The sequence below is a fragment of the Eretmochelys imbricata genome, chromosome 5 (genome assembly GCF_965152235.1).
Source record: "Eretmochelys imbricata isolate rEreImb1 chromosome 5, rEreImb1.hap1, whole genome shotgun sequence".
NCBI classification, from domain to species: Eukaryota; Metazoa; Chordata; order Testudines; family Cheloniidae; genus Eretmochelys; species Eretmochelys imbricata.
Window position 1 is genome coordinate 43,833,886 of NC_135576.1, and position 72,089 is coordinate 43,905,974.

Here is a 72,089-nt window from a genome sequence, read left to right on the forward strand (position 1 = left end):
TTGTAAGCTTCATCCCCCTGTTTTGGGTGGGGCTAGAAATAAATGCTTTATGCCATTAGAAAGACAGTGCTGGGGATTCCCAGCTCTCCAGTGAGATGAGGCGTGAGTTTCTAGCCCTGAAGGCTCATGAAACCTAGGACTTTAAGATGTTCCCTTGCGTAGAGCTGACTGCCTCAGTATTGGACCTCAGACCAATTTAATTTTCACATTTTATGGGAAAGCAGGAAATATGTTTGTCGCAAATACATATATTCTCGGCCAATGGGATGGGGACACAGGGAGAACTCAGGGTATTTAGACAGGAGGCAGCTAGAATCTGGCAGCAAAATTCTGAGGCATGCAAAAATGAGGGGAGAATGAGTGAGGCTAGGTGCTTGCCAGTGCTCCATGCTCTGCCCCATTTTCCCTCCTCTGCAATGACACTGTCCCCCGAGCAGCTCTCACTGTACTATTTAAAGTGTGTTCTTCCTATAATGCCTCCCTATGCAGTGCTCTGGCACTGAAGGCACTGCCTGCTTCTTGCACTTCCTGGCTCTGAAGAGCCATTATTTAGTCCTTATTGTCTCAGACTGAATGGAAGTGCAGGTCTGAAGCATAAAGATGTGATTAAAAACAAGCTTGAGAATTTAAAATCCCAACTTCTGCCCAATGCCAAGTCAAAACGAACTGGTTACCTTGAACAGCATTGTGATCTCTAACTTAATGTATGTGTATAAACTGGCTTTACTGTCTATTGTCTAAGCTGCTCTGGGGTTGTATAATTCACAGGTAATTAAGTTTGGTAGAGGTTATTGAAAAATAGAAAATGATGCCAGCCTACCTCCGTTTTATTCTCTTGGCAGTAACACCATGGTACAATTTAAAAGGTAGCTTGGGAACTGTCTCTTACAGACACACACTGAAGGAAACTTTAGGTAAACCAAAAACCTAAAGGGACCCTGCCCTCCCTACACCTCTGAGTGAACTGTATCATACCAGAAACCTGTCCAGAAATTCTCGAAAGCATGATTTATTGTAATAAAAGGAGCTCAAGAGCTAAGAGCTCAATCCTAAAGTCATTATTTAGGTACAGCTCCTATGAAAGTCAACTGGAAGAGTTCCAGGACATTTTTAAAGTCAATGGAAGTTTTGCCTAGATAAGAACTACAGTCATAGAGCACTAATTCTTTGATTGGATACTCGCCGGGTAAGGTACTACTCAGTGTGTTGAAGTGTGGCAGAATCGAGGCCAACATGACTTGTGCAAGACCACACTATAGATCAGTGGCAGAGCTGGTTTAAGAACTCAGGATTTGTTAGTTCAGTCTCTGTGCTCTTAACTCTAGCCAACACTGCTGCCTATCCTTTCCTAATATTTCCCACTCATATTCAATCTCGTTTTTCTCTGTTGCAGCTCAGTTCCATTACTTCCTGATCTGACCTCATTGATTCCTGACAATAATTGATGCCCCAGCTCTCTCTAGTGTTCCTATCTATTTGTGGCCATCTAGGGTGACCAGACAGCAAATGTGAAAAATCAGGATGGGGGCGAGGGGTAATAGGAGCCTATATAAGAAAAAGACCCCAAACTTGGGCCTGTCCCTATAAAATCAGGACATCTGGTCACCCAATAGCCATCACTTAGCACATACTCTTTGAGAGCTCTGCACTGACCAGAGTGGCTTGAAATTTTCCTAACTTTGAGTGTGGCAATGTTTTTCTTTGACAATTCGCTATTCAATGGAAAATAATTTTTAAAAAACTGATGAAAATGTTCATCAAAATGTTTCAGTTTTTTCAACCCACTATAACGCTGTCTGGGACTAAAAAAATTCACTGAAATTTCAAGTTTGAAAAATCAGTAAAAAAAAAAAATCAAAAAATCCTGTGAAAAACATTTATAGTTTGTTTTTGTTTTTACCAGTTCTGGTGGTATTGAGGCCCAATAGGTGATTTAAGAAAGGAGCATGAGTCTTCAGTTTGAATTTTCTTACTTTAATATTTTTATAGTCAGAGGTAACCTTACTGTTAATTTCACTTTGTTTTGGGGGTTTTCAGTGCCTCAATCTTTCCCTCCACCCTCAAAAAAAAATTTAAAAATACATTAAGAGTCTAACTTAGATGCATAAGAGATTTGACAAAATGAACTAGTGTACATGTAACTGTGTACATGTAACAGGGTTGGCTTTTGCCAATTTTTGTAATGTTTGGCTTTTGTAATTTTGCAATTTGCTTTTGCCAAGTTTAAAAATAACTATTTACTCAGTAAATCTGAAAGTGCATTGTTCGTGACATACACTCCTGTGCAAAGAGCTAGCACAGGGTCTGCGTACGACCTGAGTCCTGCTTAAGGAATGGGCAGGCCCTGCACAGGATTGATGATCATCTTCTGTGAATAAAAAGGTATCTTTTAAAAAAACAGACTAAATACTCAAAAATCCAAGGCCTGATCTCCACTAGACAGGTGTAATTCCAGAATAACTCCATCAAAGTCAATGGAATTAGTTCAGATTTATCCCAGTGTTGCTGAGGTCAGAATCTGGCTTTAAGTTGTGAACAAAACGTGTTGGCATTTTAAGAAAAATGCATCTGATTTACATAGACTGCCTGTTACAGCCTACCAATGAATGGCAGGGAGCCATCATAAGGCTAATATCTCTATACTGTGTGGCTCTTTAAAATGATCTGACAATAAATGACTCAGTAGACAGTTTTCAAGTCTTAATGGGCTGCTTGTTTTAAATTAAATTAAATTAAATGACATCAGGGGCCCAAGTCCACATCAGAGGCTATGAGCATGCAAAATTTAATTTAAAATATGAAGTCACTTTGAGTTTCTGTTTATGAAAATCACACACACATCAGCAATCAGAAATCACAGCTTCTAGTATGTAACGGACAAATAGTCATGGAAATGTGTACACAGGCCACAGCCACCCACCTGGAAAACTCCTTATTAGTATTACAGTAACAGAGGTCGGCCTGGGGTGCAATATTCTGGGGCAGTTATAGCTATGGGGACAGAGTGAGGGTAGCAGGCAGAGATGGAGGATGGCACCGAAGGAATCAGGTTTGTAAAGTATCCAGTACTGCCAACCCCAAACATTTAACAGTCTTAAGCTAGGTCCTCCAAAATCAAGAGATTGGCTTAAAAATCATGAGGATTTGTGGGGGAGGGGAAGTTGGGTTCTTTTTATTTGCCTTTTGTTTTTGGAACCTGGAGAATGCACTTGAGTCTCTCTGCCAACATGAGGTCTAGAAAACGTTTTTAATGAAAACTGAGATTCTCATGTAATCACATGTCTCAGGGGAGAAATTTAAGCAAAACCTCAAATATCACAAGAGTTGCAACATGGTCGTGAGAGATGAGCACTGCAAGAGCAAGACATTAATACAGCAGGTAGAATCTGGAAAGAGACTGACAGGCTTTTGAAAAATCTCTTTATTCATCAATACTATTAAGCAGCAAATATCAGCTTGGACTCCTTCAGTCTCCTCTGATTGTATTTCACCTGTCGCTTTTATCATCCCTTTGCACACTGACTTATCTAGCTCCCATTGATGTCCCTGGGAGTTTTGCCATTGCATTCAATAAAGCCTTGATCCAGCAGGGACTTAATCGCATGCATAATTTAAGCAAAGGAGCAGTCCCACTGAAACCAAAAAACTTATGTTTAAAGTCTTGTACTTGCTTAAATGCTTTACTGGATCATGGCTTAAAAGGAGGAACAGGTCCCTCACCTAATGAAAACACATCTATTTTTCAACTTAATGTTCACTGAAAAGAACCCAAGCCTGTCCTCTGCACCCCACTGGGTAACTCCTGATGCAGCTACAGCATCCCATTGTGGTGACATGTGTACAACAGAGGAGAAAGAGGCTCCCTGATCAGGTATTGGAGTACCCTGACTGGTGTATGCTTTCCTTAGGCCTGTCTTGAACCTGCAGCTTGTATGAATGTGCCTTGACAACATAAACACCTTAGTTCAAATTCTCCTGAGTTACACCAGTGTAACCCATTGTCTTCAGTGAACTGAAGCAGAGAATCATGTGACTGAGCGGAGGATTTGGCTCAATTCCTGCTTTTTGCCTGTTCAAAGGTGCCGAATAGGCAGGACTGTTTTTCACAGAACGTTCATTAAAAGAGTGAAAGCATAGCTAGTAACCAGGCAGCAGGGAGCTATGTGTCAGTCTCTACGCATAGCAGTGAATCCCATAACCTGAATGTATCTCTTTTGTTCTTTGTTCGCTGATAAACTAATTCTCTACTGACTAGGAAGAGGCAAACTGATTTGAGCCTGGCTTCCTGCCCTGCCCTACTGCAGAACCTTTGCCATTTCTTAGAAACAAATCCAGTTTATGGGAGTTTGGAAACATTTGGATAAGTATTTATTCAATGCAAGCTTTTAGCTGGGACAGGGCCTGGAAGTGCCAACATGCCCCAGGCAAAGTTGTTCTCATAACTTTTCCAAGTAGTGTGGGAGGCAGAAATATTATGAGACCTCCAGCCCAATTTGTCTGTCTCAATGGAGACAGAAAAATTAAAACAAGGATGAGTCTGACCCTAGATGGTTCAGATAAGCAACTACTTATCCAAACTGAATCCAAATTCTGAATCTCCCGATGTTAAACCATCCCTGTTAATAAAGTCAGCGCTTGAATGCAGCCTAAGTATGAACATTTTTCAAAAAGTGTTTGGCAGATTACTGAACTTCGGAAAGTTACAGTGCCAATGTAGTGAGACTTTTTAGCACGATTTGGCGTTTCCTGAGGGATACAATATTCTCTTGATTCATGGGCACATAACTCCCATGAACATTAATGGGAGTTGCATGGTCACACTGAGAAGTGAATATCCCTGGCATGACTAAATTAGAAAGGTTCTTTTCTTCAGATTGTGAAGTTAGTCAGTTTAACACAAGGGAATAAACTTTTAAATTTTTCAACATAATGTCTGTCAGTGTTCAGCTCTGAAAAATTTCTTTCTGTAAATTTTAGTGAAATCTTGCCCAGTCCCAAATGAAAAATGAAAAAATTCCCATCTTCCAATTGTTGCACAGAGGAGTTTACAGTACAGTGCTTTACTTAAATGTCCCTTTCAGCCAGAGAATTCACAAATTAGTGTCTGGGCACTACATGTCAATTTCATCCATAGGAATCATTAATGAAAAAAAAATTCTTCTAGTTGTTCAGCCAGTGGAACGCCAAGGCTAGAGGCTAAAATAGTGGGCCAGGTTTTTTTCTTAACACACACACACATACACACACACCTCTCCCATTGCAGACAAAGGACATTGTGTGCACATTTCAGAGGGGAGAATTTATAGGCCGAATCCTAGTGCATAGGTTTTCAACCTTTTTTTTCATTTGATGTCCCTACAAAATTTTAAGTGGAGGTGTGGATCTCTGGAAATCTTAGACATAGTCTGCAGACCGTCAGGGGTCCACGGACAACAGGTTGAAAACCACTGTTCTATGGTAACAACAACCTTGTGTGGGTCTGGTCCTAATTTGTGCTGGGCTGTAACAGCTACAGGGGGGCTGAAAATTCAGCCAGGATTGATATAGCACAGGGGCATCCTGCCCATACTCCCTTTCCTCCATCCATACCCACTTTTCCCCACGACACTGGCAGCAGGGGAACTGAGTTCTGTAAGAGCTTCAATGTCGGCTGTATGTCCCCTGAGAATGAGCCTCACACTAGGATGCTGCTCCCAGGGCTGGGTAAACCAGATTTAGAGTCAGTTTACACCAATGGTGTAGCTCAGACCAGTTTCATTGCACTGAAATACCTGACACAACAGGTTCAAATGACATAAGAGAAACCAGTGATTTAGTTGTAGGGGTAAGCCACCAAAATAACCCACACATCTGTACCATCTGTTTTGCTCACTTTGACCATTTAACTTCCCAGCCAGCAGTGTAGGTATTCTCCGCTCCTCTACATGTCTGTAATATGTAGTGCCTTACTACATATTATTGGCTAAATTGCTTCTGACATACTGTTTTAGTCCCAGTTGTATCTTCAAAACTTTTGTGTGACTTCTTTCTAAACAAGAAATAAGAAGAAAACCCTTTTTCCCTGGTGATGCAGCGCTGAAAATCAGTCACAGCCAGAACACTAGTTACAATGAATAATATTCCAGTTCAAATGGGGTTATGCACTGAAATATTCTGGATTATTTATTGCTTTAAATCTGCAAGAACTGTATACATCAGGAGTTCACAGTAACAGAGGAGCTGGGAATTTAATATTTCAAAGAATCTAAACATTTAGTTGTTTCATTAATATTTGACATGACTACCAATCTTTAGCCACCTGTTAGCAGGAAGTAGACAGTTCTTGTGGTTGGGGTCAACCCAAAGGTACTACAGCGCTTAGCATTCGATGCATTGCATGTGGTAAGGAGTTTAGATAAAGCTGTAACATTGCTACCACAGTCATAAATCTGCAACAGAAGGATTTTATTTTAGTCAAAGACATAGAAATGGAAGGGTTCAGTACATGCTGTACTAACGGAAAAATCTAAACCATGCCTCTGTGGCCACAAAAGTGTCCCTGTGGTAAAACTGGTGCAGTTTTACTGCATGAGGGAGGAGACTGGATTGTGTGGGGATCCTTGCACTGCAGAACTAAGGGCCTGGGGTGGGGGGCATGACCAGGCCAGGGGAAGGGCCGGCCCAAAGAATCTAGGACTGTACAGATCCTCCAGCCCTTTCCTCCCATGGAAGGGGCATGATAACAGGCATGGAGGCTGCTCTAGTCAGATGGCTGAAATAGTCTCCATGGGTATACTCTGCGGCTTTTACGCAAAGGATTCTCTCTCCAATGTGCATCTCCTCTGCCCAGCCCAATTACTCACTCTGGGCACTGCGGTACAAGTTGTCCATGCTGCACAAATGGCAGTTGCCCAGATTGCACATATTTTTGTGCTTTGGTTGTAGTATATACACGTAGCTCTTCTCTAAAGTGTGCATTAGAGGAGGGAATTGTAAAAGGGCTCGCATAGCTTTTAGACTCCATGCCCCACCTGAGCATGAACTGGAGAGGTGGGGCCAGATTCTCCAGTAAGAATTTTGCCCTGTGTGCTTCCATTCAACCTGTAAGATATTTCAAATGACTTGCTATTAGCAGGTACATAACCTTCCAAATATGCGCCCATTGATAAAGGAAGATCAAATACTGTTCATAGCAGTATTCTGTGTCACATTAGGCACGCTTATCTCAGGAAGAAAATAATGCCATATAATGCTGAAACTCCAGCCACATTCGATGCTGTCAATCATACACCATAATGGCCAATATCCCACCTAGAGAGTCTTGTTTGCAGCATCTTGCTGAGCTATAATCTGTCCAGAGGTGGGATTTCCCAGGGTTTTGCCCGCTGAGCACTCTGGCTTATTTTAGCCAGTCTGATTATCAGCAAATGCACTTTACAATAATAATGAGACAGCAGTTAACCCAACTTGGCAAGTCTGTAGGTAGTCAGTCACTAGTGACAAGCTTCACAGGAACCAAGATGGTATTGAAACAAGCCTCCCTTGTTTGGTGAGGATGAAATGGAACTTTTTGTTAAAGTCCCTTTTGTTGAAGCCTGAATGCTCTAGCTTGGGGTGGGATTCATAAAACACATTATGAGTCATAAAAGGATCAACGATTCCCTTTCAAGTTATTAAAGCAACTCATGCTGCTTATGGAGACTCTGTTTTTTTCCTCCCTCCCTCACCCCCCAGCTTCATGAACTATGTTCAGTTCACTTGAAGGGTGAAATGAAGCTGGATGCTGTTCAAGGAATAAAGAGGAAGGCTTAAACTCCAGAAATGGGCTGCTGTCTAGGAAGGGAAAAGAAAAACCCACCCTAGGGCAATCCTTTAATTCTTAAAGATTAAAAATAATGGCACAGTAAGCAACTCACTTGGGTTGTTGTGGACAATGATTAATGTGCTTTAACCTTTGTGCCCCCATGACCCCAAAACCTGATCCTATGGATTTCCTTTTCAAAAAGATTGGTACCTTTGTTTATTCGACTCCAATTTCTGAATAGTGAACCAGTATTGTTATCATCCCGCGATTCATATTAATCAGCTAGTTATGCAGCGATAGATCTTTGTGAACAGAGGTGGGGAGTGTGGAATCAGAACTGGTCAGACAATTAGAATATCTGCTCCAGACAAAAAGCAAGTTTCTCCCATCTGCATGCAATGTTTACACTGCATTCTCTAGTCAGAACATGTGACCGTGTTACTGCATGCAAAATGGGGGAGTTTTGTAGTTGGTTCTATTTAACAACAAAAATAAAAGGTGCTTTTATTTCTTTGAAAGGCTTCTTTTTTATTTTGGGTGGGAAGAGATAAGGATAAAACAGCACAGATTTATACTGAGCTGCTCCACAGGCTGTTTCACTTGGGACATTATCCAACTATTCATTGACCTCAATGGGAGTTTTGTCTGAGGTTTCAAACACAGCTCCACATATAGGCCCACATTTTATTGCTCCCCTTCCCCTTTGGGAGATCGTATGTCCCAAACGGCAGCAGAAATGGCATGGTAGGACCAAACAAGAGAGACCTGCATCCTCTCAGAGCTGCGGAGCTGGGTTCCATGGGGCCTTCTCCACAGAAGTATGGAGAGGATTTTGGAGGGAAGGGACAAAGGGTGAGGCAGAAGCTGTGGAAATACTGCTGGCCAGAAGTCCAGCTCTACTGGTGCTGTGTGGCCTGAGGGTAGGATAGTTTGTCGTTACTAAAAACCTCTGTTTAAAGCCATTTACTCTTGTTTTGCATAGATGGGTGATATTTGGCCCAGAGTGTAATACCGGTTATGAATAGGTGCTTTGTGACTCTTTATGCTCCATTAAAGAAAACAGCTATAAACATACCCAGGATTTACCAAAGATTGTGGTGCATTCTCCATCACCACTAATTTTTAAATCAAGATTGGATGTTTTTTCTAAAAGATCTGCCCTAGTTCAAAGAGAAGCTATTTCAGGGGAGGTTTATGGCCTGTTTTATACAGGAGGTCAGACTACATAACCATAGTGGTCCCTTCTTGCCTTAGCATCTATGAATCTATGTCCTCACCCATTCCACACAGCACGTTCTTGAAGCCGTGCAGCTACCTCTGCCAGTCACCTACCCTACCACTGGTGTAAGTTCTCTCACATTTGCTTCTGTTTATTGCCCCCATACTCAACTGTGCCATCGCTCTGCTCGATGCAGCTGAGTAGAGGTGGAGGCAAAAAAGGTTGTTCTACGTTAAACTTATTTGTAATGACCCCGTAGAAGGCATTATTCTGGCTTGGGATTTCCAGAGGTCAATACACTCCACCCACAGCCACCTGTCCTGGGGACCTTTGTAGGGATGTCATAGAGCTAAGGAAATCCTTGACCCTTTGTGCCAAAGGAGTGGTGACAAGGGGCCTCAGCATGGGCCAGGATCTGTCCCATAACTTTTTGCTTTGATAGTAAACTTTTTGGACAAGGATTAGATCTTTGTGTGTTTGGACAGCAGTAACATGGTGTGGAAGCTACTGGAATACGAATCATGCCACTCACATTCATATGGCACACTACATTACACATCTCCCGCTCATACTTTTTGTATATCTGCCAACAGGTGCAGATGTACTGTTGTTCCAGGTACCACTGGCTCTTAATTTAGCCCTTAAACTCTCTGTGTCACTGTGAAATCACTGGACCACATACTGCACTTGCATAGATCCCTTCAGTTCCACTAGAATCAGTAGCATTGAATGGGTATGCATCAGCACAGAATCTGGGTTAAAATCTCAGAGGATTCAAATTTACAATTTTATGTTTAAACTAACTAGTTATTTGATTTGAAAATGGACTTTTGTAACTATTACTAGAGCTTTTCTTTACTGGTCTAGTTTTAAGAAAAGGAGTACTTGTGGCACCTTAGAGACTAACAAATTTATTTGAGCGTAAGTTTTCATGAGCTACAGCTCACTTCATCGGATGCATGCAGAGGAAAATACAGGAGCAGGTATAAATATATGAAAAGATGGAAGTTGCCTTACCAAGTGTGAGGTAAGTCTAATGAGACAATTCAATTAACAGTAGTATACCAAGGGAGGAAAAATAATTTTTATACCTGCTCCTGTATTTTCCCCTCCATGCATCCGATGAAGTGAGCTGTAGCTCACGAAAGCTTATGCTCAAATAAATTTGTTAGTCTCTAAGGTGCTACAAGTACTCCTGTTCTTTTTGCAGATACAGATTAACATGGCTGCTACTTTGAAACTGGTCTAGTTTTGACATTTTAAGAAATAAAAAGCCACTTATTACAATTTGAAAATCAGTATATTCAGATCCCATTGATAAACCTGCTAAATTCAATGTGGTGTCCTGGTTCACGCTATCCCCAGTTTAGCGAGGACATCTGTTTTCTGGACTGCCTGATACTTAACAAAATGAGTCATTTGCCTCCAGTCATTTTGAATGGATTGCATGTTACACAGCCTAAATCTTACAGCAATCTCCATGCAATCTGTTACGTATAACCAGAGCTTATTTTTTTCCATAATTCCACAGTCGGCTGAACCCTCTCTCCACAGTAGAATCTTTCTCCAAGCATTTTCAGCCTCCAGAGCCATCTCCCTCTATGCCCAGGCATGTTCTACCTTCCAGCCTTGTCAGAGACTACACATTGCCCATCTCACATTATCTTTATGGGACTCTTCTGGTCTCTATAGTAATACCAGACAGGAAGCATCCATTAAAGGCTGTGCAGCGACCAACTCTGCACAAGAGACAGAAGGCAGAGTGTGAGGGCTTGCATGGTATAGATCCCTGCAGGCTGAAGAAAATGACAAGAGAGGAGAGGGAATGGTGGGCTTGGCAGAGAAGGATGGAGGGAGGGGATGACAAAGGGGCAGGGGTGGGAGAGCCGGTCTTTAATATATTTCTGCAAAGGGGCATTTTTGTTATTTTTGTTACTTTTTTATGATTTTCTTAAGAAGATCAATATTCCCTTCATGGTTTCATTCATATTTATGTATCAACTACTCTAAAAATGATTCTAGGGTGTTACAGGAGAATATACTGCGGACTTTTAAAATCCCCTGCACTGCAGAATTCAATAGTGCCTGAACTAGAAATGAGCCTCCAGGTGCTGTTGTACGCTGAAAATATCTGTGGCTTTGCTTTAGAGCAGGACTGCACCCTGATGGCATTTAATCACGTGCTCAAAGCCCTGGCATGCAGATTTCCACTGTGGGCTCTGAGGAAAATATCCTTTTGTGTCTCTGCACTGGCTATTCCAGCCAAAGCAAGCCCACCATCCTGAAAAGATTTACATATGTGCTTAACTTTTAATCCCATTGACTCCTTAAATCTTTTCAGGATCAGCACCTATGTCTACACTACAAAATTAGGTCGATATTATAGAAGTCGTTTTTAGAAATCGGTTTTATACAGTCGATTGCGTACGTCCACACAAAGCGCATTAAGTCAGCGGAGTGCATCCTCACTACCATGGCTAGCATCGACTTACGGAGCGGTGCACTCTGGGTAGCTATCTCACAGTTCCTGCAGTCTCCACCACCCATTAGAATTCTGGGTTAAGCTCCCAATGCCTGGGTTAAGCTCCCTGATTGTCGCGGGTGGTTTTGGGTACATGTCGTCAGTCACCCCTCCCTCCATGAAAGCAATGGCAGACAATCGTTTTGCACCTTTTTTCTGTGTGGACACCATACTGCTTTCAGCAAATGGTGCAGTAGGACTGCTAACCGTCGTCATCCTCCGCTTCCACTGCAACTGTGCTCTGCTGCTATTGTCTCAATAGCAAATTTCTCCATGTTGTCTGTCATGGGCTCCCGGGTACGTGTGTTCTTCCTTGGGAAATGTGCACGGTGCTAACTGTCGTCATCCACCGCTTCCACTGCAACTCTGCTCTCCTGCTCTCATGAATCCACCTTGCAGGTCCTCTCATCGTTCTCTATAAATATCTATTCTCATGGCATCCATCATCAGCCACTGCTTCCCCTGCAACTCTGCTCTCCTGCAGACGCCATACCATGGCAAGCATGGAGCCGGCTGAGATCACCGTAGCAGTTACGACCATTGTAAACACCTCGCGCATTATCCTGCAGTATGTGCAGAACCAGAACCTGCAAAAGCAGGCAAGAAGGCGACGGCAGCGCGGTGACGAGAGTGATGAGGACATGGACACAAATTTCTCTCAAAGTACGGGCCCCGGCAAATTGGACATCCTGGTGGCAATGGGGCAGGCTCATGCCGTGGAACACCGATTCTGGGCCTGGGAAACAAGCACAGACTTGTGGGACCTCATAGTGTTGCAGGTCTGGGATGATTCCCAGTGGCTGCGAAACTTTCGCATGCGTAAGGGCACTTTCATGGAACTCTGTGACTTGCTTTCCCCTGCCCTGGAGCGCAAGAATACCAAGATGAGAGCAGCCCTCAGAGTTCACAAGCAAGTGGCAATAGCCCTCTGGAAGCTTGCAATGCCAGACAGCTACCAGTCAGTCGGGAATCAATTTGGAGTGGGCAAATCTACTGTGTGGGCTGCTGTGATGCAAGTAGCCAATGCAATCACTGAGCTGCTGATATCAAGGGTAGTGACTCTGGGAAATGTGCAGGTCATAGTGGATGGCTTTGCTGCAATGGGATTCCCTAACTGTGGTGGGGCGATAGACAGAATGGATATCTCTATCTTTGGACCGGACCACCTTGGCAGCCAGTACGTAAACCGCAAGGGGTACTTTTCAATGGTGCTGAAAGCACTGGTGGATCACAAGGGACTTTTCACCAACATCAGTGTGGGATGGCCAGGAAAGGTAGATGACGCTGCATCTTCAGGAACTCTGGTCTGTTTGAACAGCAGCAGGAAGGGACTTACTTCCCAGACCAGAAAATCACTGCTGAGGATGTTGAAATGCCAATAGTTATCCTTGGGAACCCAGCCTACCCCTTAATGCCATGGCTCATGAAACCATACACAGGCACCCTGGACAGTAGGAAGGAGCTGTTCAACTACAGGTTGAGCAAGTGCAGAATGGTGATAGAATGTGCCTTTGGATGTTTAAAAGCATGCTGGCGCAGTTTATTGACTCGGTTAGACCTCAGCGAAACCAATATTCCCATTGTTATTGCTGTTTGCTGTGTGCTCCACAATATCTGTGAGAGTAAGGGGGAGACATTTATAGCGGGGTGGGAGGTTGAGGCAAATCGCCTGGCCACTGATTATGCACAGCCAGTCACCAGGGTGATTAGAAGAGCACAGCAGGGCACGCTGCACATCAGAGAAGCTTTGAAAACCAGTTTCATGACTGGCCAGGCTACGGTGTGACAGTTGTGTTTGTTTCTCTTGATGAAAACCTGCCCCCTTGGTTCACTCTACTTCCCTGTAAGCCAACCGCCCTCCCTCCTTCGATCACCACTTGCAGAGGCAATAAAGTTATTGTTGTTTCAGAATCATGCATTCTTTATTAATTCATCACACAAATGGGGGATAACTGCCAAGGAGAGGTGGGGGAGAAGGGAAGCACCAGGTGGGTGGTAGATGAGGGTGGATGAGGGTAGGAGGGAAGGACAAGGCCACACTGCACTTCAAAACTTATTGAATGCTAGCCTTCTGTTGCTTGGGCAGTCCTCTGGGGTGGAGTGGTTGGGTGCCCAGAGCTCCTCCCCCCCCCCGTGTTCTTGGGCATCTGGGTGAGGAGACTATGGAACTTGGGGAGGAGGTAGGCAGTTACACAGGGGCTGCAGCAGTGGTCCGGGCTCCTGCTGCCTTTCCTGCAGCTCCACCAGACGCTGGAGCATATCAGTTTGATCCCACAGTAGCCTCAGCATTGCATCCTGCCTCCTCTCATCACGCTGCCGCCACCTCTCCTTTTGCTCATCCCTCCTGTCCTCTCATTCATTTTCTGCTTTCCTGGACTCTGCCATTGTTTGCCTCCACACATTGTGCTGAGCTCTTTCAGTGTGGGAGGACTGCATGAGCTCAGAGAACATTTCATCGCGAGTGCATTTTTTTCCCCTTCTTATCTGCACTAGCTTCTGGGACGGAGATGATAGGGGGAGCGTTGAAACATTTTCAGCTGCGGGAGGAAAAAAAGGGAGAGTAGTATTTAAAAAGACACATTTTAGAGAACAATGGGTAGACTCTTTCACGGTGAATCAAGCTGTTAACATTACATAGCACATGTGCTTTTGGTACAAGGTTGCATTTTGCCTCTTATATTGAGGGCCTGCTGGTTTGGTGTGAGAGATCACACATGCAGGGCCGGGCAACAGAATTTGGCTTGCAGGCAGCCATGGTAAGCCACAGTCTTTCAGCTTCTTCAACCTTCATAACATGTGGGAATGGTTTCAAAGAGCAGTGCCCTCCTTTCCCATACCAAGCACCCGTTGGGTTGGCCATTTAAAAGGAGGGGCTGCGGTTCTCGTGTTAATGTGCAGCACAAACCCAACTAACCCCCCCTCCTCCAATTCTCTGGGATGATCGCTTCACCTCTCCTTCCACCACATGACTAGTATCAGGGAAGATCCCTGCCAGCCAAACATGAACAGCTCAGCGTGAACTGGCCCTACCCCACCCCACCACTGCGTGGCTAAAAGCAGGATGATTTCTTGTCAGCCACAGGCAAACAGCCCTGCAGGAACAGCCACCTCTGAATGTCCCCTTAATAATGTCCCTGGAGGATTTCCGCTCCATCCCCAGGCACGTTAACAGACTTTTCCAGTCGCTGCTCTGGCCGCGAATGCATCCCAAGTCATCAGGGCAAATTAATCATTAAACACGCTTGCTTTTAAACCATGTATTATATTTACAAAGGTACACTCACCAGAGGTGCCTTCTCTGGCTTCATGGTCCAGGAGCCCACCTTGAGAGGGTTGGGAGGGTATTAGCTCCAGGGTGTTAAACAGTTCCTGGCTGTTGGAGAGAACAGTTTCTCCACTTGCCTGTTGCGTGCTATCCTCCTCCAACTCCTCATCTTCCTCGTCCCCAAAATCCTCATCCCTGTTGCGTGAAACTCTCTTGCATGTGTTCACGAACAGGGGTAGGGTAGTGGTAGGGGCACCCCCCTAGAATTGCATGCAGCTCATCATAGAAGCGGCATGTCTGGGGCTCTGACCCGGAGAGGCTGTTTGCCTCTTTGGTTTTTTGGTAGACTTGCCTGAGCTCCTTAATTGTCATGCAGCACTGCTGCGGGTCCCTGTTATAGCCTCTGTCCATCATGCTCTTGGAGATTTTTTCAAATATTTTGGCATTTCATCCTTTGGAACTGAGTTCTGATAGCATGGATTTGTCTCCCCAAACAGCGACCAGATCCAGTACCTCCCGTTCAGTCCATGCTGGAGCTCTTTTGCGATTCTGGGACTGCATGGTCACCTCTGCTGATGAGCTCACCACGCTGGCCAAACAGGAAGTGAAATTCAAAAGTTCCCGGTGCTTTTCCTGTGTACCTGGCTAGTGCATCTGAGTTGAAAGTGCTGTCCAAAGCGGTCACAATGGAACACTCTGGGATAGCTCCCAGAGGCCAATACCATCAAATTATGTCCACACTACCCCAAATTTGACCCAGGGATGTCGATTTCAGCGCTAATCCCCTCATCGGGGAAAAGTACAGAAATCCATTTTAAGAGCCCTTTAAATTGATAAAAATGGCTTCATCATGTGGACGGGTGCAGGGTTAAATTGATGTAACGCTGCTAAATTCGACCTAAACTCGCAGTGTAGACCAGGGCTAAGGTGCACAGGAACTGGTACAGTGGTGCTCTGCCAGTATGAGGAAAGTGGAAGGCCAGCCTCCAGAGTCTGCACTTGTAGCTCATTACTGAATTTAATTTAATTTAATTTAATTATTTAGTCATTCATTATTTGTATTGTGGTAGCCCCCAGTGTCCCCAATCAGGATCAGGTCCCCAGTGTTTGGACAGTGCACTAAAGTTAGGTAAAAGAAAGATGCTGTCCCGAAGGGCTTACGGTCTCAAGCCCAGATCCTACAAACACAAAGGGATCATAACCCAGATCCACACAGGTACTCAGGTGCCAAAAATCCCAGCTGGGATACCCCACTCAAATTCTCTCTCTTCCTCCAGCAGAGGGGGGAATTGAACTTGAGTCTCCTACTCCCTGGGTGAGGACACTAATGGTTAAAAGGTTACTAGCACCCCTTCCTCCTGCAGGTACCACCTCATTCCCACAAGAAATGCTTTGTGCATCTCAGCTGCCTGACGCCAGGTGGTGGGTTCCTGTTCATGGATCGCTGAGCAGATATAGGTGCCTCTCTGTAGCCGGGACTTAGGCATTTATCTCTGTGAGAGGGGAGTGACTAAGGAGACACCCCACTCAGTGGCATTTCCCATTGACTATAATAGGCAGCTCCTCACGTGATGGCTTTTGCGGCTTGCTCTCTCTCCCCATTCATTTTACAGGGAGCTGGCTCAGGCTTTGTAGATTGCAGTGTTGGACCTGAGTTTTTCTAGGTGCCTAAAAGTTAGACGCTACGACACTCAGCATTGCAACTCCTACGTCTCGTTGTGGATTCAGACCCATGAGCTTACAATTACAACACCTCCCACTGTATACATGTTTGCAGGATCAGGACTAAAATAAAGACAAGCTGTTACAAATGGGAGGAGCACAGAATGGGGCAGGTGAAGGGAGGGGGAAGACAAGGGTCACAGGGACACATGGTTACATAGGCTAGCTATATGCATAATTCATAGAGTTCAATTTTGTATGGTGTGTCAGAGAAAATAGTAGAGCTATGAAATATGGAGGGGATCCATCTGCCAAAGACTGAGGAAAGATTATGGGGCTAGAGTGGGGGTGTGAGTGGTGAATCTGTAATTGTGCAGCTTCCCCTACAAACTGGGACTCTGTATAGGGTGGAGCAATGAAGTGCTGCAATTCAGCGTGCAGAAAGGATTCTTCCCACATCCCTAACACAGTAACACCCTTGAGCAAGCCAGGCTTGGAACAGGGCAGCAGACTGGGTCCTAAGGAAAGAATTTAACTGATCCTCCAGGAGCAACACTTACTCTTGTTTTGATCCGCTCCTATTTTAGCCATAGCAGCTCTCCCATCACTCAAAAGGTAGCCCAAAGGGGAATTACCATTTCACACACATCTTCACTTACATCATTTCCTCACTTCTTCTAAAAATAGTTAGGGCTTGTCATGGGATATATAGATTTCATGCAGAGATTGGCAGAGAAGAGGTTAACCCTCTGTGTAGCGGAATGACCACATTAACATGCCCTGAGTGCAGGGAAGAAGCAGGGCTGAGACAGCTGTAGAGAATTAATTAATTCCCTGGCTTACAGTATAAGGAAGATGTGTTGTACTCAGCTTGGTTTGATAGTGGGAGTCAGAGGCTTTGGTTGGGGTGGGTTCCTTTTCCTCTGGCATTTGGCTGAAGTGGGCCAAACTTTAGACTTTTGCTCAGGAGTGCAATGAAACAAACTATTCTTCAGTCCTTAACTCTAGACTTCTGCTGCGGGAGCCCTTGTGGTTCTGGTTGTTAAAGGGGCAGGACATTCTTTCCATCTATTTTATTCACTTATTAGAGGGCATATAACAAATGTATTTAAACTCCAAGATTGTAGAATTCTTTCCTGCTCACAGTAGCCAGTCGAGTATTGGCCCTGCAAAGCAATCCTCTTGCTTCTTCCTTATCCCTTTCATGCAGATGTGACTCTGGTCTAGACAGCAGGTAGAGAATTTCCAGAAGTTGCTTTCCCACAAGATTCCTTCTGTTTCCTGGGTGTAGCTGGGAAAGCGAGATCACAAGAATAACCTTTCTCCTGAGAATTCAGATTATTGCCAAGTCTCATGACCTTATCCTAAGTCTTGTGATGTCTGGTGTTCTTCATAAAGCTCCAGACCCCGGAGATCTGAGAATCTCTTTTTAAATAAGAAAGCTAAGTTTCTAACCCTCATGGTTAGAAAGAAAATGGGGAAAATGTGAGTGGCCTGTAACATAAAGTCTCAAAAACCAAAAGGTGATAAACCCCCAAATATATTAAGTCTCATGGATTTATAAGCCAAAACTGTACCATGAAGTTGTGGGAGATGGATAACTCATGATTTTTGAATGGCTGGGGTTGGCAATGGTGAGTTGAATATTACCACGTCTGGGATACACTGTGCAAGCAGGGACTACCAGCTAGGCCAAAACTTGGAAAGGGAAAAATGTACCAAACTGTCCACACACAAAAATTAAGTTTGATTTTTGTTTTGAACTTTTGTAAAAATTCTGATTGTCCCTCATTTTAACCGAAGCGGTTCTCCCATCACTACAATGTAACTGAAATACTTCTCATGATTGTGCTTTGGACTTTTACTTGTATTAAACTGAGTTTAAAATATAATCTGACCCCATGCAAACAGTAATTACAATCAATCATTTTAAGAGTCTGCTCCCTTTTGTTCCCATGATTGCAAATTAAAAAATGTCTATATTAAACGAGAGGCAAGAAAGGAGAAGCTGTGGCTCTGGATAGATCAAAACTGTATCATTTAAAGAAAAAAGTCTTTTCAGTCTAAAAAACTCAAAGATAATTGTGCCTGCTTGCAGGGATACAATAAAGTTGTTAAAAGTGCCCCAGATACCCTGACTGTTTTGGATTGTTAAGGAACGTTCTTTGTGTCTCAGGAGGTGATATGCATCATGTGTTGCATGAGGCAGTTGCTGCATGTCTTATTAAATAGGTAAGTAAACAGTCACATAAACCCCACATGAATGTGCAGAGCAAAAGTTAGACTTTGCCTCTGGACAAAGCAACCTTTCCATATGTATTTTCCCTTTGGACAACTTTTCTTTTCTTTTCCAAAGTAGCCTCCCAAATTTAAATATTATGGACCTTTCTGCTAACTTCATCTGTGGTAGGGCATTCATTTTTCTCTTTCAAGTAAAGTTAATAGAAAATGTGCAAAGCCTTGCTATTAACTGACAGGGACTTATTCCAAATGCACAGATGATTCCATTCTTGTTTAGTTTCTTTGCTTGCAGTAATGCGTGTTCATTGCTCAGCCATTACCCTGCTTAACATTTGCCAGTAAAACAGTGGGAAAGTCCAACCCTCTCCAGTGATTTTTCCCCTCAATTAAAAAAGCCAACTCTCACCCCAGAGGTCTGTGGCTGCTCATAGTTGAGTTTCAGCTGTGACTGCTCTGGGGGGGAGCTAAGCATAGATAGAAATGTAATTGTTCTTTTAAAAAAGGGAGATTATATTGCAAAATTCCATATAGAGCTGTGCTATCTAGCTCTCTATTTAAAGGTGTATAAAACTGGTCTACTTACACTTGTGATAATACAGCTGGTCTTAGCAATTCTATATAGTTCTGGGAAACAATTTTTCCTCCCCTGCCCAGAACAAACCAATGGTTGCTCACTACCACCACATCACTATGCATGGGGCTGGTTTAAGGCTTTGGGGGTAAGGGAAATGAGCTGATTCTTTGGGCTACACTCCAAATGTAAACTGGTCCATTTCTGTGAGTTGTCATGTGATCCAGTGGGTAGGGCACAAGCCTGCCACTCTCAAGACCTGGGTTGTATTCCTGCCTCTTCCATTATTACTGTGTGTCTCTTTCCTCCCATCTTTTTTATTCAGCTTGTAAGCACTTTGGGGCCGGAGCTGTCTCTTACTGACTGTCCCTCCTCTGAATGCTTACAGCTAAGTAGCCCGGGGGGAGGGGGGGGAGGTTTCCAAATTCAGTTGGGGGAATATCAAGAATAATGTAATAATGTGAGTGTATGGGGAGAAAAGGAGGAGTCTTTTAATTTCTTCCCCACTCGTAATCTTGTGCTGCACAAAGGGAACACTGCTGACACTGATTTACAGTTTCAAGGCTATCTTTACCAGAAAAAGGGATAGAAACTTGGGTAGGGATTTTCAATGAAAGCTTAAGATTCTCCCTCCCATTCTAGGTCCCCCAAATCAGAGCCCAGAGGCCCAGATCTTTGTTACTCACGGAAGGCAGAGCCACTGGAGGAAGCAGGGCTAAACAACTGCAGGGCTAGACTGGGTGCACAAGGTGTCGGGGGTGGGCATCACAGGCTAGGCACAATCCCAGTCTATACGTTCCTAGGGCACAAGGTTATGGGGAGTCTAGTGTGGGCAGTAGGGTAGGCTCCCCAACTGACCCAGAGAGAGGAGAGATGAAGGCAAGGCCATAACCTTGCGTCATCTCTGCACTGGCCACCAGAGCAGGGTTGACATGGGGGAAATGCATATGGACCTGTAAACAAGTATAGCGTGGCTCACTCAGACCCATACTGATAGTCCATCAGACACTGATGGAGACCCAATGCTACTGGGAGCAGCACCCTCCCAATGCAGCCTGTGGCATAAAGCCACAATTGCACCGTGACTCAAGATACACAATTAATGTTACATTTTAAAGAGATTAACCATTAAAACTTTGCTTTAATGTCCACCCTAGCAATATGCCCCTCAGAATCCATGGGCCATTCATGGGCTCTCACTCCACTAGCCCCAGACTACAGGCTAATTTGGCTGAGATTTTTGTTTTCCAGTCTCTGGTATAGCTTTCCCCGCCAACCCCTCTCCACACTGCACCATACAACACAATTTATTTTCATGGGCTGGATTGTTCTTCATAAACAGTAGCCCAATTGTATTACACAGAAAGCCAATCACAAGCTAAAGCGAGAGTGCTGACCACAGTATATTAATCACTATGGAGTTTGAATACTAGGGCTATGGAAAGAGGCAGGAAAGAAGAAATTTCAATAGTCAAGCTGAAGTAATTCAGGCATTAAAAGCAGTTCAGAAGGGGGAGGGTCAAAGTCCTGGCAGATTATAGCAAAGTTCCAAGGATGGGAATAGACAGATTTACAGAGCCAGAGTCCTGCCTTTGGGGGTGGCCACTAAATGATGCTTCAAGGAATGCAGAAAAGAAACCCCATAATGCATCTACATTGCACAATGCTATCTGGGGAGCCAAAAATTCTCTCCTGACCTCAGGAGCAATCAGCTGACATCCTGAAGCATGAGATTTGATTATCTCAATCTCTCTGACTGTATAACAAGAAAATGTTAGCTGCTACAAAGTTACCCAGCCAATCTGGAAATCCAGCCACAGTACTTTCCTCTTTGACTGCCTGTAGCAGTGAATGCCATGGGCTGACTCCACTCAGGGAAGAAGTATTTATTTTATTGCTTTTACATTTATTTGCCATTAACTTGAGTGACCCCTCATTCTCTATTATGAGTCATCCAGGAGATGAAGCACTTACCAATGTTCTGTATTTTTATTATTCTCGTTATTACTACCATAGCTCCTAGGAGCTGTGGTCACAGACCAGGACCCCATTGTGCTAGGTGCTGTACAAACATAGACCAAAAGATGTCTCTGCCCCAAACAGCTCACAATCGTACAATCTTAAATATAACAGTTAGCCCCACCTCCACCCCTTCGCTCTTCTCCTTTCAAAGCTAAATAACCCAAGACTGTCTGCCTTTCATCATGGGTAAAGGCCCACATATCTTGCTGATCAGCATTATAGCAATTCATGTAAATGCAAATAAAGAAACGATCTCTGTTGATTTCTCCAGACCTCTTTCTCAAAATGAGGCAACCAAAACTGAACCCACTGCTCCAACCAACACTGTAGCCATTGTTCAGTGTAATGTCATTAGAGAATGTTCAGTTTCATGGAAATTCTCTTTTAATTCGCCCAATCATCCTGTTGGATTTTCTAATTACTTCTGCACACTGGGAAGACATTTCCACTTGGTTCTCTGTGATGTCTGCCCAGGTCTTTTCTTCAGAGGATCCTGAATGAAAAGTTTGACTGTTTTTGCTAGTGTTCATTACCTTACACTTACAATTCTCTCCTGTGTCAGAGCTCTGCTCATCACAGCAGAGATGGGGGCACTGTCAGAGACTAAGCTACAGCTCTCTAACTCTCCAGCTGATTCTGTGCCAGTCCCAAATCTGGAGCACTGTAGGAGCTGCTCTAAACTATGCCAGCTGGCAGTGGTCACCAAGGAACCTTGCACCAGTGAGAGATTGCCAGAACTCAACATATTCTGGTCACTCCCCCTCCTCTCCCTTGCCTTCTTCAAACCATTATCTAAACTGGGGCTAGAGTAATGGCATTGATGCCAACTACACCACCTCTACATCCACTGTGGATTCTCTGATGCTAGGGAAGTCCAGATCAGCTCTGTTATGTTCACGGCATACACACAGAGAAGTTAGATAAAAATCTTCAAATGCTCTTGCTGGAAGGTTGCATTGTAACACTACTTTATTTCTTAGAATTCAGAAAGACAATGCATAGTAACCCAAAGTAGTGAGAGACAAAGCAGGCTGCTCCCTAAGGCAAAGGCACAACTCACCCCACCTCACTGTCAGCTGGCTGGCTGCAGACTAACTGTGGTTAGACTGAGATCGCTCACTTCCTTGCAGAGGCCCATAGCCTGCAAGCAGGCCCCAGAAAAACCCTTGAAATTTAAATTGATAGCTTAAATTTAAATGCAATTTTCAATATACCACAGACTCAAAGGGGTTGATGAGGGGAAAAGAATGGTCCACGGTATTGTGTACAAGTTACATTTCTTTTCCCATCATGATGCCTAATGACTATAATTCCATGGAGTTCCTTACAATGCTTTATGGCTTCTAATGACTAAAACAACTTAGTGTTATCAGCAACCTCCACCGACTGACTATACATTTCCACTAAATCAGTATAATATTGTAACCCTCTTGGCCCAAGCAGTTTTCCAATATTTGGGTTGTTTCTGTTAGGAGGAGAAATTGCTGATGGAGTCATGTGTTATGTTTGTTTTGTTTTTGATGCAATCTTTTTTTTCCCCACGATGTATACAAAGTCCTACTTTCTGGAACACAAAAGGAATCAAACAGGAGACAGTTTATTTGCTCACAGTTCCAAGCCTCTTCCCAGCCAGCACACTGCCCAAAAAGCTTTCTCTCTTGGCTTACTCTCCAGGCCACGTCACTAATGCCTTCTTTGCTGCCTCCCTGTCTTTCCTGCCACCTTCCTTGTCTGCCTCTGGCTGCTGTGGCTGATTCTGACTGCTTCTGACTTGTAGACACATGCAGCTTCTCCAAAATAATACTCAGTCTCTGCATGTGCACTCTGAATCCAGGGAAATTCCCTCAGACCATATGGGTCAACTCTTACTCTGCCTTGTCATGCTGGTCTGTGATTTAAGTAGCGGCTTCTATTGTTTCAGCTATCACTAAACAATGGGGCATTTAACTCTTCCCTCATTAAGCCTGAATGGAAGGTACCTATCGTCCACCAATTTAAATGAGTTTTACAATTGTCCATAGATCAAAGAGACATGCCCTGGGAACTATCCAACCTCCAATATAACAGTATTAAATAGAATGGGTCCCAAAAGAAACCCAACATTTGTTGACCTATTTCCACCATGAAGAGCAGCCATTCACTATGAGCCTTTGTTTCCTATTCATTATCAAGGTTTTAATCCATGAGAAGACTTTGCCCCTATCCCCATATTTGTCCTCATATCTTTTATGAGAGGTCTTATCAAAGGTTTTTGAAGAGCCGAGCAAATTATATGTAGTGGGTTGACTTTATCTATCTTTTCTTTTATTAAACTGTAATTGATTTTCCTTTGTGGAAACAAGCCTGATTTGGTAGCACTTATGCCCACTTAGCACAGGTGTGAATGACTGTACAAGGTGTAAGGGAGTGGAAACTCAGGCACTTTATCTTTAAGTCGACACTCCATCAGATTGCCCAATACTGGGATTAGCTTTACTAGTCTATGATTGCCAGGATCAGCCTGGGCTTTTTTTACTTTAAAGAGAAAGAGTTTGAATCTTGTTTCTTTTGTCACTATCTCCACTGTTTCATTTCCTGCAGGTCCCATTAATAGTATCCAGTGGGGATACTGCCTTTCTCATGTTGCTCCATAGGTTTGTTTCTAATAATATCAGATGTGCCATGACCATCCGATCTCACAGAAAAGTGCCTTTTAAAAAGGAATATCATCCTTTACAGTAAAGCCGAATGTGCTTTCTCCGTTACTTCACTGTCCTTCTTAAATGGCCCTACCTCTTGGTAGTCTAAAAGGACCAAAGCCACACATGCATCCTTCTTGCTTCTAATGTATTGAAATCATTTTTAGTTATTACTTATTCTGATATCTCTGGATTTCTAATAGCCATATCATTTTGCCCTTTTTATTCCATGTTTATACCTAACTTGGCCTGGTTTGCTCCATTCCTGTTTATTTGTGATGTTTGGGCAGTGTTTTCTTTTTTATCTAAAAGGCTGGGGGGCTTAGTCATAATAACTTTTAATTTTCTGATTGATTATGCAAGTTATTCTCTTTATGAGGTTATGCAAGTTATACTCTGTGAGATAAGAAAACTATGTGTCATGGTGAGGATTAACTCCAATATCTATGGCTTTGAGGGCAAACTTAAGGTTTGAGGTTAGTGGCAGAGTCCAACACATGGAGCAAAGGTTGTTTTTTTAAAATTCCTGAGGAAAAGTATATGCACAAGTACATCTGGGCATGATGGTAAAACTTTCAAAAACACCTGACTGACTTAGGAGCCAAAGTTCCACTGAAAGTCAACCCCCATGTTCTGGTGAAGCTTCTGAAAACGTTATCTGATACTGTACCACTTACCGCTGCTTCACAAGAAGTCTCTCGAGCAGCAGAGGTAAAGACTTAAGAATAGAATCTCCTTTGTCTTATACGTAAGGAGAATATCTCAGGACAAGGGACAGAGAATGAAAATGTGAGAGTGCGGCTCTCAGAACAGCAATCATATGTCATAGCAAATTAAAGAGACCCAAGCCTAGCAACTGCTAGGGGGGAAAGATAAGAAAGAAAAATGTTGAATGCATGATAGAGAGTGGAAGGTAAGGCATAGTCAGAGGGGCAGAAGTTTGCTGTAAAACACAAGCAAGGGAATTCAATATGATAAGTTCAAAGAGAAATGCCCAAATAGCTATCTCCAGTAAACCTCAAAAAACAGCACAAACAAGATCTTTTTGTCATTCAGGAGGTAAAAGGAGACGTTTGATCACTGAAAGGTGAAATGGAAGAGAAAAGAAAAGAAAACAGGGAAATTACTAAGGATTTCCATTTTTTAATTTGCTTAACCCTTTCCAAATTCAATAGCAGATGTCAAATGATGGCTATTCAATGACCACAGGGCTGGTGGCAGAAGCATTACATAAATTAGGGCAATTCAAAGCCAACAAATCATGTAAGGAATTAACCCTGATTACCAGAGTAGACTAGAAACCAAATGTCAAAGACAAGAGTGAACAACCCACTCCAGTGCTGATGGGGTTCCAAATTATTATAAAGCAAGTAAATGTGGTACAATCCCAGCCTTCCAGATGGGGAACAGGGTTAATCCATCAGAAGAGAAGTGTGTAAGTATCCAAAAGCTGGAAAAGGATAAATCAGATCACTTTTTCCCACTCAATCAGAATTAAGAATATCAAGCATAGGATTAAAATCAGAAAGCCTTATGAAGCTTAGTTTGGTCGTATGGGGTATTGAACAATTCTGTTACAGGCTTCCTACAACCCTTTTTACTGAAATCTATTTTGTGGGACAGAGAATTGTTACAGAAAAGTGGAATCTCTCACATCTGGCCTTTGGAACATCTTTTTACAATGTTCTAGTTCCATGACTAATTGCTACATATTAACCTGTCCAATCCCATCATGGTCGAGGCTGCACTCTGCTGAAGATTTCTGTTTTTACGGTGTTCCTGACTACCCCATTCCCTGAAGCAGTGTGTGTCTATAAAGCCTTCTTGTTTGCCTCTTCACTGCACATGGATTGTACGTGCAAAGGCAATCAATCAGCAAAATCAGAAGCAGAACAGGCTCCAAGGCAGAACATACAGAATGTGAATGTGCAGAGAAGGCTTCAGAACTAAGACCACTGTTGTCTTCATTCATGTAATAGCTTGGAGGAGAAGCAACTCTAAGATTGTTAAATTTTACCTTAAGATGGAAAACAAGCAAATGATACTGTGATACAATGATAACACACACACATTTTGATTTGCAGTATAATCGAGTGTCACTGACAGTGAAATGTGAGGTTGAAAAATAATCTGTTTTGGTAGCAAAACTACAAATATGCTAAGAATAAAACTGAATATATACAGGAAACCAGGCAGTTGTAATAGAAAGCATTGGCCTGGTCTATTAGTAGGATGGAAGGTCAACAAAGCAAAAACAGGTTGTTCCAGAAAACGGAATTGGTGATTTAGTATGTGGCATTCTTCTGAGTCAATATTGAACTGATGCTCCAGCATGGGATTAGGGGAAGCTATGTTGCTAGACATGCTATAAAAGAAAAGTGTTCTTTAAAAGATCCCACTGTGCTTTGCACAAGAGTATGGGATATTAATCATGGTATCCAGAGCAAAATTTGTATATTCTATTCTATTCTATTCTATTCTATATTCAGAGGGCACTTAAAATGCTCCTGTAGTTTTGGTGTTCATTTTCTCTCCTAAACTACCATGTACTTCTGCTGCTCTCAATTAGCTCCTTTGATTTCACCCCAGAGTTGGCTGCAGCTGAAGGTACATACATATATGAGTTGGAACACCGTTACTTGTAAATAAATTGTACAAATTATCCCAGATGAGACCTTTATTCCACACCATTATATATCCTGTATATACCAAATAGCAAAACCACTTTTCAAAGCCTTAGATAATTTGTAATATTTTTTATTGGAGCTATTTTTTTTTTTTTTTGCATTTCTCCATTTGCAAAGCCTTAGGTCCTACTTAACTTGGAGCACATGAGCAGTACCACTGATTTTGATGGGACTTCTTGTTTGTTTAACGTTAAGCACATATTTAAATACTCTGCTTTAATCTCTCCTCATGTGGAAGCATATCGCGGTGCTGACCATTTTTGTTGCCTTTCTCTGTACCTTTTCTAATCTTTAATATAACTTTTTTGAGATAGGGCAACCAGATCTGCACGCAGTATTCAAGGTATGGATGTACCATGGATTTATATGGTGGCATTATGATATTTTTTGTCTCGGTATCTATCCCTTTCCTAATGGTTCCTAATATTGTCTTAGCTTTTTTGACTGCTGCTACACACTGAGCATATGTTTTCAGTGAACTATCCATGATGACTCCAATTTCTCTTTCTTAAGTGGTAACAACTAATTTAGTCCCCATCATTTTGTACATATAGCTGGGATTATGTTTTCCAATGTGCATTATTTTTCACTTATCAACATTAAATTTAATCTGTCATTTTGTTGCCCAGTCACTCAGTTTTCTTAGATCTTTTTGTAACTCTTCACAGTCAGTTTTAGACTTATCTATCTTGAGTTATTTTTTATCTGCAAAAGTTGCCACTTTGTTGTTCAATCCCTATTCCAGATCATTTATTCATATATTGAGCAGCACAGGTCCCAGTACAGATCCTTGAGGGACCCTGTTATTTAACCTCTCTCCATTATGAAAACTGACCATATATTCCTATCCTTTGTTTCCTATCTTTTAACCAGTTACCGATCCATGAAAGGACATTTCCTCTTATACCATGACTTCCTACTTTGTGTAAGAGCCTTTGGTATGGGACTTTGTCAAAGGCTTTCTGAAAGTCCAAGCACACATTATCCGCTGGGTATTCTCCATATACTTCTCCATATTCTAGCTTGCACACTCAAAAATTCTAATAGATTGGTGATGAATGATTTCCCTCTATATAAGCCATTTTGACTCCACCCAAACACATTGTGTTCATCTATTTATCAGATAATTCTGTTCTTTACTGTAGTTTCAACCAATTTGCCTGGTACTGAGGTTAGGTTTACTGGCCTGTAATTGCCAAGATCACCTCTGGAGCCTTTTTTAAAAATTGGCATTATATTACCTATCCTCTAATCATCTGGTACATAGGCTGATTTAAATGATAGGTTACATACCACAGTTAGTAGTTCTGCAATTACATATTTGAGTTCCTTCAGAACCCTTGGGTAAATACCATCTGGTCCTGGTGACCTATTACTGTTTAATTCATCAATTTGTTCCAAAACCTTTTCTTTTGACACCTCAATCTGGGACAGTTCCTCGGATTTGTCACCAGAAAAGAATGTGTCTGGTGTGGGAATCTCCTCCACATCCTCGGCAGTGAACACCAATCCATAGAATTCATTTACCTTCTCCTCAGAGGCCTTGTCTTCCTTCGGTGCTCTTGTATAACCCTGCACCAGAACTGAAGGTGTTAAGGACCAACTCTGGGTCCAGATGACCCCAAGTACTTGCACCTTCAAAGCATGCTCCAGTGGAAGTAGAGTTCAAAAGGAAGCTAGACAGCTTAGAGAGGGAGTGACAAAGCAGTGAGAGGGATCTGCCCTGGGAGTTCCTAAGAAGGGATGTTGCAGAAGCCTCTCTTGAGAAAGTGAAGTCTACCTGCTGGGCCTACACAGACTGAAGGTGAAATTAGTAACTTTTTCTATTACCTTTTCGCTACAGACTGCAAAACTAGGTCAATAGTGTTGGGGTAGGAAGTGTCCAGGGGCAGGCCAGCCTTAAAGTGCTCCCGGGTGTTGGACCATTGGTAACCCTAACAGGACCCTGGGCTGGAGCCCTATGGAGTGGGAGGGCTTGGATTCCCCTACATTCCCCTTCCAAATAAGAAGGGACTGAACCCCTAACCACTAGGTCATGCTTCCAACAAGTACCAACCATCACACTCCTTTCATACCTTGATCATCCAGTGGCCCCACGGATTGTTTGGCAGGCTTCCTGCTTCTGATGTACTAGAGAAAAAATGTTGTTAGTTTTTGTGTCTTTTGCTAGTTGCTCTTCAAATTCTTTTTTAGCCTGCTTAACTATACTTTTACACTTGCCTTGCCAGAGTTTCTTCCTTTCTATTTTCCTCATTAGGATTTGACTTCCAGTTTTAAAGGATGCCTTTTTGCCTCTAACTGCCCTTTGTACTCTGTTGGTTAGCCATGGTGGCATTTTTTGGCCATCTTACAATTTTGTTTTGTTGTTCTTTTTTTCTTTGGGGTATATATTTAATTTGAGCTTTTGTTGTGGTGTTTTTAAATAGTTTCCATGCAGCTTGCAAGCATTTCACTCCTTTTCACTCTTGGGTACAGAGGAGCCATTCGAAACCTCTAAAATGACTCAGCTACTCTGGGTCATTTAATCAAAGTGACACATCTTTAAAGCCTGATAGCTAAACTCCTTCCAGGACTACAAGTGAGTACTGGGCCACATTGAAAAGCAGGGAATCTACCCTTTCCAATGGTAAAATATTCTTTTTTCTAGCGTGCAGAGTCACTCAAAACTTGTGCCATAACCCAGTTTGTGCCTGGGATTGTCTCTAGCTACTAGAGTACAAAATATCCAGTACACAGCTAGACAAGATACAGGGAAGTTGTTACCTCCCGCCTCACTACTTTTTGTGCAATAACAAGGATAAACAAACAAATAAATTGGTTAGTCTCTATGGTGCCACAAGTACTCCTTTTCTTTTTGCGAATACAGACTAACACGGCTGTTACTCTGAAACCAAACAGATCTAATGGAAGTTAACATTGTGCTGCTGCTGTTACAAACATTAGGACAATGGGACTACTCACTTCAATAAGGCCAACAAGATTTGGCACATTTATGTCTTAAAGAGACCTATGGTGAAATCCTAGCCCCAACTGAAGGCAAGGGAGTTTTGCCATTGCGTTCAATGGAGCCAAGACTAAACTTCCAAGTTCCAATGTGTCTATACATTCTTTTTGTTCTGTTTAATACTCTCAGGTATTAATTTTCTTCAAAATATATAAGACTGAATTTTCCCTTCAGTTTGGGATCTTCATGGAAGATCCATTTATTAGACTTTATCTTTAAAATAGGGTTTAATCAATCTGTCTTTTTGGTCTATGTTAATTATCATCACTATTTCAAAAAGAAAAGGAGGACTTGTGGCACCTTAGTGACTAACAAATTTATTTGTGCATAAGCTTTCATGAGCTACAGCTCACTTCATTCACTCTTTCAATGTCACATCAAAGTTATTTGGAACAGTGTGGTAATAAGAGCAGTTGATGATGATAACTGGAGGAATTCACTCATACTGTGGATTAATATAATTTTGATTGCAGGGGCCTTGGAGAGTAATTTACAAGGGTTTTTATAATTTGTTCAAGGCCCTTTACAGCCTAACCCCACCCTAGCTATCATCTCTCATTTACTGTTGAGATGTTGGCTCCCACCTCTGATCAGCCCAGGATGCCAGCCTGCATTGCTCGCTTGTTACATTTTCAAACATGCACCTTCCTGCTTTCTTCCATGCTGCCCCTCCCCATTAAATCTCACCCTGGCTTCCTGATTATCCACCTTCAAATCTCTCCTCAAAACTCTCTTTTGCAGTGATGCCTACAAAAAACTTGACAATTAAGCAGCTGGTTTGCTGAGATCACTGCCTGTCATGCTGACCAATAGCGTCTCATTGGTTTCTCATAGTCCCTGTTTGTCTGTCTGTCTCCATCTGTTGTCTCTTTGAGGCAGGGACCATCTTTGTGTTCTGTCTTTATACAGCACCTGGCCCAATGGGGTCTTGGTCTACAACTAGGGCTGCAAGGCACTATGGTAATACAAATAATAATAATAATAGTAATGAATCCTAAGGGATATTAAGGAGGGTCAATTAAATAAATGTTGCTTTTATGGGTATGTTCTGAAAATGAGACGTGACCCCAAACCTCAGCTCCAGATGCTCCTAAACTATATGGGGAAGGGCCTGGAACTTAGTGACCCACAGGAAGGAAGTTCAGGGGGCGGTTAACGCTCTCCACACAAAGTTCCTCACCAATTTTTCCATTGGACCATGTGGGTTTAGGGGAACCACTGGGAGGACAGAGTCATCTGTATAGAAGCCCTGTGCCTCCATACTAGCTCTGTACTGCCAGCTGTTCCTCCATCCCCACTCTGACGGCACAGAGCCAATATTCAATGGTGATGGGCTTCCAGGGACACCCATGGCTCCAGCTGTCCCAGGGAATCACAAAGTCAGCTAAAGACATGCACTTCAAGGGTTCTGTAGTAAAGAGAGTACATCTGGGGGTGCCAGTCTGACTCTGGACTGTCCACTCCTCCATCACCCCACCCACTAACCTCTCCCTCGGCTTCTGCCTGGATGGAACCTGGACCAGAGGAGCGCCCTTTGCAGGGCCCAGGAAAAGGAAAGGACAGCACCATGGTGGCTGATCTCCCTTTCTACCTCAGGAATGAGGAAATTTGGGTATGACAGAGTCCCCAAATGTGTCCCCAAATGTCTTTGGATCTGGGGGCTGACCCTGCCTCTGTAATAATCTGAACAAAGACCCTGGTCTGAACACCCCAGACTTTGTGCAGTGGTTGAAATCCTGCTATGAATTTGGCAGCTTGGGGGCAGCTATGTTAAAAATGCCATAATTTGTTGATGTCATATCCTACGTCCTTTTTCAGTAGTTGGTTTAGACCAGCTCATAGCCCATTCACTCCAACCTGGCTCACCAGAAAGAGCCCACAATTCACCAAGCATTGATGTGAATGTGTTGCTGTCAAATTATAAAGTACACCTCTACCCCAATATAATGCTGTCCTCAGGAGCCAAAAAATCTTACCACGTTATAGATGAAACCATGTTATATCGAACTTGCTTTGATCCGCTGGAGCACGCAGCCCTGCCCCCCCGGAGCGCTGCTTTACCACATTATATCCGAATTCGCATTATATCGGGTAGCGTTATATCGGGGTAGAGGTGTAATCTATATTTTTGGTATGCTGCATTCTTGGGTTTATGGACACAGTACTATTAATATAGGGTTCCAGAAAGCAGAGTCCAGCCAATGCAACCCTGGTTTCAGTAGCATGAGATGGTTGAATGGTTTCCAGTAATCTCCCCACTGTATGTAATCACTCCAAGAGATGCTGGAGAAGTCATGCTTGCTGCAGGCATGGATACTGTCCTAACCTCAGTGGGCACTCTGGGAATTTCAATCACTACATCTTCCTCTATGTTAGCTCTAGGACCGGTGGTGCTGGGAAGTTGCTGAAATGACTTATATTGTGAACTCTGCACTGTTTCATATTTCTGAAGCTGTTTCTCTGAGATGGAAAATCTTTTGTTGATGACCCACTTCTTCCCCTTATCAACAGTGCCATTTATTGAATCTACATTTCTAATTGCATGGTGAGGACTATCCGTTTACTATCAGTGGTAGCGAAAATTCATTCTATGGTTAAGTTTACTGATTGATTGCCTTAGCTTCAATGTCCAAAAGACTCAGGGTAGATTGCTAAAAGGAAATGGATGTTCGGCAGCTCCCCACCCAATTACAAACAAGAACAACAACAATAAAAATTACCATCTGTAAGGCAACCGTTTCATGGCCCCGAAGCAATAACCTTGCTGCTGTTGTTAAATAGAAGACATGAATGGAAAATCGATTCCAGATTTATCCCCGCAGGGAATTAAGTATATTTTTTTAGCTATATTGAGTTATGAGGTCATCGTTGCTTATGGCCCATTCTCAATTCTTGTCTTCCTTGCGGAGACATTTTAATTTTAGAAGGAAACGTGACTAATGGGTAGGACTTTGATTCGAACTGTGTGCTTTTCCCTATACTAATGTTAACTGAACCACCCTACATTTTTTCACAAGAGCAGAAGCAGGAATATTTTTATTAACTCCCCCCCTTAAAAAAAACCCTATTAAAAAGACAAAAACAAAACCGCAAATCTGGGGTCTTTACTGCACAAAGCATACAGTGCTTTTGTTAGAGGTGGCATAGCAAAGAAGGGACAGTCACAATGCATGCAAAACTCTTCAGAGCTGGTTTTGCACCAGGCACAGTGGTGGTCAGATATCACACAGAACATTTAACCCAATTTCTTTCAAATGTTCTGAAAAGATTCTCCTATCTACCAAGGTTTTATTGGCAAAATCTGGGGCATGTTACCAGTTTTATTTCTGAAGAGAGAGGGATGCTTAAAATCAGCCTTAAAAAAGAGCAACTTTAACTATGGAGAGACTAGCTTCTCTCCATAATACCATTCTTAACTTTGTCTAAAGAGTTACAAGATCTAGTAATTACACACACAGCAGACACAAATCAGGTAACTGCATATAAGTTACCATAATTATACATCTGCAGTTTCAGTAAACCAATCTGCATGTGCCATTGCAGTAACTGTGCAAACCAACTGAGTATACAATTTGCGTGCACATTTTGTAAGTTCAATTGAATGCAAAGGCTCAGATTTTTAAAAGTATGTGAGAGCTCCTCCACTCAGCATTGCAAAGCCTAAGTCCCATATTCAGAAGTGACAGGTACCTAGGAGCCAAGTCCCGTTCACTTTCAATGAGACGTAGGCTCCTAAGTCACTTTTGAAAATGGGATTTGTAAATCACTTGTAATGGTGAGCAGAGCAGCATCTAAATACTTGGGCCTAGCTGCCAGTTTCTCTGATTCGCCGCGTTTACACCTGGCAAAGGGGAGATGCTGGGAAACCTCTTACAGTTTCCTGATTCTGTGCCTGCCCAGGCCTTGGTACTAGTTAGAGCAGCATAGGGACTGTTCTAACCTACACTAGGGAGCAATGGTCCCCATGAGACTATCTACTACCAGAACACCCAGTGGGAGGATAAAGTAGTATGTCTACACCTCTACCCAGATTCTAGGAAGCCCCCTGGGCTGGGGGAAAGATGGTGTAGAAGCCAGCTATGCCAGTTCTATGGCAGCTGGAGAGATGCCACTGTTTCCGCTCCCTTTTTGCTGCTGGGGCATAGCAAGGTAGAAAATCTGCTCCTTACATTTAAAAAAAACCTCTTTCCCACATTCTACAATGGTTGGGAACCAGCTCTGGAAAAACTAGACAAGCTTTCATGACTATCTGGCCTCCCTCAACCAGATGCAGCTGCTTTAAAGCCTATATAGAAGCAGTTGAAAGTAAAGGCACTTAAAGACATGCTTGCATTGTTAAAACATTTTAATTATATTGTAGAAATATTTTAGCAAGGATTCTCTTAATGATGTTTTGGAGTCTCTTTATCCTCTTCTCAAGTTTAAATTATTCACTGTTTCGTTAGGCTAATTGTTGTTAGAGGTTATAGAAGTATGAGGGCCCACATTCCCTAGCTTTTATGATTGCATATTTGTTGTATTGTAGGTTTTTACTCATTCTTTTTCCTGCGGTTGTATTCTGCGAACATCGTTCTTTTTAACGAGCATGATGGTTCTATTTTTTAAAGTCTGAATAATGGGAGACAATCGAATTAGGAAGCATGCCTTATGGCTGGTCGCTCATCTGACAAACATTTTGCTTGCAGGGCCATAGAATAAATTGTAGCCCTAGGATTTGAGCAGGCCACTGCAGAAAGATATGCCAGTTGTGCTATCTTCTTCCTCAGTTCCACCACCGTTGCTCTTTATTCCTTGCTACAATAGCAAATGATGGGAAGGAAATCATGATCCTCACTTGAGTTTGGCTTTTGTGGCCCTAAGCCAACCCTCCAGTTGCCCCTTCATGAATGATCCAGGCTGCATTCAGTTACTGAACCCAATTATCCTGGGCTGAGTATCTCCATATTTCATAACATGGCAGTCACGTCTACATTTTTAGTTCATGCTGAGATAAATGAAGAATGTTCTAGCTAGAGGCCCAAAATATCCTGCCATGCACAAACTAGTAGGTTCAGCTGACTGAACCAGAGCCTTGATTTCTTTAAGTGCAATTCAACCTTAGTCTGTGGACAACTCCATCCTTGATACTTTTTCCAAATAGATCCCATATCAGCACAAAGGCAAAAGAGTGTGTTACTCCAGGTCTGACAGCTCTTCAAAGTCATATCTACTGTCACCAAAAGGTTACATTTAAAACAAATCAGGAAAACCCCAACAACCAGTACAGGTGGCAACATTCGTTAGCATGAGCCATGAATGTCTCAGAAAGGAAAGGCAAGTCTCATCCCTGCTTTTTGGCTGTGCCATTTCAACTCCGCTAACATTTTTTGATAAACCATTTCCATCCTGTTTGTGTTTACTCATACATGATGCTCCAAAAAGATGCAATTTAATACAAATACCCATAGAACTGACCTTGACATCTGAATTCAAAAGGTAATACCTAACTAATTTTCATTCTCATCTATCTCTCAATTTAGCATAATAATAATCATTAATACCTAGCTCCTACATAGCACTTTCCATCAGTAGATCTTAAAGTGCTTTACAAAGGAAATCAGTATCATTGCAGAGCATCATGCATAACAGAGCCTCTGATCTTTTGGTCTTTGATTCCCTTTAAATTACATCAGATATGGAATGAGGATTACATCAGTCAGAAATGACAGCAATGTCTTAAATAACACTGAAATCCTTTAGGAAATGTAACAGTAAAGTTTGCCTGGGGGCCTTTATATTAGAAGAAATGTGTAAAAACACTTATATCCAACCACCTGCCTAACAGCGCCAGGTTTGAAGGTAAAGGTGCTCATCGTATATTCCACGTGAAGGCTGGGTTAACATTTTTACCCAGATAGTCTTTTGCTGAAGCCAGAAAAGTTGTTCAGAATAAAATGTCTTTGAATTGCTTCGATGTTGTGTGTTTGCTGCCATTTTTTCTTTAATACGTCTTTATGGCTTAATATGTGCTTTGCTTCATATATGGGAGCGCATGATATCACTGATGCAGTATCTGAACCCTTGGAGAACCCTAGCAGTCCAGACTCCACATGGCAAACTGGCACTTTGGATATAACACGATAAATCCAACCACTCCTCTGGCATGACTGGAAAAAATAGGCCTTCTGTGAAATAGCTCAGTGTTGGGTAACGCTAAGGAGTGGCACTCCAGAGGCTAATAGCCCTTGCAGAGAAGGGAGACTATGGCTATAAAACCATGGTGGATTTTTTTTTTATGCTACAGTCATTTAAAATAGTGTGGCTTTTTAAGGTTAAGAAAATACTTGTAATGTGTTCTCTTCTGAAGACAAACCCTCCCAAAAAGCCTGAATGTTTCAATAGCCTTTCACCAAGTATGATAGCCCACTGGGAACTCAAATTTGAGTGATCACCTGCTTCTAAAGGCCACATTTTTCAACTGTGGTGCTTACATTATGCCCATGTTTATGCATGCTCCCATATCAGTAGTAAATCATATTTTCACCCACAGGCTTTTATGCATAATTGCATAAGCAAGCTGACCCTTCAGCATACGAGCTATCATGCACAAATGCAGGATCTGTGTAAAGAGATTTTGCAGTCTAAACATAGGCACCCACATTTAAAAATGGTGACCTAAAGTGTGTTCTAATAATAGTTAATACTCAGTATGTACATAGAACTCTTCATCCATAGATATCATGGCCAGCATTATCAACATCCTTGGAAATGATACCATAGAATTATAATCCATATATTTTGCTCAACCCCAGGATTAGAAATTCGACTTGTAGCATGCCAGGTTCTAATATGAACAACTCCTGAATTCAGTCAGCTAAAAACATTATGCTAGGTCCTATGCAAAATATTTTCTGACCAAATCCACATAGCTAAGTCAATTCGAACATTGGGGGCGGGGGTGGATTAGAATATAAAAAGCTGAAGTTGGTTATTAATTTTTATATATATATATATATATATATATATATTAACATAACAAAAAGGAATACTAACCCTCAGTACAAAGTGTACTGGGGATGCCAAAGGGAGTACTAGGTAATTGCTGCCACAGCTTTGTGCAGTATGAACAGACAGAGCTCCATACGGAGGCCAGGAAAGGGAGCTAGTGTAACTAGGGCATGCAAGAGTTTTGAAGTGTTTTATATAACATGACAAGCTGCTATTCTTGCTGATTTAATGATGTGCAGAAGAACAAATGAACTAACTCAATAATGAGCTGAGCAAATATTTCTGCACCTCCCAAAGTACCTGATGATTAGACGGACAATGAAGATAAAAACTGGTACCTAAATCTCTCTCCCCGGGGCTGTAAATACCTCTGGATCCAGCCATTTCCCTCTGGAAATCTGCTTTCCAGGCCTGATTAGCTCAAAAATTACAAATGAATTTGAGTCTCATCCTAGTCTCCAACTAATGTTTCCCCAGCGCTTCCGGAAATGGTAGCCACTGCTCCAGAGGTTACGATTACACCGCAAAAAAGGATCTGCGCCAGCGAGTCTCAGAGCTTGGGTCAACTGACTTGGGTTGTGGGGCTCATGCTGTGGGGCTAAAAATAGGAATGGAGATGCTCAGGCTTGGGCTGGAGCTTGCGCTTTGAAACTCAGCTGCCGGGAGGGTCTGAGAGCCCAAGCTCCAGCCCAAGTCTGAATGTCTACATTGCTATCTTTAGCCTCGGTTGCTGCCGAGAGGTGTGTTGCTTTGGAGATGGGGGTTCTTTTGTTGTATTGCTGTGTAGATGTACCCAGAGTGGCCTACCAGTGTAACAGGTATATGGCAGACCAACACTGAGTTGCTGTGTGGTAGAAGTGCGCGAGGAAGAGTAACGTAACACCTGCCCAGATGATGGACACAATCCTCCTCTACAATCCAAAGTGCAGAGCTCCATTTCCCTGCATAACCTGAAGCAAGTCACTGCACTCCTCTTTGTCTCAGTTTCCCATCTGTATAATAAGGATACTGGCAGTGCTTAATTTGTAATGAAAGAGGTGCCGGGGCCCAAGCAATTTTTTTTTATATTCATAACTGATGCAGCAATTCCAGAGGTGCTGGGGCTATGAACTGCCAAGCCTAGAGGTGCTGGGCTAAGCCCTGGCAAGTCCTGGCACAAATTAAGCACTGGATCCTGGCACTGCTCTACATAACAGAGGTATAGTGAGGATAAATACATTAAAGAACATGCCGCACAGTGGTAATGGGGGCCATAAAAATACAACAGATAGTCTGAAGAGGAAAGCAGTTAAAATTATTAGTAAGACATACAAGTAGAAGAGGCCTAGGGTATGAGAGCATGTAAATCATAGAATATCAGGCTTGGAAGGGACCTCAGGAGATCACCTAGTCCAACCCCCTGCTCAAAGCAGGACCAATCCCCAATTTTTGCCCCAGATCCCTAAATGGCCCCCTCAAGGATTGAACTCACAAACCTGAGTTTAGCAGGCCAATGCTCAAACCACTGAGCTATCTCTCCCTGAAAACAGCTGCTACCACGAGTGGGGTGCCTTGTAAATGAATGCCTTGTGATGTTCCTTGTCATGCTGAGTTAAACATGCCATGCAGTGCAAAGGGACTGAAACACACAAGTCAGTTTTGTTGTTAACGCAACATGTATTGCGCACAACTCCCTATGCACCACTTCCAAATGTGCCTGCCCTTGTCACATGGCCTCACATACAGTGAGCCAAACTATTTAACAATATCTATCTTTCCCCGTTTCACAGGTCACTGCTTGTCATAAACAGTCAGTGTTTTCCCCAGAGATTTATTGTGAAAGGCAGCCTGGAAAATATTTGAACAACATTAAAGACTAGCATTTTGCTTCTGTGCAGGAGTAACTGTACATATGATATAGAAGCCAAAGAATTTCAACATTTAAAATACATGCTTTATCTGTGTGGCAGGATCCTGGTCCCCATAATTCATTGCAGCATTTTCAGTATGAGTTACACAGAAAGTGGCTTGTTCGCTGACAGAGAGAGCAATACTATGAAGTTAGCTGTGTTGATTCCAAACAGTATTTGTCAGTTCAGACTTGTGAACTCTCAGCAACCAAATGCTGTTCAAGTTTATAGAAGTCAAAAAGCTACTGCATACCAGTTCTGGTCATATTCCTCAAGTTCAGCCTGAGGTTATGTGCTTCCACTTGACCAAGTCCCATGTATTTTTACTTTCATTAACACAGGAAGCTTGCTGTTGGCAATAACTCCTTGGAATTAACATTTTGGCACTTTTTGCAGTGCCTGTTGACGTTTCTACTGCATGTCAGTCAAAGCTCTTTAGTGCTTTCCTCATAGAAAAAACTGGGTAGAACTATCCTCCTGCAGACCCCTACCAATACAAACAATGCAACAGTAACAGTAAAAAAGAATAGGGTCTGCTATAAATACTTTTATAGCTGGCATGCGTGATTTACTGCCCACTTAGTTAATCCCTATAAAATGGCACAGCTGAACACCTTTAAATTATATGCATACAGATGACTAATTAAATACACAGTTAAATGGCTTGACCTGGCACAATTCTGACCATTAAAACCATTAAAGAAATAGAGCTTGCGTTTCCCTCTAGGCAAAGCCTTTTGATGAATAATTTTTGTGTTGCGATGGGCTGAAGCAGTTTGGAAGAGATGGAGTCTAGTCTCTGGCAAGCAAGAGTGATACACTGCTCCTCACAAACAGCTACCTGCCACCACCTCTGACTTCACTGCATTGTCAGCACCCACGACTTAGGTCTCTAGGTTTGAGACAACTGTAACAAGACAATGGGGATGGGAGGTAGCTGGGGGAATAAATCAGAAATGTTAAAAACTTGCCAAACATTTTATTACAAAGCTCAAAAGCCGAAGTTAAATAAAAAACCTCTTATGGTGTCTCAGTCCAATTCCAAGTGGAGAGGCACCAACATGACAAAGGAGACACGCCTGTGTTTGGCACGCCTCGATCTCAGCAGTCTCTGCAGAGAGATCCATGACTGCATGGGCATGGAGACAGGCATGGCACCTTCTCACTCCAGAAACCCGTTGCTCCAGAGCTCAGGCTCACTGATGAGGCAATGTGGAAAAGCTCATCTTGCCAATAACGTATATGTCCAGGTAAACAGTGGGCTTCTTTTACGTTGCTGGGATGTCAGTATGGCTTCTTTCACGAGCACTCAAATCAATATAAAATATTAAACATAAAGGTTCTAGGCTTTGCTTTGGACCCTGCACGCTGACTCTGAAGGCGCAAAGGGGCCGCATAGCTAGTGATGATTCCCTACTGCTGCAGAGCCAACTAGATGACCCTGAATCCCACTTCCTGGTGGCCCCTGTGGCCAGAAGAGAGTGTGGTCAGAGCTCACCGCACTCTTGACTGTTCTGGGCAGCTGCAACATTCATTTCTGGGATGCAGGAGGTTCAAAGCCATCTTTGCCCCTTGCCCCAAGTACATATTAGCTAGCATGGAGAATTGGGAGAGGTTAGAACAATCGTTGTAAATTCATTTTATTTCAAATGTCCGGTTTGTGGCTAGATCCCCTCCTGCTTCTGCACTGAGCAAACACTCAAAGTTGACCTCCCTCTTTCTTTAATTATCTTTCTTCTTCTAGCTTCTCCTCTATGTCCTGGCACTGGTGCTGACCTATGGGGGGCAACTCCAGGTAGCCAACTTTGGGAGTCACTTAATTCAGTCTAGCCGGAACTTTTTGGGGGGCTGCATTCTGGTGGCCAGGAAGAGGACTTCAGCCAACATTCTGATACTGACTGAACTGGATTACATCAGAAACAAAACAATCCGAGAATGAGAGAGTCAAACCTGTGCTTTCCTTTGAAAGTTTGCTCAGCAGTTTACGTCTTCAAGAGTCTGCCACTTGCACTTCTGTTTGCTGCAGTTGTATTCATGTGCACTAGACTAGAGCAGATATCCCTTTGTCACCAAGCGCTGTTTAGGCCCTGAAATTACTGTGCTTCTACTTATTTCAACAGACCTAATTCTCCAACAGAAGTACTATTTCAACTGAAGTAATTAAAAAGCTTTGCCATTATGGCAAGGCACCTGCTTCTATCAAAACCTCATTTAGCTTATCGTTCTGCTTGACTTTCTGTAATAATTTCTGAACAGACAAGTTTTTTGTTCTACTAAGAACATTTTTCTTTGAGAAATAATTATATTAATTATATATGTTCTCGGGCCATGTAGGCTGTAAAATTGAGCTGCCAAGAATTGTCAGGGGGGAAAGAAACATAGCATATGTAAAAACGATGCTGAACTTATAAAAAAGGAGAGTGAAGTATTTCATGTGAGGGTGATAATGAGACTCAGACAGCTTGCAGCCAAAAGTTTTAGCAAAGTTACAGTAACTAGAGCTCAGATGCAGCACAGACACCTGGGCTAAGGGAAAGGCAAATAGAGACTGATTTATGAATGCCAAACCCAGCCCAAGTTTGTAATATGATTTCATATGAAGCTGACTCCTTTCACAAACAGTCCAGCTGCTTTATAAGGTATATGCTGAGACTGTGATTGATAGCAATTAACTTAGTGAACACAGACCATAGGCAACTGCATTAAATATAACTTCAGTTGTACCATTTCCATTTACTCACTAATCTGCTGTGCTCAAATTGTGGGGGCATAGGGGGCTATGCCACACTGTACCTCTCACTGCTGTTGCTTAAGGGAAAATGTTAAAAAGTATGGAGGGGGAGGGCGGGTATTACTAATATTTTTATTCCATTGCAAGTATTTCTTAGTACTGGATAACTTATTAATGGTGAATATTTTTCTTTGCAATTTGACTGTTATGACTTCATAATGCTTATGAGCAATTTCTCAGAATGTAGATATGTTTTGATGAAATTTTAAGCAAAAATATTTGTGGTAGTAGATAGCCTGTAAACATTTTGCTACAAGCTTTCCATTGCTCTTTGAAATTTCAAGCTGGGCTGCTAGGTTGTGACTGATCACATAAGTCATGTGGTATTGGTGTTCTGTTTTCCTCATTGGCTGAGCCTATCCCACATGCCAAGAGGATTAGAAGGAGCCCTTTTGACTATTTCTTTGGCAGTGATGTCTGCATTTGAGACCAATAACTGTGTGCTCTCCTAGTGTGAGGTGTGGGGGCAGAGAAGCAGATTCTGGGTTAACTTGGGCCTACACCATCTGCAGTTTTACAAACAGTAACTAGTACTTTGAATTGCATCCAGAAGCAAACTGGTAGCCAATAAAGAGTATATGGAGCAGACATTTTTATGCCCTTGTTGGTCTGCCCTTTCTAAAGGGCAGCAGCCAGATTTTGCTGTAACTGAATATTCTGGGCTCGAAGCTCAGCTTTGCCAGTGGAATATTCATTCCCTCCAGCTTTGACACTGCTCCGACAACTCCAGAGACATTGCTCCAGACATGCTCAGTCTTTTCTGTGAAATATAATGGAAGGTGCCTCACAGAAGACACTTACTTACCTCTGAAACCTGGTGAAGGCAGCCTGGTCTAATCATTAGCTTAAAGAGATCCACTGATAAGCACCTTTCAGACACAATAGCTGAGACTAACAAAGACATCCTAGTCTACTCCACAGCCACAGCACAGAACCACAAAAACACCCTGTAGTACAATCAATTGGATTCCTCAGTGGTCTTCTCTCAGTTAACACTGTGATCTCTTCTCTTCTTAATTCATCTGTCACAGGTCACTAGTGAACTGTAGTGACCTGAGGGAATGCTCGTGGAAAGTGGATTTTGAGCTCAAACACTTGATTACTCCCAGACATTCTATATGGAATGGGTCACTGCTTGAGATAGCATAGGGTCTCGGTTCCTGACACAGAGGTACAATTAAATAAGCCAGACAAGCATTGGACCACACCTTTCACCTGGACATACAATTACCTTGTGTGAAGGTGACAAGAGAAAATTAAATGTAAACTCTGCACTCAGTCAATAGATATCACACTAGTCTAATGTTTGAATGAATGAAGCCTCAGATAGGGAATTTTCTTTCTCAGATGCCTGGCTGGTGGATCTTGCTCACAGCTGGGTCAAACTGATCTCCATTTTTGGTGTCAGGAAGGTTTTTTTCCCCAAGATGAGACTGGCAGGAACCACACGGGGCGAGGTGCTTTTGCCTTCCTCTGTAGCATGGGGTGTAGGTCACTTGCCAGTTATATTTTCCCAAATCAATTCCTTGCCATTTCAGGACCCTCAGTCATTTGTGCACCTTGAGTGCACCCTCCTAGTCTCTGCCTGTCTTGCATAATAATTTAGTCTCCCAAGGGCTGTAATACTTTAATCCAGTCCAGGTTATTAGGTTCAATACAAGGGTAAATGGGTGGGAATTAATGGCCTGTGATGTGCAGGAGGTCAGACTAGATGATTTTTGTGGTCCCATTCTGGCCTTAAACTCTCTGACTCAAACAAGGCTTGAGTGACAGAGAAAAGAGAGGGTTTACAACTCTTCAATCCAGGTGATCAACTGTTTGTTCCTAACCTCACCCACAAAATCTTAGTGGGTTCTTCAAGTCCTTTGCCTGATTAGAAGAGTTTATCTATTTATCACTGTAATCCCCAGGTCCTTACTTGTCCCTGCTCACCATAGTATCGAAGTGCCTTTCAGTCACAAATGGATGCTATCCTCACAAAGATAGCAAGTACTATTTTATAGATGGGGGAACTAAGGAAAGGGGTGGATTAAGTGCCATGCCCAAGGTCACACGGGAAATCTGTAGCTGAATCAAGAATAGATCTCAGGTCTCTTTATTTCCTGTCTAGTGCCTTTCCACTAGACTGTCCTTCAGGCTGACTCTGATTGATTGAGTTATGCTTGTCCAGCCAGGAAATAGAAAAAATATCATTACTTCTGTGACCAATAACAATTGAACACACATCATTAACCATGTGAGTCAGCAAAACAGTATGAACAAATATTTTTTGTGAATATAACCAGATGATTCAGCAATCCTTTTATTTACATATTTACAAACATTCTAATAAGTGAGTTTTATTCACAAGGATATTTATAGAAAGCAAAAGCATTGTGAAACCATTGCAATAAATGTTTGCAAGAGTATTTACCTCAGAAGTGCACCTGAGGCAGTTTTGAAAAGCCACATTTTATCGTTTGCACAATGGATCAGTCAAACAATTACAAATATTAGCTGATAATTCGTGACTGGAAGACATTCTTTCTATAGATAAAGCTTGTCAATCAGGGAACGAAACCAAAACCAATTGGCTTAGATGTTCAGTGTGAATACTGAAGATTCATACTTACCATTCCATGAAAAAGCTATTGGTTGAAATCGGTTCACACAAACTATTCACAGAATATGGTGAAAAATAAGCAAATTCATAAAAATCATAACATGTTGCTTGGATAATTTGCAAACAGAAAATACTATATTTTTGTTAAATAGATTGTCTAGTTCACTGTGAATAGTCTGCCCAGCTCCAATAACAACTCACCAACACAGTTTAAATACCAAGTACAAATTCACAATCATTCATAGAATCATAGAATATTAGGGTTGGAAGAGACCTCAGGAGGTCATCTAGTCCAATCCCCTACTCAAAACAGGACCAACACCCACTAAATCATCCCAGCCAGGGCTTGGTCAAGCCAGGCCTTAAAAACATCTAAGGATGGAAATTCCGCCACCTCCCTAAGTAACCTGTTCCAGTGCTTCACCACCCTCCTAGTGAAATAGTGTTTCTTAATATCCAACCTAGACCTCCCTAACTGCAACTTGAGACCATTGCTTCTTGTTCAGTCATCTGCCACCACTGAGAACAGCCAAGCTCCATCCTCTTTGGAATCCCTCTTCAGGTAATTGAAGGCTGCTATCAAATCCCCCCTCACTCTCCTCTTCCGTAGACTAAATAACCCCAGTTCCCTAGGCCTCTCCTTGTAAGTCATGTGTCCCAGCCCCCTAATCATTTTTGTTGCCCTTCGCTGGACTCTCTCCAATTTGTCCACATCCCTTCTGTAGCAGAGGGACCAAAACTTAATGCAATACTCCAGGTGTGGCCTCACCAGTGCCAAATAGAGGGGAATAATCACTTCGCTCAATCTGCTGGCAATGCTCCTACTAATACAGCCCAATATACCATCGGCCTTCTTGTCAACAAGGGCACACTGCTGACTCATATCCAGCTTCTCGTCCACTGTAATCCCCAGGTCCTTTTCTGCAGAACTGCTGCTTAGCCCGTTGGTCACCAGCCTGTAGCCATGCATGAGATTCTTCCGTCCTAAGTGCAGGACTCTGTACTTGTCCTTGTTGAACCTCATCAGATTTCTTTTGATCCAATCCTCCTATTTGTCTAGGTCACTCTGGACCCTATCCCTACCCTCCAGTGTATCTACCTCTCCCCCCAGCTTAGTGTCATCTGCGAACTTGCTGAGGGTGCAATTCATCCCATTATCCAGATCATTAATGAAGATGTTGAACAAAACTGGCTCCAGGACAAACCCCTGGGGCACTCCTCTTGATACTGGCTGCCAACTAGACATGGAGCCATTGATCACTACCCATTGAGCCCGACAATCTAGCCAACTTTCTGTCCACCTTATAGTCCATTTATCCAATCCATACTTTTTTAACTTGCTGGCAAGAACACTGTGGGAAACCATATCAAAAGCTTTGCTAAAGTCAAGATATATCACATCCACTGCTTTCCCCACATCCACAGTGCCAGTTATCTCAACATAGAAGGCAATCAGGTTGGTCAGGCATAACTTGCCCTTGGTGAATCTATGTTGACTGTTCCTGATCACCTTCCTCTCCTCCAAGTGCTTCAAAATGAATTCCTTGAGGACCTGCTCCATGATTTTCCCAGGGACTGAAGTGAGGCTGACTGGTCTCTATTCCCCGGGTTCTCTTTCTTTCCTTTTTAAAATATGGGCACTATATTTGCCTTTTTCCAGTCATCCAGGATCTCCCCCAATTGCCACGAATTTTCAAAGATAATGGCCAATGGCTCTGCAATCACATCAGCCAACTCTCTCAGCACCCTTGGATGCATTAGATCTGGACCCATGGATTTGCGCATGTCCAGCTTTTCTAAATAGTCCTTAACATGTTCTTTCACCACTGAGATCTGCTCACCTCCTCCCCAGACTTTGTTGCCCAGTGCAGCAGTCTGGGAGCTGACTTTGTCTGTGAAAACCAAGGCAAAAAAAGCATTGAATACTTCAGCTTTTTCCACATCATATGTCACTAGGTTGCCTCCTCCATTCAGTAAGGGTTCCATATTTTCCGTGACCTTCTTTTTGTTGCTAACATACCTGTAGAAACCCTTCTTGTTATCTTTCACATCCCTTGCTAGCTGCAATTCCAATTGTGCCTTGACCTTCCTGATTACACCCCTGCATGCTCTAGAAATATTTTTATACTCCTCCCTAGTCATCTGTCTAAATTTTCACTTCTTGCAACCTTCCTTTTTGAGTTTAAGCTCACCGAAGATTTCACTGTTAAGCCAAACTGGTTGCCTGCCATATTTACTATTCTTTCTGCACATTGGGATAGTTTGTTCCTGCACCCTCAATAAGGCTTCTTCAAAATAAAGCCAACTCTGCTGGACTCCTTGTCCCTCATATTAGCCTCACAGGGGGATCCTGACCATCAGTTCCCTAAGGGAGTTTAAGTCTGCTTTTCTGAAGTCCAGGGTCCGTATTTTGCTACTCTTCTTTCTTCCTTTTGTCAGGATCCTGAACTCAACCACCTCATGGTCACTGCTGCCTAGGTTGCCACCCACTTCTACTTCCCCTACCAATTCTTCACTGTTTATAAGCAGCAGGTCAAGAGGAGCATGGCCCCTAGTCAGTTCCTCCAGCACTTGTATCAGGAAGTTGTCCCCAACACTCTCCAGAAACTTTCTGGATTGTCTGTGCATTGCTGTATTGCTCTCCCATTAGATGTTAGGGTGATTGAAGTCCCCCATTGGAACCCGGGCCTGTGATCTGGAAACTTCAGTTAGTTGTCCAAAGAAAGCCTCGTCTACCTCATCCTTCTGATCCGGTGATCTATAACACACATACACCACAACATCCCCCTTGTTGCTCTCGCCTCTAAACTTAACTCAAAGACTCTCAACAGGCTTTTTTCCAGTTTCAAATTGGAGCTCTGAGCAATCATACTGCTCTCTTACATAACAGTGCAACTCTTCCACCTTTCCTCCCATACCAGTGCTTCCTGAACAATTTATACCCATCCATGACAGTGCTCCAGTCCTGTGAACTGCCCCACCAAGTTTCTGTTATTCCTATCACATCATAGTTCCTCGACTGTGCTGGGACCTCCAATTCTTCCTGCTTGTTTCCCAGGCTTCTTGCATTCCTGTACATGCACCTAAGATAACTAGCCAATTGCCCCACTTTCTCAGTATGAATCAAGAGGCTTCCCATCTTGTACCCTCCTTCTTGTGTTTCCTCCTGGTATCCCACTCCCCCACTTACCTCTGGGCTTAGGTCACCATCCCCCGGTGAACCTAGTTCCAGACTAAATATAATATTCTCAAAACATTCTGGAAATACATTTTGAATAAAATATAGGAAATCATAATTGGCTGTTGGACAATTTTTGAGCAGAAAATGAGGCAAAATGTGCTGAGTAAATTATTCACTGTGAATTATCCTCTCAGCTCTATAACTAACTTTGACAAGATGTTTCTTAGGAAAGTCCCTTTAAAGAGACAATGTACAATTATAATATGTTAGAGGAAAGGGACATCTTAAGTGCCTTTCCTCGATAATAAAGAGCACCTAATTGACTATATGTCAAAATTGAATATATTTAATGGGTATTTCAAGCATGGGGCAGGAGGGGAATACTGAAAAAATTGACTCTTGTGCTGAATAATTTACATTATTTCACCTCCCCTCTTGATTCTCTGCCCTCCACCCAAGGCTTTATATTACTGGTTCTACTGGTTTTATGCTGGTCTATGTTCACAGTTTTTTACCTGTCAGTTTTGTCTTGTCTCCCAAATGATTTGCCATCTTGTCCTGCAATTGTTCTGATTGTAATCATCTAATTCTCTCTGGATACCAAAATCCCTGGGCTGTGGATAGCATGTACCACAGGAACATCCATTCACATACTTCCATTATTTCCCACAAGTTAACTTTGTACCAAGAATGGGAGGGATCGAGATGAAAAGGCCTCATAGCTGACTACTATCCAATCCACAGGTCATTTTAATTCTGTCATAGAATCATAGAATATCAGGGTTGGAAGGGACCTCAGGAGGTCATCTAGTCCAACCCCCTGCTCAAAGCAGGACCAATCCCCAACTAAATCATCCCAGCCAAGGCTTTGTCAAGCTGGGCCTTAAAAACCTTTAAGGATGGACATTCCACCACCTCCTTAGGTAACGCATTCCAGTGCTTCACCACCCTCCTAGTGAAAAAGTTTTTCCTAATATCCAACCTAAACCTCCCCCACTGCAACTTGAGACCATTACTCCTTGTTCTGTCATCTGCTACCACTGAGAACAGGCTAGATCCATCCTCTTTGGAACTCCCTTTCAGGTAGATGAAAGCAGCTATCAAATCCCCCCTCATTCTTCTCTTCCACAGACTAAACAATCCCAGTTCCCTCAGCCTCTCCTCATAAATCATGTGTTCCAGTCCACTAATCATTTTTGTTGCCCTCCACTGGACTCTTTCCAATTTATCCACATCCTTCTTGTAGTGTGGGGCCCAAAACTGGACACAGTACTCCAGATGAGGCGTCACCAATGTCGAATAGAGGAGAACGATCACGTCCCTCGATCTGCTGGCAATGCCCCTACTTATACATCCCAAAATGCCATTGGCCTTCTTGGCAACAAGGGCACACTGTTGACTCATATCCAGCTTCTCATCCACTGTAATCCCTAGGTCCTTTTCTGCAGAACTTCTGCCTAGCCATTCGGTCCCTAGTCTGTGGCGGTGCTTGGGATTCTTCCATCCTAAGTGCAGGACTCTGCACTTGTCCTTGTTGAACTTCATCAGATTTCTTTTGGCCCAATCCTCTAATTTGTCTAGGTCCCTCTGTATCCTATCCCTACCCTCCAGCGTATCTACCTCTCCTCCCACTGTAGTGTCATCTGCAAACTTGCTGAGGGTGCAATCCACACCATCCTCCAGGTCATTAATGAAGATATTGAACAAAGCGAGCCCCAGGACCGACCCTTGGGGCACTCCGCTTGATACCAGCTGTCAACTAGACATGAAGGCATTGATCACTACCCATTGAGCCCGACAATCTAGCCAGCTTTCTATCCACCTTATAGTCCATTCATCCACCCCATACTTCTTTAATTTGCTGGCAAGAATACTGTGGGAGACCGTGTCAAAAGCTTTGCTAAAGTCAAGGAACAACATGTCCACTGCTTTCCCCTCATCCACAGAGCCAGTTATCTCATCACAGAAGGCAATTAGATTAGTCAGGCATGACTTGCCCTTGGTGAATCCATGCTGATTGTTCCTGATCACTTTCCTCTCCTCTAAGGGCTTCAGAATTGATTCCTTGAGGACCTGCTCCATGATTTTTCCAGGGACTGAAGTGAGGCTGACTGGCCTCTAGTTCCCAGGATCCTCCTCCTTCCCTTTTTTAAAGATGGGCACAACATTAGCCTTTTTCCAGGTGTCCGGGACCTCCCCCGATCACCATGAGTTTTCAAAGATAATGGCCAATGGCTCTGCAATCACATCCGCCAACTCCTTTAGCACTCTCAGATGCAGCGCATCTGGCCCCGTGGAGTTGTGCTCGTCCAGCTTTTCTAAATAGTCCCTAACCACTTCTTTCTCCACAGAGGGCTGGTCACCTCCTCCCCATGCTGTGCTGCCCAGTGCAGTAGTCTGGGAGCTGACCTTGTTCGTGAAGACACAGGAAAAAAAGCATTGAGTACATTAGCTTTTTCCACATCTTCTGTCACTAGGTTGCCTCCCCCATTCAGTAAGGGGCCCACACTTTTCTTGACTTTCTTCTTGTTGCTAACATACCTGAAGAAACCCTTCTTGTTACTCTTAACATCTCTTGCTAGCTGCAGGTGTGATTTGGCCTTCCTGATTTCACTCCTGTATGCCTGAGTAATATTTTTATACACTTCCCTGGCCATTTGTCCAATCTTCCACTTTTTGTAAGCTGCTTTTTTGTGTTTAAGATCAACAAGGATTTCACTGTTAAGCCAAGCTGGTCGCCTGCCATATTTACTATTTTTTTCTACACATCGGGATGGTTTGTGCCTGTAACCTCAATAAGGATTCTTTAAAATACAGCCCGCTCTCCTGAACTCCTTCCCCCCTTATGTTATTCTCCCAGGGGATCTTGCCCATCAGTTCCCTGAGGGAGTCAAAGTCTGCTTTTCTGAAGTCCAGGGTCCATATTCTGCTGCTTTCCTTTCTTCCTTGTGTCAGGATCCTGAACTCGACCACCTCATGGTCACTGCCTCCCAGGTTCCCATCCACTTTTGCTTCCCCTACTAATTCTTCCCGGTTTGTGAGCAGCAGGTCAAGAAGAGCTCTGCCCCAGTTGATTCCTCCAGCACTTGCACCAGGAAATTGTCCCCTACACTTTCCAAAAACTTGCTGTATTGCTCTCCCAGCAGATATCAGAGTGATTTGAAGTCTCCCATGAGAACCAGGGCCTGCGATCTAGTAACTTCTGTTAGTTGCCGGAAGAAAGCCTCGTCCACCTCATTCCCATGGTCCGGTGGTCTACAGCAGACTCCCACCACGACATCACCCTTGTTGCTCACTCTTCTAAACTTAATCCAGAGACTCTGAGGTTTTTCTGCAGTTTCATACCGTAGCTCTGAGCAGTCATACTGCCGTCTTACATACAATGCAACTCCCCCACCTTTTCTGCCCTGCCTGTCCTTCCTGAACAGTTTATATCCATCCATGACAGTACTCCATTCATGTGAGTTATCCCACCAAGTATCTGTTATTCCAATCAGATCATAATTCCTTGACTGTGCCAGGACTTCCAGTTCTCCCTGATTGTTTCCCAGGCTTCTTGCATTTGTGTATAGGCACTTGAGATAACTCGCTGATCGTCCCTCTTTCTCAGTATGAGGCAGGAGCCCTCCCCTTTCAAGTTCTCCTGCTCACGCTTCCTCCCGGTATCCCACATCCCCATTTACCTCAGGGCTTTGGTCTCCTTCCCCCGGTGAACCTAGTTTAAAGCACTCCTCACTAGGTTAGCCAGCCTGCTTGCGAAGATGCTCTTCCCTCTTTTCATTAGGTGGAGCCCGTCTCTGCCCAGCACTCCTTCTTGGAACACCATCCCATGGCCAAAGAAGCCAAAGCCTTCTCTCCGACACCACCTGCGTAGCCAGTTTACAAAACACCTCCTTTTGCAAAACAACCAACTCCCAGTGCACGCTGAGTGTTCTGACCTTGTTTCAAGCTTGGGAGGGAGCCGAGCAGTGATTCTCCTCCTGGCAGCACCAGGCACCCCAGGTTTCACTTGAGTTCACCTTCAGTTCACTTCACTCTCTGAGTGCTGAGTTCAGACATTTGAATTGAACCTGAAAGAACGTTTCCCTTCCTCCTGACATTCTGCAGTGACTCAGACTATACATTGGCTGCTTATATCATGATATTGCTCAGCTTTATTCCAGCCTACATTACAATTGTGCCTGTCTGTATGGCTGCTGTCAATGGGTCCAAAGAGGGAAAAGGCACTGGGTCTAGTATTTTTTTCTTTGAAGTTGTGGTACTTGAGTAGTGATGGAAGGCATGAAAATGACGGTCCTAGGAACTGAAGACATCAATTTAGCTATACAAATAAATACAGCAAGGGCAGCTGCTGTGCCAGCTTCTCCACCCCATCCACGCAATCCTGGTTTGGGAAGCTCTCCTCTAGAAGTGAGACGTTAATTACTTTTTTATGTCCACTGAGTCCTTAACATCCTTGTCAGCAGTCCCAGTGAGGCCAATTTGTACTAACAGTGCTGAAGTAGGCACTCAGTTATAATGCTGAAGACCTTTACCTACCATGGTTAGGAGAGCAGTAAATGTCAAGATAAGACAGACTAATTGATTTATTTTTGTGAGGTGAACACCACTCTGGGAAAAGGCAACCTATTGTTCACTTACCTCAGATGGGATGGAGAGAGAGACAGAGTGGGCAGATGGTCAGACCCAGTCACAAGGAATTTAAGGTTACAGTTTGGTCACAGTAAAACATCCAGAGTGTGGGGTTTTATTTTAATGAAAAGTGTTGTGTTTGTACTCTCTGCCACCCCAGCAAATCATTACCCTGACCAGAGGAAAGAAATTTTGTAAAGATTCACTGGAAAAGAGAGAGCATGCAGTGAATGTCATAGTAAATGTAATCGATTCTAAGGCCACAAGTGACCGTTAGCTTATCTACTCTGACTTCATGTATAACAGGCCACAGAATCTTACCCAGTAATTCCTGCGTCTAGTCCAAAAAGTGTGGCTGAGCTAGAGCTGCAATCCTCAACCTCTTCCATACCAGGTCTCTCCTCCCAGCTAGCTGAGTTCTAGCCAGGACCCACAACCCATTTAGAAATATAGGAAAGGCAGGATAGTCATGATCCACTAACCTCTGTTTGTGGCTACTCCAGGTTAAGGATCCATGAACCAGAGCATACCATGAGAACGGGGGAAAGGAGCTAGTTTGCTATTGTCACTCTGTCTGGAGTAGCTCACCACTGTGAGTGACTATCTCAGGGCAGACGGTCAGAAAACAAGGGCAGACACCCCAGACTGGTGGTATGTTCTATAATTCGATTTCACCAAGCCAGTAACAAATGTGAGCTCCTGGATCTCTATACCAGTCTTACCATGGAGTCACAGACAGTCCCCTTAGCCTCTCCAGCCTATCTTGCTACCCAGACAAACTGAACTTTGTGATAAAAGGTTACTTAAACCTAATATCACACCACATCAGGTTTCTCCCAGTTCCAAGAGACCAATCCCAGATCAATCACTCATCCCAGATCAATTGGTACTCCAAAGACAACACTAGCAGCCAATTCTGTACTAAATTAGCTATAGGTTTATTAGCTAAGAAAAAAGAATGAGAGTTATTGAGAGGTTAAAGTGGGTAAAATCTGATAGCAGGTAAATTACTGTTTGTAACTCCAAATGGTGGCCCTGTTGTAATAAACACCAATTTCCCAAAAGTCTTTTCTAGGGTTACCCAGAATAACTCTGGGGATCTCCATCTTCTCATTCAGTTATTCTGCCCTGTTAGAATCCAAACAGTCTAGAGACAAAGGATCTTTCTTTGAATCCATATTTATATCTTCTTCTCACAGAAGACAAGCTGACAGTTTCTCTAACCATGTGGGCTTTTCCTTTGATGACGATGCATGAGGAATGCACTTAGGCTTTTGACCTCCAACCATATACATAAAGGCCACTGGCTTTGAAACTAGCATTTTCTGTTAAAGTCCTTAATCCTTCATTAGCATTTCACAAAGTTTCTTTGGCGGGTAATTTAGTTGCAAAGGTATTTACCATATAAATGTTTGCTATTACATTATTACAGGAATAGATAAGTAAAGCCCATTCATTTTATGAAGTTTAAACACCCAAAACATTTATACATTTACAATCGCTTTGATTTAATATACAAGTGAATGGACCTGAATACACTCTACCATGACCTGGTCAGCTAGTGTCACAGCTACATTCACAACATTTCATTTATTTAAACTTATCTTCTGTGCCTATTTCATATTCTAGGCACATCATACCCACTGGACTTTAATAAAACACATTAGGAGATTCCTAGAGCAAGGGTTTCAAGAACAATGTGATGACTACAGTTTGTACATTTGTTATTCTAGTTACTTGCATAAATTAGCATCCAAAACAAGACTGCAAATTCTCTCTTTGAATAATGTAGCCAAATTGGAGCCATAGTTAATACAGTGGTGGTGGGTGTGCTGTGGAAGAAGCAGTAATGCATGCTGTTTCTCCTAAATCAGAATGACAGGGCAAGTTGTTTAAGCCAATACCATTCTGATCTATGAGATCAGTTACATCAGTAGTTCCTTAGGCACTGACAGAGGGGGAACATTTACAGCACTGTATCGTCTCATTCAGAATTATCTCATTCTGATAGAGCATCTAGAGCTGCCTGTTTCTCTCTCCCCCCTGCTTAACCACCAGTGACATTGACAATTGCCTCTAGTGCATAGTTTGTCTGGCTGAAGAAGCAAATATGTCAATATATGCTGTAAACCCAAGATCTCTGCTCCAGGCACATGCAAAGAAGTTGCTGCTAAAATTCAGGTTAAACATTAGGGTCAGGATTCTCAACGGGCGTAAATCAGCATGGCTCCACTGAAGCCAATACAGCTATACCAGTTCACATGATCTGGAGCTAGGCGCTTATGAAGTTGGCAGCCTGCCTCAAACTAGTTGATCTTAATTTTTTGCCCCTGCTGTCTTTTCCAAATAGATTTCTACTAGAACTGTCTCAACAGGCTAGTTCTGGCTCAGGGTTACCTCTGTTATAGACACTGACATTTCCTTATGATTTGTATTATTCCAGTCATGAGCCCAGTCATCTACAACATAGCAGGAATAAAAATCACTCTGTTTATCAGTTAATATAGCCTAAGCTCATGTCATTCTGTCACAACAAAAGAAATAGTCTGAGGGTTTTTTTTCATTCATTTAGTCATTCCACTGTACTACACACTTTTCATCAGACCCAACTGATATTTTTAATAACTATTGACTTAACTATGAGCCAGAGCTACTACAAAATTTTGCAGTTTTGACTCAACTTGCCTCATAGCCATAAAATTCTAGGTCAGATATTTGTGGCCCAAATTCATTCCCCAGAAATGACTACATACCCAATGGTTCTCAACTTGCGGCCAATAGGCCGCTTGTGGCCCAATCAGCACAGACCTGCGGCCCATGTGAGATCCTCAGAGCCATACAGGTATAATTGAATGCAGCCCACATACCATACTGTGGGCTGTATATGCGGCCCACAATGGTAAATAGGTTGAGAACCACTGATATAGCATATACCAAGTATGGTCTCTTCAGGATTCAGCACCATGGCCCAAGATATAAAGGAGAGAGCAAGAGAGAGATACAAAGAGGGTCATGGGGATGGTTGGCAGTCACTGTTGGAGACTTTCTCTGTGTCTATTGCATCATTTTTCTGACTCCTCCCCTCAGACCAGAAAGTGTCACATATGTTACATATTCGGTATTAGCCCATAGAAGCATCCAGTTGGCATATAGCTTAAGCTTGATTTGTTTGACCGCTGTCAATCCGCCTGATTTTTGCTCACTAACATTTTATTATGGATAAACTGAATTGTTGACAGCACATCAGATTGATCTTTACTTTTTGTTATTATTTTGGAAGGGAATGGGATTGCACATAGTTGTCCAGAAAGAGTTAGTGAATGTGCTGTCCATGTCTATCTGCAACAATCACGCTCCTTTGTAGATGACTTTGTAGCAATTCCCTAGACTGTCATTTCCTCATGCGTTCCCTTATCCAAGTCAACTCTTTAAAAAGTTGGCTCCAGTCACATAATTGGTGACACCAACAGCACAGGAATAAAACACAAGGAGGCAGAGAGAGGTAATCTTTACCTGTTTGGTTTGAATATTGAACATGAAAAGTCCGGAAGGTACACCAGTATTACAGCAGAGTAGAAACTGCTTTACAGTCTGACACTGGGCAGCCGAAAGCCTGATGTGACAAATGATGTCACTGTGCAGCATGATAGAAAGCTCACCGAGCCAAGAAAAATCAGCCAAAAATACGTTGGTGGTGGTTTTCCTTTTTATATCTTTTACGCTTTTTTCCTTCTGTTTGTTTCCTAGTTAGGCAGCACCTCCAATATACCAAGCTGCTGCAACATTCATTTTATCCTGCATTCCCTCTTACAGCAGATGCACACCTCTTAAAATATCAGTGTAATTAGTTACATCTTCATAGAATAGTTTCGTACCAATGGAAGATGCTAGAGTGACAGTCTGAGAGACTGAGGTCTTCTTTCTTTGGAGTAGTTGCAACACGGCAAGCAACAATGCAAATGTTTCCTCACGACTTCATCAATTCACCTCCGCTCAGCCACCTCTGAGGGTGACAGACCATTCTGGCCTTCAGCCCATTCAGTTCTTGGCCTCTGGGACTGGTAACAAAGGTGATAAATGTAATGATAGTCTCTGTGAGGTAATGGCACCTTTCATTAGCCAAGGGACTGTGGTCACCTGCTCATTTCTTGAAGGCCACTGAAATCACCAAAACAAGTTTTGTTACATTGTCTGCATCAGTCAGTGGCAAAAGGAAAAGGGTGCTTTCTTTCCGGTGATATGGGATATCTTTAAATGTGTGTTTGTTAATATTTTGGAGGAGACAAGTGCCTTTGCATTTGAAAATGAGGTTTCTCTAACCTTTCTGACCTCCATCTTGGTCATATGCCCCAAGAAGGAATTCAAGATTACTGGCTGGGAAGATCCAAGTAGCCTGGCTTTCCACTCCTCCTTTCACTTTGTGTTACCATTCTCCTTCCTGTGTCTTCCCTGAACTCATGGCCCACTCCTGTAGGCAGGGGGAGGTACTCCCAATATGATGCCCAGCTCTTTCTCAAGATCAAGAATCTTCCCTAAGCAATCTTCTGTCCCCTTTTGGCTAAAAACTAGTGGTGCCACCGCTGAAGTGAATCATTTAGGCACACGCCAGTCTCATTTATACTTGTGCAAATTCTGATTAATTCTGTTGGAATAAATTGAGTTCCTCTAGGCTTGCACTGGAGTAAAGAGGACAGACTCTGACCCACAGTGTTACACTAGCTTCACAAAAGGAGGGTTTTTGTCTGATTATGTATAGAGTGATGTCCAGAAACTCTGGAGCTCTGTTTTCAGGAAGTGTTTAATGAGGAAGGACACTATGTAAATGGAGGAAGGAATAGTGCCTGAATGTTACAGTGTCTTGGTTCTTTATCTCTTTTTATGTTCGAACACTGAACGGTCTCTAGAATCATAAAAGATTAAGTTGCTGATATAGCTAGTTAGCTGCTTTCTGTGAAGAGTAGATTAATAATCTCTCTCTCTCTCTCTCTCCCAGTGTTTATGTTGTCACATTGTCAGTGACAACAATAAACCGATACAGAAAAATCCAACAAATAATCTATACCAGTGCCCCACCCAGTACTAATGAGAATCCAGTTCTTCTGGGCCTTTGCATTATGCCATAGGGTAACACAGATACTTCAGAGTGGTGCTGCAGATGACCCTACTTTCTGAAAAAAGCCAGACAGCGATTAGGGCACAAACAAAACAGAGCTATAGTATTAACATGGTCAGCATTTCCAGTAAAAGCTGACACAGTTCTCTTCTCTTCTTTCAGAGGCAGGTGGGCCGTCCTCCTTATCATGGGAAAGTCCAAACCCAGATGTATGTCTTGCCCTGCAACAAGTAAACTTCTGATTTTCTTCCTTAAAATATCAGTTATCTTTGCGGGGTAGGCATGATAAATCTCCAAATTTCCTGTGCAGTTCACACCCACTGTATGCTTAACCCATGAACTATTCCTTATGTATAGTTTACTATGTAAAACTTACCACCAAATACTCATGTGACTCTCTCTCTCTCTCTGTGTATGTAAAATATAATAGAATGCTTCAGTTAGATAGCTGTCTGAACAATTAAGTACCTCCATTGTGATTCTGAGTAATACTCCCCAAGGATCTACTGATACAGTGCTTTCCTAAATTGTGAACCTCCATGCTGCAATGCTATTACTGGAAATTTGCTCTCAAGTAATTCCCTATAAATCTTTTGGGATATATATACAAAAAAAGGATTAGTAAAGAAAAAAAAAATATTCTTAGATGCTGCATCCCTTTCTCCCCATTTCTTCCTTTGTTTTCCAATAATGCCAAAAAAAAATCAGTCCTTTATTGTCCTCTGCAGCTCAAATCCACAGGCACCACAGGAACAAGGCTCCTAAATCAAGATCTCATCACTGTCTCCAAATCAGATGATAGTGCCATTGAATCCATCTTTTTTTTTTTTTTTTTTTTTTTGCAGAATTACTTCCTTATCAGAGTTCAGGTGATCACGGGGCAGATCCACCAGCATATCAGCTTTGCAGGCTCACAGAGCTTACCCCCGACCTTGCCACCCAAGGCTGCAGCCATCTTGGTAGTGAGATCTCTCTTTGCCTCTCAGTATGTTTGTAGAGCTCTACCAATGTATTGTAATCACACCTTCCTTCCTTCCTGTCTCCAGCACTTGTAACCACATGAGCTGTTGTGACACTGACACACCAGCCAACCTGTGCATGATCCACAACAACTTAACAGGAGGCATTACAATTGTAATCAAGACACTGTGAATTTTGGAGAGATGTACTAGACTAGCAATCATCAACTAATTCATTTGAAGTAATAGAAATCAAGGATAGTTGCTAAGTGTATTTGTCTGCATTTACCTATATCTTGTTAGAACTTTAACAATGTAACCAGATTAGCTTGTAGATGCAAATTCCCTTTCATGTCTTAATTGCCATAAGTGTATGCGACTGTGTCCAGTTAACCTTAAGATCAAAAATGTAAGATATTGCAGGAAACTAATAATAATAGCTACATTGTCTTCAGCTTAACTATCTGTGTTATAATGGCTGAATGAATGTAACTAGTTTATCTGTATGTATGTATGTATAATGGGTGAATGAATGTAACTAGTTTACCTAATAGTTTACCTAATAGGAAATACAAAATTAGCTCCAAAGCAACGTTCCACAGGCAATCTGCATTGCCTATTCTTCCTCGGGGAAGGCCCTGCTGTGACAATTTCTGTGAGGAGGCTTGTCTGACTGCTAGAAGAGCTATAAAAGAGAAGCCTCGCACCTGATCCTCCCATCTCTAGTTTGCTTAAACTTTGAACAGGGAAAGTATAAGTCATAAGATGGAGATCTTGCAAATAAATATTTGGAATACCTGGAAAATGCATGGAAGAACTGAAATAATCTCTACACCTGGACTGCCATTTGGACTATAACCTCTTTAATTGTTTCCGGAAAGATGTTTACAAATCAGCATCCTCACCATCTCTACTATGAAACTGACCAAAGGACTTTACACACCTGTATATTGATCTTTTAACCATGTGTAACTTTCTTCTTTCTCAAAAAGAAAAGGAGTACTTGTGGCACCTTAGAGACTAACAAATTTATTTGAGCATAAGCTTTCGTGAGCTGCAGCTCACTTCATTGGCTCCTTTTCTTTTTGTGAATACAGACTAACACGGCTGCTACTCTGAAACCTCTCTTCTTTCTGTCTTTCTCCTTTTATTATTAAGCCTTTAGTTACTAAAGGATTGGCATCCTTGTGATTACTGGGTAAGATCTGAGACTCACAGTGACCTGGGGATAAGTATCTGGCCCTTTGGGATCATTGAACCTCACATATGGTGAATCAGGTTTTCAGTAGTTCCTCACTATATTTGACTTGGCTGTCTAGATGGGGGCCAACGGCTGGAATGCCTAACAGGGGACTGGGTTTTGGCTTCTCATTAACCAGTGTGGTAGTACAGAAGCTCTTTGTTACTGGCTTGGTGAATCTAATGATAGAATAAACTAGCAGTTTTGGAGATTGTGTGCCCTATTTCTTGCAGTCTGCCCTAAGTGTGTCATTCTCAGTGCAGCCCATCCAGGCACCTGGTCACAACTCTGAAATAGTGTAAAGCCAGTAGCAGTGAGATGAAAATTGGGCATTTGTCCTCTTTGTTTCCATGGTTACTAAAACATAGTCATAAATTCAATCCTAGTCTTCCAAATTGCCTTTCTGAATGCAAAATCATCAGCATTATTTACCCAACAGATTGCTCGTTATCACTTCCGCTAGCTCCGGGGAAACAAACTATAACAGAAACAGGGAAGAATCTACATCATTAGCATCTAGGAAGAAATGATGTCTCTTTTTCCCAAAATGGGGGGAAATGCAGTGACTTTATTTTCTCTAAATAACTCAGAACCAACCTGGGATCAGACATTTCTGAACTTTGGAAGAATGTGGATCTGAGTCCAAACACTGTCCCACTGGCTCATCTCTATAGTTTGTTCAAAATATGTCACCCTTATCACCTGCTCTCCATTGCTGCTGTCTCGCTGTTCTTCGGGGGCGTAGTGCCTTCTAGGACTTCCTCCTTTCTCTGTAGGCTTCTGCTGCATGCCCCATGTCCGAGCATCTCTCTAATGTGAGATCACCTTCCCGGACCAATTCTCCTGCAGGTGGTGAGCCCAAGTGCTGCAGACTAACCTGTTCTGAATGAAGGAGTCTGTTAAAGTCCCGCAAATTATACAAAAACAAAAGCAATGAGGAGTACTAGTGTTACCTTAGAGACAATTTGTCAGTCTTCATGGTGCCACTAATACTCCTCTTTGTTTTTGCTGATACAGACTAACATGGCTTCCACTCTGAAAATACACAGGTGTCTATCTCCTGCTCTTCAGATTGTTCTCCAGTGAAACACCTATGCCACCTCCATGGTTTCGTTCTGCATTGGAGACCAATAGATTACCAGGGCTCCTAGGACTGTGACACCCCAATGGCCCCCTCCCTCAGGGAGTCTCCGGGGAAGGCAGATGAGCATTGTATGTGGCTAACATTGTTGCAAGCATTGCAAAGCATTTGGGGAGGGTTAAAGGTGTGTGAGTGGAGAGTGGAAGTTTCTTTTGCAGAATACAAGAGGCCGGGGGGCGGGAGCAGAGAGAGAAAGAAGAAGAGTAGAAAATGGGTTAACTCAACACTTCAGCTAGCTCCATGTGAAGATAAGATGCTGGCCCCGGCCCAAGGTCATGGGCTCAACAAGAAATCAGCAGCTGCCCAGCTGTGAGAAGAGGAGAACTAAGTTAAGCAGAGCTGCAGAAATAGCAGCAAAAACAGTAAAAACAAATAAGACAGCAACAGCGAAGGCCAATAGAAGGGAAAACAAAGTCTCCAGAGCCAGGATGTTTTGGGAAACCGAGGAGGCCACTGCAAGCTGGTTTGGACTGGCACAAAGAGCACCAGAAGCAGAGGTTCCTGAGTGGAATACCACCCCCCACCCCCCAGGACTTAAAACCCTCCTGAGAGCTGAAGCAACCTGGAGATTTGCAGTGGACCTTGGACGACCTGGGTCCAGGACAAGAACTCCCATCCACCCACTCTTCTCCTTACATTACACCCAGGCCTGGCCAGCTTCTGGTAGTACGTGTGTGAGTATGAAAGTGGGTTAGGGCTTGGGGCACTAACACTTCCTTCCTTCCTCTGAGTGACGTGGGGAGCACCCATCACTCTCCGCTGTTGTTTTATTATTTTATTAATAAAGCTTTAAAACTTAGACACTTGGTGTGCCTCGTCATCTCCTCCCCCAAAAAAATCCTGTGGCCCCAGCCTGATCAACAGTGGCCTCAGGCAGACTGGTAACAAAAATCTGTCACAGTTTTGGTGGAGAATTGTGGAGGGGGGATCCCTGCGGAGGACACCAACTGTTTTGCCCTTTGTATTTCATGTTTGCTTTGTCTGGCACTGTTGGTTTTACATGTTAAAAATTTTATAATTAAAGGTGTGCCCACTCTCAGCCGTAGTAGGTCTGAGAACTGGAGAGAGGTTTAGAATTCCTCTCTCCACCCCAGTTGGCAGGGATAGGGTGCAGGTGGGTATACTCCTGGTTGTAGAAGTCCGGGTAATAGGAGGGGGGGACTCAGGGTGTCTCGCTCCATACATATAATCTTTGGTGCATACACTCCCAGTCGTAGTAGGACTGGGCATAAAAGAAAAACAAAAGGTGTCTCGTTCTGCCTGGGAAGGGTTTAGGTGTATGAACCCTTGGTAATATTGAACCAAGTAATACGGAGGGAGGCTTAGCATCTCTCCCTCCGGCCTAGGAAGGGTAAGCATTGTTAGCCCCAGTGCAGATGTAAGCAACATAAAATCTCAAGTAATTAAAAAATCTTAAAAGTTATACTAACAAATTATAACAACATGATCAGGAAACAGAAGGGTATAGCTGCATACTTGGGAGTCCCGCAGTCGTGAGCAATTGCATCAACGATGGGTTCAAGGCCGGACGTACGGGCATTAGGGAGCACAGACACGGTAGTCCAGCTGCCCGGTCAGCTGGCATCGTGGGAGGCAGGTGAACCTGATGCCCGAGCCATGGGGGAGGCAGCAAAGAGGGATGGGACCCTGCTGCCTCTTTCAAAGGGAGAGGACTCTCGCTAAGGTGGGATACAATCCCTGGGTTCCATGACGGAGCTTCAAAGCAGCATTCTTGGCAGGATTTGTTAAACCTGTATGCCGAGTATGAAAAGCAGAAAGGGCAAAAACCTAGGGGCATCTGTGGAATTAATTTGAACTGCAGCAGCCATGTGGTATCAAATGTTGTTGGGACAGAAAGAGGAGTTGGGAAGAAGGGAAAAGGTGTGTACCCGATGGCTGGGAGGGAAATTGAGCAACTAAAAGCACAAATCACTAACCAGGCGGCAACCCAGGCCTATGCCCAGGACAAGTTGCAAGCCTTAAAACAGGACTTCCAGGTGAAAAAGGCTGCAAAGAAACCAACAAAGAAAAAGGTGGAACGAAAATCTGTCACAGGACCGCTGTGAAGCTTGAGCAGGGATGAATTTCAGAGTGGTGAAGACCTCTCTACCTTGTTCCCCAATAAGGCAAAGTATCAGTCTTACTTTCTTGCTATTGTCATCCTTGAACTCCTGCTTCCACCACTGGGCTGGGTTTGTGCCTGCAAAATTCAGGGCTCTGAGGGGCTTCAGACCAATTCCATGGTGCCCATTGCCAGCTCCCGCACTGCAGAGATCTCACAGCTGAAACAACATGGCACCATGTTTCATTAGCAAAGAGTGAAGCCAAATGTGGGTTAAGTTGAATAAGTGGAACATTGTTAAACCCTGTGCACCTGTGCACTGCTCTGGCAATATGGCTGAGTTGCTTCCATACTAATGGCCCACATTCCCTGTTCCACTGGTGTCCTCTCAATAACAGCCCTTCTAGGGAATCTTACTCCAGTTCGGTAGATCATGATTCATGTAGGTTGCAAAAAGTATATTTTACTGACTGGAAAATTTGAATTATCATGTTGATGCTGTTTGGAGTAATAAAACAAGTGTGTGAATAAAACACCTGATTCAACACCCCCTGAAATCTCTGTTAGTCTTTTGTGATAGACCTTTTGTGATGGGACTACAACTCCCATCAACCCCCATCCCCTCTACACTTCCCTTTCCCCTGGCTGGGTAAAAGGGAAAGATCGGGAAAGTAGCCAGGGTCTGGGGGGAAGTGGTAGCCTCATGGCAAGCCCCAAGTTGCAGAGAAGCCTAGGGTTGCCATCTGTCCAGATTTTCCAAGGATTGTCCCTCTTTTCAGGTAACTGTCCTTGGAAATCTTTGAGGTTGCTTAATATACACTGCCAGCTGTCCAGTTTTATGGGCTCAGCAGCATCCTGGATGTCCCATTTTTTCATACATCAGAGATGGCAGCCCTAGAAAAGCCAGATGCAGAGAAGAATCCCCAGGAACTGTATGCCCAGCCACGTGTGGAACGGGCTGTGACTGCTGGCCATTACAGCTGGGTGCAGGCCTGTGCGGGACTTATGGGGGAGAAGCAGCAGCTGGGCAGGGAGCCAGTGCAGAGGAGCCCCAGTGAGAGACGCCAGCTGAGCATGGCCTGAAATCCGCAAGCTCCTATTTGCTTGAAGCCAGTCTGTATTGGAGAGGGCACCAGGCACTAGGCCTACTTTTGATCAGACAGCCCACAGGGGCCAAACTTTAAGCTGTAACTGTTTAACCCTCTGTACCTGTACTGCCATACACAAAGGCTATATAAGGCAGGGGAGTGACATCATTGTGGTTCTCCTCTGCCTCCCCACCAGGGAAAAACACCTGCAAACAAGAACTGAATGGGGGGGTGGGAGAAGAGCTGAGCTCAGCTTGGAAGGGTGTCCAGTCTGGGAGTGGAAATACCTAAAGTTTAAAGCTGCAGGCCAATGCTGTTGGCTTTCAAGACTCCCTGTAATCTGCCTGTGACAATATTTAGGGCTACTATTTGTAGCCAATTTCTTTAGTGAATCAAGCTTAGTTTGCATGTTTTGTTTTATTTGCTTAGTAATCTGCTTTGTTCTGTTTGCTATCCCTTTAACCACTTAAAATCTGCCTTTTATAGTTAATAAAATTTGTTTTGTTTATTATTAAACCAAGTTTGTGCAATTTCTAACTGGAGGAGGGGCAAGAATGTGTGCATATCTCTCTTCACATTGAGGAAGAGGGTGAATTTTTATGAGCTTGCGCTGAGCAGATTTTTCTATACAACACAAGACAATATACCTTTGGGTTTATCTCCCAAAAGGGGTGTGCACGTGAGTGCTGGATGAGTCCTCTCACACAGAGCTGACTTCAGTGTGTGTCTGCAGCGGGATGTGGCCCTACCTGTGTGTGTGTGTGCTGCAAGAGGCTGGAGAGCCTAATTCAGCAAAACAGGGAAAGGGAACCCTGGCTGGTGGAGCAGTAGAAGCTCAGTGAAACCCCAGTACATCAGGTGGCATCCCAGATGGGGGGGTCCAACCCATCACACAATGTACTCAACATAATATATATAATACATAATATATATGTATTGACAGAGCGAGACAGGTACCCAGAAATCACCTACTACAGGACAGACCCAACAAGGAAAATAACAGAACACCACTGGCCATCACGTACAGCCCCCAGCTAAAACTTCTCCAGCACATTATCAATGATCTACAACCTATCCTGGAAAAAGATCCTTCACTCTCACAGACCTTGGGAGGCAGGCCAGTCCTCACTTACAGACAGCCCCCCAATCTGAAGCGAATACTCACCAGCCACTACACACCACACCACAGAAACACTAACCCAGGAACCAATCCCTATAGAAAACCTCGTTGCCTACTCTGTCCCCATATCTACTCTAGCAACACTATCAGAGGACCCAACCACATTAGCCACACTATCAGAGGCTCATTCACCTGCATGTCTACCAATGTTATATATGCCATCATGTGCCAGCAATGCCCCTCTGCCATGTACATTGGCCAAACCGGACAGTATCTACGTAAAAGAATAAATGGACACAAATTGAACATCAGGAATGGTAACATACAAAAGCCAGTAGGAGAACACTTCAATCTTCCTGGACATTCTATAACAGATTTAAAAGTAGCTATACTTGAACAAAAAAACAGACTTCAAAGAGAAACAGCAGAACTAAAATTCATTTGCAAATTTAACACCATTAATTTGGGGCTGAATAAGGACTGGGAGTGGCTGGCTCATTCCAAAAGCAGCTTTGCCTCTCCTGGAATTGACACCTCCTCATGTATTATTGGGAGTGGACTACATCCACCCTGATCAAATTGGCCCTGTCAACACTGGTTCTCCACTTGTGAGGTAACTCCCTTCTCTTCGTGTGTCAGTATAATAATGCCTGCATCTGTATTTTCACTCCATGCATCTGAAGAAGTGGGGTTTTTACCCACAAAAGCTTATGCCCAAATAAATCTATTAGTTTTCAAAGTGCCACTGGACTCCTTGTTGTTTTTCAGCATAATATAGGAAATGATTTGGCATTGGCAGAAAGATGCACAAAGTGACCTGGGTCTTTTATTTCTCTAATTTCTATAATACTATAAAATCCATGTCTGGTAAAGTTTAATAACCCAGGATAAGTATTACAGCTTCCCATGTTCTTGCATTTTCCTCATTAAAGTTTTCAGCAAGACAGATGTTCCAACTGAAGATACTATAGCAGTTAGCAAAAGTGGGAATCAGAGCCAGGTCATTTCTGAAGCATAAAAATAGAAGAATAACTTTTTTCATCAAAAATAGAAGAATAACTTTTTTCATCTTTGCCATGTTTCACATAAAAATATATGACAGATGCACAATACTGTTCTTTAAAACTTCTTTCCTGTATGCTTTGTAACATATGGTGAAATTTCCCTTCTAATCCTACAATCTCCCTGCATCTTTGAGTTTCTGTATTGATTAGTCCAGTTTGTAAAAGATTGTGTTCTGCTGGACTGAGTGAATGAGCACACCCCTTGGCAAATTTCAAAGTCCCTATTTAATATAATCTTCCCGAATGTTTACAAAGCAAATCTAACTTCATGAAAATAGTTTAAGTCTTTGGGTTCACAAACTACCCAGATTTGTATTCTGTCCTTCTCGTACCATACCCAGCTCTTCTATAGCTCTTACAGCCTCAAGACAAACCTTTCTCTAACCTGCACTTGTGGATAGGATCATGCTATTGACAGCCTCACCCACACCCATTTGGTTATACCAAAGAACCCTTTTTAAAATCCTAGAGCCACCACTCAGATATTAATTTACGCAACCCTACTGAGTGCAGAAGTCAAAGGGAGTTGCAGGTGATAATCACTTCTGAAAATCAGGCCACTTATTTGGATTTAGGTACCTAACTTAGGCATTCAGGTTTAAAAATTTTGGCCTTAATATTGAATGTTATCAATGTGCGATGAAGTTTATAAGTACAGCAAACACTACAGTAGTAACTTTTGTTTTTTATTAGTGAATCTTAAAGCTCCAACCAAGTCAAACCACTAATACAACAACCTACAGTGCCATACAGTTTCTAATGCAATATATTCACTGCAGGTCACTGCAGACAACTGATCACTTGTCTCATCATTCTTACACCATGAAGTATTTCATGTACTCCAACCATCACACGCTTCTTTGCTGGATAGTAATACAAATGATCTGTGATCATGCAACAATCTGTCCTGGTGAATGGCTGTCACTATTTGAATCCCCAAATCCCAGTCTCAGAAAGAAAAAAGAAAAGGCATCCTAATTCCTACATTTTGTGCATTGAACAGTAGCTGCCATAGAAAAGGGTGACAATGTATTCTAATTATCTGCACTTCTTTAGTTGTTTCGGCTGAGAGGTGTATGGCTACAAATTACTAATTAATTTTGGAATACACTGGTTATATTTATCTTCCCTTAAATGTCAACATCATCCGCATTTTGGCTGCCCAGGTAAACGGAATTCTCTGCTTTTTCTCCTTATAAATGTCAACTTGTCTTCTATTAATCCAGCCTTTGTCATCTGTGATTTGGCAGCAGAGACACATAAACTATGGCTGCTGGATCTCTCCAACCTGCCCCCCAGCCCCAGCTATTCTCTGCATCTGTGAAGGTCGCTGGAAACTGTAATAATATTAGCAAAGTCAAAATTGGCAAATTTCTAAGCTGAATGCATATTAAACTGCCTGACCTTATCTCCCTTTCCTCACCAGTAAGACAAGTCTCTATTTAGTGATACCAAATGTGCCAATAGCTGTTTTTAGAGCCCATGAATTCTATGTAGATGGAAAGGGATACACATTTTGGCCCCAGTCCTGCAAACTCTCAGGTAGGCTTAACTTTAATGAATAGCCACATTGAAACACATGAGATTATTCACAGGCACAAGTGTTCACAAGGTCAGGACCTAACACTGCAATCTGATTAGTATTAGTTACACATGACAATTATTTTCTCTGTTTAGCAACTATATACATTTTAAATTGATCATACTATTTTTTTTTTTTTTGGTCTTTCCTTTAGGACTAACTCCAGCTCACTTTACTCACCCGACTTTGGTGAGACTAAACAGGGTGACTATGATTTGGCCTCCATTGATATTTGTTTAAATAACTCTCTGCCCCTCCAGCATGGAGCCTGGAACTTAAGGGTCTGTCAGACTGCAGTTGGACACTTGGGGCTGGCCCATGTCAGCTGACTCAGACTGGCAGGGCTTGCTCTACAGGGCTATAAGACTGCAGCATAGACATTCAGGCTCAGGCATCAGAACTCCTATGGTTCTGTGGGCAGGAAGAGGGAAGGACACACAGGAGTTTGCACCCAGTATGGTATACAGCATAGCTCCACATCATTTCCCTGTGCACTGTTACACCAGGAGTGGGTCAGGGCCTGAGTATATCAGGTGAGCGGACAGGCTTGGGAAAGGACCAGTGGACCTGCCATTATATGGATCCAATGGCCATTGCCCATTCCAGAGGCCATTGCCATCTCAGTGCTGTTTTGTGGTTGTTCTGTAGCTTCAGAAGGATTCCTTCCCTTTCCCCTACAGCGAACCCCGGCACACAACTCACCTGCTGTTCCCTCCACGGGTTGGCCTATATGGCTGATCACTCGGGAACACCTATTAAAATGTGAGTTCCATAACCAAGTAGAATGAATACCCCAACTGAAGACAGGTAAACGATCTCAAAATCTCCTGTGCAATGACCTTTAATAGGAGAGACCAGATGGATATTGCCAGGGAATTTGGGACTTCTTTATATTTTCAGTGGAGACCACTGCTCAATCTACTACATGAAAGTGAGTTACCATTTCACAGAGTTCCAGCTAAGAATGCCCAACAAGGACAGCAGGAGCTGGAAATAGGTCTTAGATAAACTGTCCCTTGATTTTAGCTTCGTCCCTCCAGCTATGACAGCATGAATAGATTGCCTTCTCAAAACTGGACATAGTCTCTTGCCTGCAGATAATCTGCAACAAAAGCAGCAAAGAATGTGCACATGCTTATTTGACACTTGTCCTGATCTGAACAGGAATGGAAAGAACACCATTGTAACTGATTGTTCCAGCCATATCCTGGTTGCATAAACAGCTGCTAGTAAATACATTTATCAAGGCAGCCATAATTCTTGAGACTATGCCACAATGGCTGTCTAGTGACACAATCAAAGGCTACCTGGATTAGAAGAAGCAACAGGAATTAAGGAAGAAATGAGATAGAGAAGAAAGGAGGAGAGGAGATGTGCAGAACCTCAAAGGTGAGTTGGCAACCTCTGATCTTAATGAAGGCCAGGGAAACAGGGGCGTGAAATATGAAGTATTGAATGCTAAAACATTTACCTTTTATATGGATTAGGAAGTTTGCAGGCTTTCCATTGATCTTAATGGAAAATTTACAGGTTTTTTTATAAGCAGCACACAATATATTCACCCACAGAATAGCAAATATTCATTTTACAAAGGCAGTAGCATGGAATTCCAATTTAATGATATTCTCCAGGAACACCTGCAAACCTATATAAAATGAAGGGCTCAGCTAATCAAGCAATGCCAGGGAGCATCAGTCCTGGAGCTCAAAAAATTAGGGTCATACTGAGGAGGATTTAAGGAGGATTTAAGGCATGACCATTTTCATTTTGAACAAAAACAGTTATGGAAGCCTAATGGTTTTGGTGATTTCATTTTGCTTTTCTCTTTAGCAAGGTTTCTAACAGCACAGGGCCATGTAAACAGAAGAACATTTCATCTGTATTCAAACTTCTCATGCAAACTGTGTTTACAGTCAAATGAGGTAGCCTTTTGACAGTACTCTGTGCTCTAGCAACTTTTGTTCTTTTGTCATTTTCTGAAAGTTAATATTTCACTGTGATTTTCAATACTTTTGTCTTGTGTCATCTTGGATTTTTTAGTTCTGCTACTTCAGTAGTAACTTGTTCCAAATGGAAGCCATTTCATTGCAGATCTCAAAAGATACAAAAATAAAATAATTTCAAGAATGTTGACTGCATTATTAGAGAGAATTTCCAACATATACTTGCTAGACACATAATAAAATGGGGGTGGATGAATCAGTTTGGGAAAAACAGCATGAATAAAATACAGATGGATCAGAATCTTTACCCAATATTTAACCAAAGCATTCTGAAGGATCACAAAGTCAGAAAACCTAAGAAAAATGCACTGCTCGGTTTCATTTGCAAGTGGAAGTAGCAATACCAAAATCAGAGCTAAGCAGAAAATGTTGTGGTTTCCCATCCCCTCCCACCAGGAAAAATGTTGATTGGGGAGAGGGGTTGCAAAAAGAAATAAAAAATTGGAATATTTTGGCTGAAAACCAAAATTGTTTGATTCAGAAATTCTGCCATGGTGTCTCATGGGGGTTACAGTTCAGGTGCCTCTTACTCCTCTTTTACTCTATGCAGGATTTCATGGCTGGACTACGTCTTTCCTCTTGCTGAGGTGAGGTGAGGTGAGGTGAGGCTTTGCGGAAAACCCACGGTTGTGGGGAAAATTTTCATGAAAATCTGATTTTCCCATTAAAATACTGTGTTAATGGAAAATTTGCAACAAGTCCTAGCCAAAATACTGCAAAGAAGACTGGAAGCAAGAAATACCAAAAATCTTGTGACATCTTGTTCTCATGTTTTCCAGTTCAATTTTTTAGTCTTAAGAGGTTTGGATATTGAACAATAGGAAAATGCTCAGCATTGCTCTAACTTTCCTTTGATTGAAGTCAGTTTGACATCAGTAAGAAGCTAGTCTGGTCAATGTTTGAATACTTTTGGAAATCTTACTTTAAGGGGATAGAAACAAACCTTTGGAATTTATGATATCCATCCAGAATTGCTGGTCAGTTGGATTTTCCCAACACACCATACAACAATAACAGATATATGAAACTGCCTGCAGCAAGCAGTTAGCATGCCAAATAAACTATAAATTAATTTAAAATTATGACAGAAGCCAGTTACTAAAATCAAATTCAAAGTTAAGTTTGTCATTCTGTCCTCCTTAATCCACTGCATAGAGTCAACATGTAATCTTAGGTCTTGTCTACACTACCGGATGGATCAGTGGGCAGCGATCGATCCAGCAGGGGTCGATTTATAGCATCTAGTATAGACGCGATAAATCAACCGCTGAGCGCTCTTCTGTCAACTCCGGTACTCCACCAGAATGAGAAGTGCAAGTGGAGTCGACGGGAGAGCGTCAGCTGTCGGCTTACCACAGTGAAGACACTGTGGTAAGTAGATTTAAGTCTGTCGACTTCAGCTACGCTATTCACGTAGCTGAAGTTGCGTATCTTAGCTCGACCCCACGCGATAGTGTAGACAAGACTTACACACTGTCTACACTACCGCTTAAGTCGCTGGATGTTACGTTACTCAGGGGTATGAAAAAAACACTCCCTGAGCGATATAACTTACATTGACTTAACGTGGTGTCTACTTTCCTGCAAACATAGCTTCTGCCTCTCATTGAGGTGGATTAATTATGTTGACAGGCGAGCGTGATCCCGTCGACATTGCACTTTTTCACCAGATGTGCTAAATCAATGTCGCTGCATCGATCACGGAGGCACCAATTTAGTGCGGTAGTGAAAACAAGCCCTTAGTCTGCATTCCTTGGATGCCCAAAGCTCCCTCTAACTTCCCTTTGAAGTTGATAGGATTTTAAATTTCATGTGCTACATAAAGCATTTGAAATTATCCACCATTTTGTAACAGACACCCCCTTGCAAAATGGAACAGGTTTAATGTCATGGCAAAACTGAACTATTCTCGTTTCTCTTGGTTTGTGTGGGGGTTTTGTTTTGTTTTGCATTTTCCATGAGGAAGTGTAATGTGTGTGTGTGTGTGTGTGTGTGTTAATGCCCTTTATTTTTGTTAATAAGCTTTTTCAAATGAAGAAGAGAAAAAATCACCAGAGGAGTATGTTGAGATGATACAGTGAATTTTAGCTCTGGGTCCTATATAAATACAATTTAGAAAATGTTTAAAACTGGGAGTATTTGCCTAAGAGTAGTGCATATGTGGCAGTACAATTAAGTCAGCTGGATTAAGATAGGCCTCTCCCCTTCCATACCTAATAATTTTCTATTTATATATTGCACGGGATTTTCAAAAGTGCCTGCCTGTCTGAGCAGCACAAGTCCCATTGCCCTGAAAAATGGTATTTTTAAACACATTAAATCCTCAAAAGCAATTACATGGGATTTAGGGAGCACAGAGGATTCATTGGAATACAGGAAACTTTCATATTTACATCATTGGGTTACATTCCACTCAGATTGATAGTGCCTGAAATTTGTTATCTGGTGCCTGATGACAGCTTATGTGAAATGAGTTGGGGGACTGAGGCAGGTGTCAGCATGAAAAGGATCAATCAGAATTGTCAAAAAGTGGTAAATCTCCTCAGCAAGAAGTCTAGAGATTCAATGAACATAAAGACTACTCAACATTTGCACTTCTAATATAGTCCAGTGAATAGGACATTTGATTAGGAGTCAGGAGATCCTGCAGAATGTTTTGATTCCATCAAATCAGCATTTTCTTTTAGACCAGCTACAGTTATTTGTCTCTATGCTCACATTATTAACAAGGATTCCAATTAATATCAAGTGTGGTGACATTTTTGTAATGTGGACATTTGTCAAATAGAATTAAGACCTGCCCTTTATACCAAAATAACACCAATGTTTCATTTGAATTAATAAAGTTTTTTGGTGTCCATTATTGTAAAAAAAAAACCCAACCCTAATGTTTTATATACCAAGGTGGAAGAGAACGGATACAAATAAAGACAATGTTATGCACTTTCGATCTGTGTCATACTCTCTCTAGAACTTTGATCG